Source organism: Dicentrarchus labrax, unplaced genomic scaffold (genome assembly GCF_905237075.1).
Source record: "Dicentrarchus labrax unplaced genomic scaffold, dlabrax2021, whole genome shotgun sequence".
NCBI classification, from domain to species: Eukaryota; Metazoa; Chordata; class Actinopteri; family Moronidae; genus Dicentrarchus; species Dicentrarchus labrax.
The window spans coordinates 9,802,350-9,874,438 of NW_026136719.1; the positions used below are offsets into that span (position 1 = coordinate 9,802,350).

The following is a 72,089-nucleotide window of genomic DNA, read 5'->3' on the forward strand; positions in this document are numbered from 1 at the left end:
GGCATTAAAGCGCTGAGAATAACTACCATAAAACTTCAACTAATAGCCCAGGCTTGTATTTGAGGCAGGCCTTTAATTCCCTTTGCTCAAAACTGTTGCTCAGCAAAAATGTAAAATACTATTGGATCGTTTATTTAAACTAGTATGAATATTACGTGTGTATATAACATATACACTATTGAATAACATCAATTACAAATCATTCGATACTTTTGTGCTCATTGTTTCTGTGAAATGAATCTAACCGATCTAACGATGTGTAGCATGTTCACATTGACTAAACATTTATATCTGTGTAGCCGATCTAAGCAACTTAGAACTCGCTCAAGGGCTTTTTCTATAAAGAATTTATATAAAACCAGACCAGGCATCTAACTGGGACCCTGACTTTAATTTAAAGTTTCACAATTTATAGAAATAGCCGATCTTCCTGCACATTTAAAAGGTCCAGTGTGTAACATTTAGGAGGATCTATAGGCAGAAATATAATATTCATAGGTGTTTTCATTCATGTAAACCAATCACCTGATTATAAGAAACATTGCATTTTTGTTACGTAAATAGGACCATTTTCACATTTCTCCCTCACGCTTGGAAGCAAGTGAGTTGCAATTACACAGTTAGATGCAACTAAATCCTTAAATATCCACTCAAAGAATACATACATGCTCCTTGGTGTACTAAATGGTAGCTTCAACCCTGATCTTACTATGGGCCCTATCTTGCCGATCTGAAGCGCAAGTATCAAACGCAAAACGCAAGTAGCTTTGTGGGCGGATCTCGGGCGCTGTTGCTATTATGCTGGCGGGATAAATTACTCTTGCGCCCAGCGCAAATCTAAAATGGGTTGGTCTGAAGTAGCTAAATTAGTCATAGGTGTGGTTTGGGTGTAACGTGCAATAAACCAATCAGAGCGTCATCTCACATTCCCTTTAAAAGCAGGCACGCTTGTTCCATGGCGTATTGCTATTATAACGGCGGATTGGCCAGGCACACGCCAGGAGCGGTTCACAGCCGAGGAGACCGACGTTCTCTTCAGGGCCGTAAAAGACCGAGAAGTGACATTATTGACATGAAATAAATGTATCACAGCCATACAATAAATCCAAACAATGTAACACAGCTTCGCAGGAAGAAGCCCCTGGCCTCGGGAGCAGTGCACACGGGCCGAGCAGTGCGCAAGGGCCAGCTGAGGAGGGAGCGGCGCAAACACCAAGGTGCAGAGGATCCAGACCCACTACACGCCGGAGGACCACCCGTTCCTGCAGCAAACCGGGTTTGACATGCTGGAGCGGGAGCTGTCCGGGATGCGGCAAAGTATTAATGCCCGTCTTGACCGGGTGGCAATGTTGCTGCTGCCTCTCAGGCGCATCTCCTCAAGTCTGCGCCCTTAAAATAGCATCTGAATAAGCGCCACTGACTTTAGACTAAGGTTTTTCCTGGTCTGTGGCGGAATTGTTTTCTGAAACAGCAAAATAGCACCAGGGAACGTTTGCGCCGGAACACGCCTCCTCTTTTCGCTGAACCGCCCCCCGGAGCTCCAAGTTCATTCCCTAATTTAGGGACGTGCGTCGGTGGAGGGAAAATTCCAATGTGCGTCGAGTGCAAAACAGGAATTATACAAGCGCCAGTGTACCAAGTCAATTGCGCTGAGTGCAAGATAGAGCCCTATAAGTCAAACATTGATGCTTCACACAACACACAGACCTTCAGAAACTGCTGAAGAACATCAGCAGAACTTGTAGGTCAAACCTGATGAAACGTTGTCAGTAGGTCAATCACAAGGAAATGGGCCATTCTACAAAAACTGTTTTATTGATTTATTAACAACTGTACATTTCTTTTCAGTGCTGACAGCATTTGCTACATACTTTGGTGTGATTCAGAGGGACCAGTGCCCCTTTAATTTTCTCGTGGGAAATGCTGACAGGATCAGGAGCACAGTATACAAACCAGAATTATTCACCGTAGTCTTAACGTCAACATGAGAGAGACTCGAGTTACTCCTTTATGTATTTCTGTTGCCTTCCTCGTGAGCATTTACAAGTCTCTCTGCTTCTCCCCATCACAGCCAACCAAACGTAGTCCAGGATTATTGATAAGATACAAAGGGCAGAAGGAATCCAACAACAGCGCTGATTGGACTGTTTGAATTTAGTCTGTAGCCAAGAAATCAATGGTGCAATTCAACATCCATATTACATCAAAAGTTAGCAAAAAAGCACATTGTCACTCAGTTTGTGCTTGCTGCAGTGCTTCTGCTGCCAACTGAGGTCCAAGGGTTAGGCTAAACATTAAACGTTTTCTGTCTCCTGTAATCTAACAAGGTAAAACAAACAGGGAGACAGATAGCACAGACAGATGTACACTTTAAAAAGGTCTTTTATATATATGAATTAAATTTACATCCATCTCTTTTCCTGAATCATAGCGTCCTGCTCGGTCCCAAAGTGGTCCAAACCAGCCGAGAGACTGCCTGAGTCAGTGGACTCCATGTTTTCATCGTCCGGTAAGAGCACTGTGACAAAAGGCCATTTTAAAATCTCCACAAAACGTCCTACTTACAAGTTTCATGCTCCTCTGTTTGATTTCTGAAAAGGGCAGCCTGGAGAATGTGCTTTAAGAAAATCAAAAGGTTAAAAAGTTCTAATCTAAGTTCTGCTCTCCCACTCAAATCATGGCATAAGACAAGAGTGGGCCGAAAAAAAAAAATCATCACAAGTACACCCAGGACATGAAAATATATATATTTTTATAATATATATAAAATGTCTTTTATTTAATCCGATATGTACACTTTTCACAAGACGTCTGGGGGAACAAGGTTCTCAGAAATGAAGCGCCGCTTCATCGGGTTACACCCAAGTATTCTCAAGAAAAAACGAAAGAAAAAAAACCTCAGAAGTCACAAAAACAATGTGTAACCCAAAAATAAACCTCCAAAACAAAAAGGGACAAAGAATGAACTTCTTTCCAGCACAAGCATCCTCAGGCTAACAGCTCCATCGAGTTTTCCAAATCTGTAGTTTGTCTCAGCCCGTTGTAGTCCACAGACGGATGGTCGGGGGAGGGGGGGAATAAAAGTCTTCTCGTGAAATGCCGAAGCAGAGCAGGACCCTCCTTTCTCTCTAGTAGATGACCTCATAGACGGTAGCCTTCTTGTCACCGGATCCTGTCACAATGTATTTGTCATCTGCCGAGATGTCACAGCTCAGGACAGAGGACGACTCCTTGGACTGCAGACGGAAGTAAAGAATAACAAAAGTCAACATTAAATCTTCCCTCCAATCTTCCAATATTTATCAAGTTCTTCTTATGAAATGTTAAAACTTAACCTCATATAAATAGAAACTGTCCTGTTTGCAGCTTTCTTTAATTGAGTACGATTACTGTTGAATTAGCTTAAATACTGTCGAATTACATCTTAGCACATGCAAGAACAAAGAGTTCAAGTTCCAAGAAAAACTTGTGCGTCAAAAATCTCAACCTCCACTGCTGGCTGAGGCTCTGATAGGTCAATTTCAGTTCATCATAAATATCCTGCACTTGTCTTGGTGGACATTGTTGCTTTCATTTATTTTATATTTGTGGAAAAAAAAAACCAACCTAAAGACAGTTTTCAGTCACACATAATTTTAACACTTTGTATTGGGGGTTAACTATTCTGTGAAATCACCTCCTCATCTTGATTTAAAGACCAAGAGACCACTGAGGTTATGAAACTGTAATGTTCCTTTATACCTTTTATTTTAAATGTGTGTTTGTGTGTAGTTACCTGGAATATGCTGGCACCGTAAGGAGTCCTCCATGCATTCAGCAGATTGTCCTTCCCTGTGCTCACAAACCATTTACCTGCAAACAGAACAGACGGGTGAGAATATAATCCGAAGACGCGCACACGCACATCTATCCTAGGCTGAGAATAGAGATTTAAAGTACAACTTCAACCACAACAACAGCATAGTATGTGACTGTGTAATAATGTTATCAATGGCCATAATAAACCATATTGAGGAAAATGCCATTACATTAACAATCATAAAATGCACATAATGAAGGAGACTCACACCATTTCCACTCTGATAATTATTTAAATTACCGTCTGATTAATTACCCAACTGACTAGTTGGCTAATGATTTAATTAGTGACAGCAAATGCTCTGAAGCAGTGAGCATCATTTGAATTAACCAGTTCTGTGGTGGCAGTGATATGAAACTGTGCTGTGGGGGGTCTTGTGAGGGGAAATGAATACTGACAGTTCTGGCAAAAAAAAAAAACAGCGAGGCAAAAGTAAAACCTCATTTATTTGAGCCTTAAACTTGAGACCAGCTGGTCTGCCCAACAGGCAGAATGATCTAGACTGAAAAAGCAATGACAAATTCCTCTAATGAGCCCATTTGTAAAATAAGAGCTTTCTTTTTAATACAGCTACAAGCCTTTGCTATGTACAATTAAAAACATTTCAACACAATTGAGTACTCAAATTCTCAATGAACAGCTCTCATTCAAGAGCAAAAATAAAAATCTACATAAACTGTAGATTAAACCTTATTGGTGCTGAGAAGTTGTCAATTTTAGGCAACGCAGCCCACCAGAAACCAACTGTAGTAGCTACATGTGAAGGATGTGGTTCCTAGCTGAGTGCCTGTCAAGACAATCTTGAAGTGATTTACTCTCGTCTTGCCAAGATCGTTTTTAGACAATGAACTGGAGAAATCCATGTTCACCACATTTAACAGCACAGCAGTAACTAAGATTTCATGCCTAAAATATTACAGACAACCAACTCCACATTGTATTTGTTTAATTAACTTTTCTCACGACATTGTGGTCTAAATGTTGTTTCAAAGCTTTCTCTACTCCACCAGGTTTGTAATTCTGGTGGCGAACGCTTAATCCCTTTTTATTTTTGTCCCATTTGAAGACATATAGTCTAAAAATATCAGAATTGGCCTTAAATAACCCCAAAATATACAGTATAATATGGGTGTAACTGTGAATGTAATGTCATTAAACACCATAAATTAAATTAACTTGACTTCACTTCACTTACATCCCCAGAAATATCTACCAGGGACGTCACCTCCCAAGGTAGCTACGGCTCACCACTCATCCAATAACCATCGAGTTTGGAAACAGTTCAAATTAATTTTGTTCTCCACGGAGATCTCATCTCACACTTATTTATCAACGTTGTCAAGTATTTTTCGGCCATGACCCTGTCCTCTAGCCAAAAAACCTAATTTTCACTAAAAATAAAAATTGGCCTGAAGATTCCCAATAGATCTGTTTGCGTGCACGCACGCACACACACACACACACACACACGAGCCTCTTTTCCTGTTACTTACCACAGTAGGCGAACTTGAGTGAGAGGACACAGCTTTCGTGCAGGTGCAGCTGGTACTTGTCAGGCTTGGTGTGGTGAAGTACCTCCACGTTGCTGCTCTCCATGCCCACAGCCAGCCATTCTCCAGTGGGACAGTAGCCCAGCGAGAAGATCTGCAACAAAGACAACAAACGTGTCAACAGTATCTCAACACTTAAAAATAAAGCCTGACTTACAACCAATGAAGACACTGGAGTAAATCTGAAATTCTTCTCTCTCTACCTGTGAGGTAAAGTCGTGTTGCTGGAGCTGTCGTCCCTCCCTCAAATCCCAGGAGCGGACGGTGTTGTCGAGCCCCCCGGTCCACAGTTTGGTTCCGTCGTGGGAGATGTCGATGCAGCTGGCTCCATCTGTGTGGCCCTGGAACTGCCTGCAACAACACAAGACACCAAAACATGAAGTCAGGAACAGAGGAGAAAGTTCCAACTTTAACAATCGCTATTTTATTCCTAAAACACAATGACTTGTTTATTAAAGAATGCCCTGAAGCTCACATACAAAGTGAGTGAAGTACTGACCTAACGAGGGTCTGGTTATGGAGGTCCCACACAGCGATGTTTCCATCTGAGCAGCAGGAGAAGCAGACCTTGGCATCGGGGCTTATGGCCAGTGCGTAGCAGGCTGGAGCAGAGGAAGTGAGCTCGGCCTTTATGCGGGGCGTCTGTGAGGCCAGGTCCCAGATGGTCAGCGTGCTGGCCTCGCCACCCACTATCAGGGTGCGGCCGTCAGGCAACAGCTTGCAGGAGCGGATATAATTGTCCCTGTTCTGGAATAGAAAACAAGTACTGTCACGATTTTGATGAGTGGATGTAACAGGACAATTTGAGGTTAAGAAGGAACTCAATTACAATTCTGCTGAGCAAAAAGAGATCAGCTGCATAAATCAGGGTATCAACGTCAAGACCATCTCTACTTAAACTCAAGAGGAGCTTTTTCTTTGACAAGTGAAGTTTTTAGAAGGCTGCCGACTCTGTTTCATGTTATAGTGAGGATGTGGATGTCAGCTTTAACAAGAGATGCAGGAAGAAGAGTGGGGCTGCAGCTGTTGGCCAGGCTCCAGGAGAGCAGGAAGACAGATCAATAGGACAGCGGAAGCTCTTGGACGAATTAAAACAGCACCCTGATGGCTTTATAAGACCCAATTGCACTCTGGACGCACCTTAAGGCCATATGAGTTGAACGGCATGAAGCTGCAGTATCAAAATGAGAAATGGGAGGCAGTTGGGAGGAAGTAATGAGCTGGGTAATGGCAGACAAGGTTGGCCAATCAGAACATCATTACTCAGCAGGCTTTTTTTTCCCCTCACCGAGGATTATTTCAGCACAGCAGTGAGACACTTTGCTGAATTATTCACATGTCTGTCTGTTGGGATCTGGGGGAAAGCTACGGTGGGATGTGGAGTCAGGCTACATTTGATGCTCAAGAAAATCTTAATGAAGGAGACCTCAACATGAACACATTATGTCTCTGTTCTGGTTGGATGCCTTGTTACCACTTTGAAACATCTACAGTAATAATAAGATCTGAAATTCTTCTGCCGTGACTTGTGCAAAAAAAACATAAAAACAGGAACCACTAGTTACCAGACAGTCGAGTTGGGACACTGGGCTCTTGCTGCCTGGTTGGCTGATGTCCCAGATCTTGACACAACCCTTGCCACCGGTGTAGACGTGACGTGTGGGGTTGCTGATGGTGACAGCGCACACCACTTCCCCGTGGCTCAGCGTGTTGATCTGGCGAGCGTGGCGTGGGATGCCCGGGCCTATCAGTGCATCTGGAGGGAAGGGCACGGGCTGCATCTGACCATCCGCACTAACGTGAAAAGAATAAGCTCTGCAGAGGACAGACGGAGGGAACGGTGGTCAGTTTGAGCAGAGATGTACATGATGTTAATAATAAATCTCTGAATCAAAAAACTCCAGATACTCACGGTTTTCCTCCAGAAATGGACGTGAGGTTGGGTGGCAGACCCGGAGCTCTCATGTGAGAATGCTCAAACGCCGCCTGTGTGAGCAGGAAGAGCAAAGAGTTAAAAAACCGCTGCAAAGATAAATTAGACTAAGCTAATATTCAAATTGAAAACTATGCTTCACTTTATCTGCTAACGCCCTGAGGAACTCTTGTACCATCGTTTCCAGGCAAATCCTTTGAAAGGCGCAGATTCAGCTTCATTGCATACAGAGAAGCTTTACACAAGGCTACAACACCCCACTTGCTAATGCTAATGAAAGCCTGGGAGATTTTCAAACACGGAGATGCATTTTGGGGGCAAGCCTTTTTTTTTTTAAAGCCTTTAGAATGCTAACTAACTAACATCAAAGTAAAGGAGCCAGCCCGTCTTTGTACTTTCTCATTATATACACACAACAAGCTGCAGCCAGCCAAGCAGAAATATTCACAATGAGTTATGGAAATACAGGATGAATGCTTAAGTTTCTCAAAGTCATTTTACTTGAAGACTTTACAACCTACAGCCGTGGAGGATAATTCATACAGACGCTGCTGAGGGCTTGTGTCAAACTGATGGAGGTGGAATATATGAATTAATGTTATATATATATATATATATATATATATATATATATATATATTAGTGAAGAAGAGGAGCTTCATTCGTTTGCATTCATAAATTCTATAAAGTTGGAATATTTACAATTGGTGAGCGTCCATAGGCGGCGGCAGCTGCAGCACTCATCTGTGGTGAGATGAGACCCGGATAGACGGCCGGGCTGGTCAGGGATCCGTTCATCTCATGATGACCCATCATAGCAAACGGGCTGGCATAGGAGCCCGCGATGGACAGAGGTGTACGGAGGGCAGGGGCAGCTAGAGGAGAGAGAGTATTTTAATTGATTTATAGAAACAATAAACTCTGGTTTAGTACAATGAGTGATGGGCTGCAATAAAAACTATTTTATTCAATTCCAGGACAACTTAATCTGCTGAGGAAGACCATGCGACATGATCAAAAGCTCCAGAACAGCTACTCATGGACCTTGTTTTGTCAACTATTGTGTCCAAGGAATTAACTCACAATCAAAATTATTTATTTTTATATATCAGTAAATCTACCACCCAAATTATTGTCATTAAATGGTTATTTTGTCCAGTACTCCAAAACCTAAGAGGTGCATGTTAGCTCCTCTGACAATTACAGTCACCAATAAAAGCTGCAGGTTTACAGATTGTTTATTTTTGTATAATAAATGAATAGATTAAGTCCTTAAAAGGAGTGTGACAGTGAGTGTTTACATACCTAATGCCTCCATGCCAGGTGGTTTGCCCATTGTAAGAGGCCGCAGTCCTGGAGTGGTGCTGGTTCCTGGTGTCGGGGCCTCGTTTCTCGGTGTAGGTGTGTTGGACTTTAGGCTCGGTGTGGACGACTTGTCATTCTAAAACAGAGATACTTTTTTTAACCTCCGGGTGCAACCTTATTTTGTATCCTCTTACAAGAAGTTGTAAGTTCACTTACTCTCAGACACACACACACACACGGAAATTAAACAGCATCCAGAGTAAAAAAATCCCCCAGTGAGTTGAAAATACCCCCACTGGCAGGGAAATCCAGAGTGACAATCTAAGTGGACGGCTCAAGGTAATCCAATCTAACACTGACACCTCATTACAGCCGTGTGTGTGTGTGTGTGTGTGTGTGTGTGTGTGTGTGTGTGTGTGTGTGTGTGTAAGGGGGGTAGAGGCATAAACCTTTTGCTTAGAAGTCAAGCTTGTTAAGACTGGCTAGACGAGCAAGACGGTGAACCAAACACTCTCATAATTAATCCATCTTTCTTCCTTTGCAGATCGAGTTAGAGCAGTAGGGGGTTTAGCCTGGTGACACACACTAATGAAGGACGGAGTGAAGCTGGGTGTCATGTGAGGTGGAGGCTAGTGATGTGGGCTATAAATCTATCCTAATCCATGTTCAATCCACTGGTTTATGTAAAACTGATGCATGACGATTGTTTTAGCCTGGTTAGTGAGAGCTTCAGTGTGGGAGGAATATGGGGGGGGGGAATAAGACGAGGCAAGGAAAAAAAAAGAGGGAGACAGCAGTTCCCTCGCTGCCGTGTCTCCGGGTTATTTACAGCCTCGGGCCTGAGGAATGGCCATTTATTGGGTAAGCTATAAAGGAGATTGAGAGGAGTGAGCCACAGGGTTTGATTTCCTGAGAGTGCATCCACCCTCTGCCCCTTCAAGCCCCTCGTAGCAGCCAACTGCTAAGCCTCCCGCGTATTAGTCCTTCACACAGACACCCACTTCACTTGACAAATGCCCTTTAGTCTGTCCGCTCACCCTTCACCCCCTTGTAACCTCCTTATTTCATCTTCCCTCTCTCTCTAGTCTTTTCGTGTGTCCCTCACACTCACATGGGCGTGGTCCTTTGCTTTGGAGGACGGCGTGCTGCCCGAGGAGGCGACAGAGGCGGGGCTGTTGGGGGCAGCATCCTTCTTCAGGACTCGTGATTTATCCAGGCCGTTTTCTGGAGGAGAGTGAGCCGGGCTGACTCGAGGGGTGGCTGGATCCTACATAGTTAAACGAGACAGACAGAGAGCGAGACTGAGCAAACAGACCGGAGGAAAGCCACTGGCATGTACATGTAGGTCAAACAAACTGGGGCCTCATGTGCAAACACAGATAAATACACTTGTGCGTGCTCGTACTCTCCCTCACTCACATACACACACTTTTCATTCACCTGTCACTCCCTTTTCTCTTTGTTTTCTTTGTCTTACTTTCTGCATGAATGGCAAAAGAAATACAGCAAGTAAGCTCACACTCACGGCACGCACACACACACAACCAATATTATGACAGACTGTTTGGCAACGCCGTGAAAGGTGTTGAGGCTTCGACAGACAAAAGAGAGCTGTGTTTAGTTTCTGTGCAGCGTTCGCTTTGTGGAATGTCGCCGAGCAGCTCAGTTCAAACGCAGTCTTACCTCATTGGAAACATCCACCACCAAGTCGTCACTTTTGTCTCCGTCACTGTCCTGAAAGGAAGGAGTGACAGGTTTAGCTTACTGGGAGGCGGAACAGTGGACAATATTTGACTACTAGATCAAAGACCACACCAGATTTATGGTCTGGATCAGTGGTCGTCAACCTGGCGGTCCAAAAGAGTGTCAAATTTCATTATTATTCATTATTCTATTATTTCATTAGCAATGGATGTATAAGAATGAATACAGTGTCCCCCGTTAATCTGCTGATCTACAGAATAGACGGTTATGGAATAGACTACATCTAATCAAATACTGGTCCGCAGCCTAGATCAAAATGAAAGACAACCAGATTTATGGTTTATTTAACCTTTATTTTTACATTAAATTTGACTCTGCCATATAATTTGATTATTATTTGCTTAAAATGTTGATTATTCATAGAAAATTAAACCTAATTTTACAATTTCTTGAAAGTTATGAGATAGTTATTTGAATCAGTTGTTGATATCCAGAAGAGTTTTAATAAAAGAACAAGTCCATTTGAACCCATATACATTATTATTATTATTATTATTATTATTATTATTATTATTATTATTATTGGGAATCTTCATATATGTTGAATTGTAGATGTTTGTATGTTCAGCTGACATGTTGTGCACCGACTAGAAGACAGTCCCATAAAGCCTTCCAGAAATTCCAGTATGGTAACCTTTTAAAAGAGTAGCCCAAAATAGTGCCTGTGATACCACAAGGACCCCACCAACAGCTGAAGAAGAAGAGCAACAAACTCATTGTGTAAAAACCAATAAAACACTCACATATCTGCTCATGCTGTCTTTGTCGTCCACTTTGCGTTTCTTGGAGTCGAGACCGTAATCTGAAGAGCTGCGGTGCTTCTCACTCGATGCCCGCAGGCTGTCTGATGGGGACACTGAGTTATTCTGCCAACGACAACAACAACACGCGGCCAGACCACATCAGTCACCAGTTCCCTCTGAATGTGCTATACACCTTTGACATCCTCAAAACACTGTCAACAACCACATCATATATAGTGATACGCTTCAACTCCTACGAACATTACTGTGCGTTTCATCTTGTAGAATAAAGTGAGGTCCACAATAAATAAATAAATAAACAAATAAAAATATATTTATGACATGACCTTCAGTCATGTGAATGATTTGGGGCTTAAAAGCAGCAAGTGACAAACCTGCAGCAACCAGAAAAGCCGTAAACAACCACAGGGTGCGTTTAAGTCCAGGCATGGCTCTGGAGCCTTTTCATTTGTCAGAGCAGTGACAATATTGACTGTAAAGCTAAACGCACAATGCTCCTGGAGTGATTTGGGACAGAAGGTGCAGAAGAGGATTCTGGGACAGCTTAACCCTGCTGCTGCTGCTGCCAAGGCAATGGAGCAAGGAAGAAACAGACAAGGCGGCTGAGCAAACCCACAAACACACAAAACGCCTCTGGAAGACAAAAGCATTAACTCGCAAGCTAGGTGATGTGCAAGGCAGATTGAGCAGAGGTGGAGAGAAAATGTGAGGTGGGAGCAGAGTGCAGCATGGGATGCTTGGTGTACATTATACACACACATACACACACAACCAGACATCTAATCCTCTTGTAGACCCTCACAGTGACCTGGTCAGAGACACGCTTGAACCAACATCAACAATGCAAGCCAAACACAGCTTGCATTCCTGACTGTACTTTTTCTCTGTGTGACATACAAATATAAAGAAAAGTGACCAGGATCTCTCACTGTGTAGCTATAAACTCATTTTAATTACTGGAGAGTGTGTGTGTGTGTGTGTGTGTGGTAGCAGGTCAGTGACAAAACAGCAGAAAATGACAGCAGAGTTCATGAAAATCAACCAAATAAAAAAAAGGAAGGAAAGAAAGAAGGAGGCCATTGAGGGAACCTGGACAAGAGTGCAATGTGAAGACACAAAGAGGGTGTTGCCAGCAGAGAAAAGAGCCATGAAAGAGGCAGAGTGAGAAAATGAGGGGAAAAAAAGAGGAAGAAAGACAAGAGAGCAAAACAGGAAAGGAACTTGGCAAGCATTGAGAGCGTAGCAGTGTGGCAATGAGTTCTCCCCACTAGTGGGAATGCCCGGACAGGCTGGCACTCTCTCAGAAGCTGCAAACGGGGTTTTTGTAGTCTGGGCACTGGTGTGGTGGGGTAGCACTGCCAAACAGGCCGACAGGCAAGGAGTGAGGGAGAGGGAGGAAGGGTGAGACGAGCACACCCTGAGGCCGGCCCACACTGTCAGGAAGCTCAACAAATCCCTGCCTTCATCAGAAACAGGAAGATATGGTGAAAGAGGGAGAGGGAAGATGTCTGACTTCTTGGCTGCAGATGACGGGAAGAGAAAGAAGAGCAGCAGAGGAAGGTGACATAAAAAAAAAAAAAAAAAAAAAAAAAAACACACACACACACACAGCGGTCGAGTTAATGGCGCACACACGCAGACACACACACACACATCACCTCAAGCCAACCCAGCAGCGTTCTGCCATTTCCACATCCCTCCTTCTCAGGTTAAAATACATGAATTTGTTCAGCTACTGTTGTGGAAAAGAAAACCACAAAGAATTTTCGTCTGGCTCGGTGTGAAGATGCTGCCTGACCGACAAAAATCTCCAACAGCAGCATTACAGCCTGTCTGTGTACCTGAGCCTGTGACCTTTAAAGGATTGCTTAGACTCAGTAACCCTGCACTTGCCTCCAACTCTGGTATCAGATGACCTGAGACAACAGGACAGGAAGACGCTACGTGTGTGTGGGTGTGCACATTGGAAGGAAGAGGGAGAGCAGGGCGGTGGGGAGATCAGGTAAGGTAGTACTGGCAGCCGCTCGTCACCATACGAGATGGGGGAAGAGTTTGGGTTCCCTTCAGACATGAGTGGGCTCATTCAAGATGGCCAGTCAATAGGAACTCAATCTGGCCGAGCAGATCCAACAGAGCGTTACGCTCCAGCTAACTGAGAGCTTTAAGCCAGTCCAATAAACAAGGACTTTAACATGAGAAGGAAGAGAGAGAGAAAGAGAGATAGAGACAGAGGGGGAGAGAAGAAGTGGTGGAAAGGAGTAAATGAGTAAGATAAGAAGAAAAGAGAGAAAATAAAAAGCCATACACAAATGAAAAGGGGAAAGGTAGATAAAAGGAGATGAAAAGGAGTCAGATATTGGACACATGCAACAGTGAATCCTTTAAAGTGGCGAGGGAAGAAGAGAAGGAGAGTCAAAGTCGCTTTTAATTGTGCTGAAATTAAAGGAGGTAGCCGACCTCTAATCCTCGCCCAGTGATTGGAGTCATTTTCCACCTGGATTAGATGGCACTGGCTTATTTGGCCAGACTTCATTATTTGATTTCAGTCACTCCCCAGAGTACAAAAATGTATGTGTTCTTACACAGAGAGCATGAATTTCTATTGAATAGTGGGCTTAAGTCTATGTAAAGTACACCTAATCACCAAACACAGTGAGCCAGAGACCGACAAAGTCAAGAGACACAGAGGAGATGGAGAGTCAACGTACCGTGCTCGACTCGCGTTCTTTCAGAGGAATGGCCAGAGGTGAGTGAAAAGATGAGGGTCCAGGAGAGACAAAAGCAAAACACAAATTAGTATGCGTGTCACCACGACTCCGAACGCCAATCAGATAACAGTAATGACATTATTATTCAGCTAAAAGATTGTGCTCATGTATGCAACTCTTCATTAATAAATTCTGGGACCACTTTCTAATGAGATGTCTTTTAAAGAGTTGTAACTAATAGCTTTATTAATGCTAAATTATTTACTGATGCTTTTGAAATCAGATATGAGTCATTATTGATGACAACTTAAGCAGGACACTTGCTTTGTCTTTTATCTTTAGTTCATCGGGTAGAAACTCCAATGGGCTGTTTTATTTATTATTTAACATTTATAAATGTATATATGGTGACCTGCTAGAAAAAGCCTTTATTAATGTCTTCACATCTATTATTACAGATGACTTATGAACTTCTCCTTTTGGATTATTAGAAAGCAAGAAACTTGTGATCCTTAATGACTTTATTCCTGTTATTTATTAATTATTAACATATATAACTGCTGACTTGATGGCATATTAGTGAGTAACTCAAACTTTTATTAATGACTTTTAACAGTCTGGGTTATTAGAAAGTGGTACCCTCATTTCTAATAACAAAAAGCTACAGAAGGTTGTACTTTATTTTATATTAGACCGACATTACCACCTGTATTTATGATAAATAACTCATTCTTTATCCTCTACACTAGCCATAGAGTTCAAATGTCTTTCTTGTTTCCTAATGGGAGTTTAACCTACATGTTTAATTCTGTACATAAACACTAAAACATACAGTGACACAGTTGTTTCTATGTTAAATATAAAACTAGTTAAGTACTAGAGCGCTGTGGGCAGTATGTGGCAGGCTGTGCTCCTCACCTCTGTGCTCCAGGTCGTGGTGGTTCTTCTCGTCCTTTACGGGCAGGTGGGCCTGGCTGCCAAGAGCGCCCAGAGCCAGCAGGCCGGAGCCAGCGCCCGTTACAGGGGGGATGCCGGGCGGCTGCAGGCCTGAAGGGTGTGGGGGCAGCTGGACTGGGGGGCCGTGGGCAGCGTGAGAGAGGTGTTGAGCCTGAAGCTGCTGCTGCTATAAACAAACGCAAAGAGACGGGAGACAAGAAAGAGGACAAGTGGGTCGGCTGGGAAGTGAATCCATGAATGAACGCACTCTACTCATGCATTAGAGCTGGCCCTGACAACATTTAGTTCAAGGCCAAACCGTTTATGCATAATAGCAGCCTGACAGTGGCTGCCAACATGCTGATCCAGCTCATTCACTGTCTGAGGGGGAAAAACTGATTGTGTTCATCGCTGTAGACGTACAGTGTGAATATCATCTGGTTGAAAGCGTTAAGACAGTAGAACACATTCATTTCTGTGTGTTATTACTTCATCTCAAGGTCTTTAGCATTGGCTGTTCATTATTATGCTAAAATAGACAAAATTTACCAACTTAAAACACGCTGATTTTCCCATTTATAACTCGCTAGTAAAATAATATATTTTGAGTGAGTGACTTATTTTCATCTGTCAAGTATTTTTTGATTAACTATATAAAATGTTTAGTTTAAAATGCTCAACATTAGAGAAAAATTACCATTAGTGCTCTCCAGAACTCAAACTGAGGCCTTGAATTGCTGGTTTTTGTTTGACCAACAGATTAAACTGTAAATATATTCGATTTACACTGATATAAAACAGCAAATCCCCACATTTGAAAAGCTGGAACCAGAGAATATTTGAAAATGATTTAAACAAATGAATCAAAATTGCTGTTGATTAATTTTCTGTTGACTGACTAATACAAAAGTTGACTGAATCAGCTCTGTGCAAAGGTTTGCACATGAATGAGCTGCAGTGTTTATACTACAGACCTGGTACTCTGTTCATATCATGCTCTTAGAAATTGCTTATTGTTTCTCAGACCTTTATGCAACACCTATGTTTCACTCCAACAACAAGTCTCCTCTGGTCGTCAGAAATGGAGCAGAGCGTTTATGCTCACACCAGAACCACTGTGCTTCAATCATAGCTGGGACAGTTAAAAATCAATAGGTCTGCACTTGAAAACCTCAAAACCTTTCAACACTCTGGAAACCCAAGCAAGCATGCCCACTCCTCTAGCAAAATGCTGTTAAGCACAGACACAGTGGAGAACACACACACCTCCCAAGAGGCCATGGACGTCTGTGCGAGAGAGGAGTGAGTAGATAGACAGGAGTTAAATAGCCACTCAGGCAAGAGGGATGCAAGTGCTTTAAAACAAGGTTAAATAACACTTAGCACGTCCATCAACTGCCTCTTCAAAAAAAAGAAAAAAGAAAAAACATGATTGCTATTCTGCTTGCTAGATAGAACTTCAATAACCTCATCCATACATTCATTACAGAACCAGAAGAGGCTATATCTAGTGGCTTACCACACTTAAAGGTTTATTTAGCCAGCTGGCCATTATTCAGTCAGCTCATTATGTTGAGCTGGACCCGAAATCGTACAATGAATATAAGCGACTGAGGGGCGGCATTGTTAATCGATATTGTACTGGTGTGCCGAGCAGCCTATTTGTTGTGAAGAAGGAAAAAGCGAGCAAAAAGAGAGAAGAAGGGGGCAGCCAGAACAAGAAAAGGAGGGAGAGGCAGAATCAGAAAATAACAAGAGAATGAAAGAGAGAGGGATTGAGGCAGGGACGTCCCTATTCAGTGTGCCTAATGAGGAAAAGCGTGCAGGGATCATTATCAAGAAGCCTCATTAACGAGCTATGGCTGAGGAGAGGAGCGGCGAGAGACGGGGGGGAGAGAGAGGGAGAGAGAAAGAGAGAGAGAAAGAGGGGAAAAATTCAGAAAATAAATTGCTTCCAATTCAATATTCATGGATAAAGAGCTGGCTTCCTTTCACACTTATCTTTTTTCATTATGTGTAAATGCCGCCGCAGCTCAAGCAACTTCCACAGGAAACAGGCAATTAAAGTTAACTAGGCGAAGCTGGCTCCCTGCAGAACAGTACTGTCAGGTGGAACAAGCATCAACAGCACCAGCACAAACCAGCTGGCAGACTGGCTTAATAAGTCTGGCAATGATCGCCACATTACCTACTTATCCTGTGCTTTACAACGGCTTCTGTGGCTCGTCATATTTCCTGTAGTTGTCGCGACAAAGATTAGACTACTACTAAAAACACAGCGGCAAAAATAGACCCGATTGATTTTTAGTATTGGAACAGGATTGAGACACGGGGGGAAACGGTTTTAAGGTTAGATATAAAGAGCTAAATACCATAAACACATCTGATTCATGCTTTGTCCCCCAAACGGCATCAAATCCCCCTCACAAAGACTTGCTAGCAATCAAAAAACAGACTGTTTCTCTATGTTTGGACTTCCTGAACACTGACCATAAAAGCAGGGTAGACACTATGAGGCGGCGGCTGCTGCTGTTGGGTCAAAAGAGGGGGGGAGAGGAGAGATTCAGCCAGAAATGATACAAGCAAGAACATGACAATGAAAACTAGGGATGCAACTAACAATTATTCACATTATTGGTATATCCCGCAGATTATAAAATTGTATAATTGGGATGCATTTTTCAGTTTTTATAGACCACAGTCTAAAGTGACGTCTTCAAGCTGCTTGTTTTGTCCCAAAACCCCAAAATATTTAGTTTGCAATCAAAGAAAAACATCAAATATTCACATTTAAGAGGCTGTAACCTGCACAGTTGAACTCTCTGCTGAACAACTATTGGATTAATCAACTAATCATTTCAACTCTAATGAAAATGAATTAACACTAACACTGAGCTTGATCTCTTAACTAGTGAATCTAATAATAAAGCTGTCTATAAACCATCCTCCTAAAACAAAGACAAAACCTGAGACTGCTTGTAGAAAATCTTACACACTCAAACTAGGGCTGCACAATATGGTAAAAAAACATCATATTGCAATTACTTTGACAGATATTGCGATATGATTCACGGTTAGTGTGGGAATTGTGAATTTTCACTTAAATAACTATTAAAATCACGATGAGGTGAACTTCTTTGGGTGGATTTGCATCATCATCAGAGAAATTCAATGTTTTTGTCACAAGTTCTGACCTTTTATACAATATTTGCTTATTGCACTTGGACATATTGTGATTAATTGTGCAGCCCTAACCAGGATAAAGTAGATATTCACATCCAAATAAAACAAATAAACATGCACTTTTCCCTCAAAGATCAGCATCAGCAGATGACAAAACTAGGCAGTGTTAAAAGTGTCCATGTTTGTTCCACAGACGATCATTTACATAAGGGTTGATGATAAGCAGCGCACCACCTGTAACTGACTCGTTAACCATTATCGGAGTACAATCTTGTCCTGTGTTGAAATCATGCAAACGACGGCAGCAGCATGGAAATGAGACAGCACCTCTGACACTTGTCAAATCAAACTCAATCATATGTCGCCTCTGGCCAAAACTTATGCAAAACATAATGTGAGACAGAGGAGACGAGTTTGCATCTTTGACTTCGCTTCCCACAGTTTGAGCCCACTGAAACATTACTCGTGTTTCAAGTTTAATATCGTGGAAACAATGTTGGGATTTAGAAAGCGCTGAATGAGTTTAACTCGTTTGTACAGGGTTTATCAACATGCTCTCCCCTCTGACCCTATTTACAGGTTTTCATTTGTCCTGGTGCCAGTTTCACTTTTTGTAACATCTTAGGGCTGCAAAAATGTTTTCTTTCCCCCATTTATTAGTTTTTAATTCATCAATTACTTTTTAAAATCATAAAGTCATGAAGAATGCCAAGCATAATTTCCAACAGTCCAATGTGACATGTTCATATTGTTTGATTTATTCAATAATCAGCTAAAAGATATTTAATTGACGATTATATTAAATAGAGAAAAGTAGCAAATTCTTCCCTTCTGATTCATTTTCTGAATATTATAACTATATTTGGTTTTAGAAGTCCACTATTTGTATATCCAGTGACCCCCCCCTACCCCTACCCCAATAAATCTGTTTCTTTTGCCTTAGTCGCCTCCAGGCTGGATAGGGTGAGGCAGTTGGGTGTTTGGGGGGACAGTAATATAATATATATGTATGTTGTACCACATACCAACACCCACTACCATGGTGTGTGTGTGTGTGTGTGTGTGTGTGTGTGTGTGTGTGTGTGTGTGTGTGTGTGTGTGTGTGTGTGTGTGTCTACACTCAAATCTATTTTCTGATCTAACTGCTGTAGGAAGCTGCCACAGCAGCACCGCCTCACTCACACTGTGGGGACATGGAGATTGATCACCTGCCATGTCTTCGCCCCAATAATTAAAGGCTGTTTTCCTCTGTGTGTGTGTGTGTGTGTGTGTGTGTGTGTGTGTGTGTGTGTGTGTGTGTGTGTGTGTGTGTGTGTGTGTGTGTGTGTGTGTGTGTGCCGGCCCTGCCCTCCCTTAATGAAGGCAGGGTCACTCCTGTTGTGGACAGTCTCACTGAACTGGTTGGGGGAAATAGGAAGTAATTACCTTGAAAACTGGGGGTTGTGCTCCTGGCTCATTTACCTTAATCGAATTTCGATATCTGCCTCTCATTAGACTTGACCCCCTACCACTGGGACTAGCTAACCGCTGACTAACCTCTGCTACAGAGGGCTAATCAAAAGGGTCAGCTATCCATCTGGGTCCAAGCTGGCTATTAAAAAAGCAGCTCGGCTTATAGTAGTTAAATAAAACCAGATGAAAGACCAAATCACTAAAAAGTATATTTGGCCAGAGTGGATTCTGTGTGTTTGGGGTTGTGGGTACAATTAAAAGGTCAATTACTGATATTTTTCCACTATTAAAGTTTAGATTGCTGCAGATGCTCTCAATTGTAGAATAGTTGAAGAAATCAGAGGTACTCAAGAGGGCAGTGATTTAAAGAGGGTAGTGATTTGCTTTTTAAACCACTGAGTGCTTCAGATTTATTCAACAGTTCTAAACTAGTAGCATTCACAAACTGAAGAGCACCAGAGGGACACCTTTAACACTGCAGCACTCCAAGCAGATCGTCTTGTGAATAATAATGGAGTATAATTAGGGTAAGAAAAAAACAACACCACAAAGTTGTCCTACACCCTGAATACCTGCCGAGTAATACTGGAGTAATGACTAAATGATTAATTGATTGACTGAGAAAATAACTGACAGTGGGGGAAAAAATCATTATTTGCAGCCCCAGCGACAACAAAAGTATCTAATTTATAGAGTGACTACAAGGCTAGCAGTGCTCCAGAATAAAAACAGTTTTTCCTGTCCTTTCTAGTCTGCCAACATTACTTGAATGCAGCCTGAATCTTTTATCCACTACATCTTACAAGTGTTTGGTACCTGCTACGTCTGTACTGCAGTAATCTCTGCTGCAATCACAAAGCTTGTCCCAACCTGACCGCTCTAATTCCTCCTGCTATTGGGTCAGAGGTAGAGGTAAGCCTGTTGGCTGGAACCTTTTATCTAATTAAAGTGCAGCCAAAGTGAAATCTGAGAAACCCCATGATCTGATCTCAGCCTGGACTCTGCTACTACATATCAGATGTTCCCTTAACTCTGCCTGAGAGGGAAAGAATCAGAGCAGAGCTGCTGTTAGGGACTGCACCCTTTGTGCTGACAGGTCATGGTTAACCAACAATCAGAGCAATTACTGCAGTGAACACCATATTGACAGCACATTGCAAACATTGCGAACTCAAATAAAAACATAATAAACCACTGGAGACAGGGGCAAGTCTGCACAAGTGAAGGAACGTGGCACTGGTGGTTTGTATTCAGTCTGAAACATTCAAATGCCACAGACAGGAGGAAAGAAAATGGTTGCAGATTAATACACTAAGCTACTTTTATTCCCTTTTCACCCCTATTTTCCTCCTGAATCTATTGCCCTTTCCCAAGTTGTGCTTGACACGCAACACTTGCTGAAGCGTATAAAGGTGAAATAAACCTGTAAGCGTAATGTAGCACGTTTAAATAGCGTATATGCCTGTATTGGCGTGCCGGTCCTCCTCTATGCGTGCAGTTTTGCCCCTGGCCTCAGGGCAAATGAAGGAAGAAAAAAGGGGGGTATACACACAGTCAGAGGCAGATTGGGAAGTCCACGTACCCCGATGATAGCATTCAGCTCAGTCATCGTCACCTGCTTGGCTCGCTCAACAGCCTGAGCCACCTGCTGTTGATGCTGCAGGACACAAACACAAAGATTAGATTCCTGATGGAAAAGAATTCATTACAAAAACACTGAAAACAGCACATATCCTGCCCTGTACCGATGGTTTACCAACACACGTCTACAAATAGGCACTTAAAATATGCTCCATAACGCACTAAAGTCATCTAATCCTACTCAAAGTCATTCCTATAAAAACTCTGCTTCTCAGCATAACTATGCATAATAAGGTACGTAAAATACCTACATGGCATTGCGAGTTTGTATTTAGTCTAAACTTTCAAACTACTTTTATTCCCCTTTCTCTCCTACACACCTTAGAACTAGGTATGTTAATCATTAACCAATGATCAATCAATTTCTGTCCTCCTAAGTGTCAATACAGTACAGTAAAGATAACCATGAGACAACTAAAATCTTGTGTCAGGACAGCAAGTGATTAAAATAACTCAAAATACATTAAATAGACATATTCAGTGGAGTTGTGTTGCTAAAACTGTCACTTTTTCATAATTCAGGTAATTACTTCAACTCTGTTTCCCTCTCATTCAGTGAATTAATGCCTGGTACTATAAAAAGCCGCTCTGACATTCCCATACATCCCATTAACTCTCTGCACAATCACAGTTTCCTGTACAGTTGTTGAACACTGTGATTGTAACTATACTTAAAGAGCTGCTAGCTCACCTCTTGTGACAAGAACGGCATGATCTGAGCCAGGATTGCATTGAGACGTTTGGCGATCTCAGTCTGTAGGAGAACAAGAGAAAATATTAGATTGAGTCATTCAGCATACTGTACGCCACAGGCAACACTATAATTAAGCAGTTAAACTACCTATAAAACAAAAGGGTATGCATTTGTGCACACATACAAATGTTTGCAGCGTCGAAATGGAACAGGCCCTCTATTTCTTAACTAAATTGGGACCGCCTTAGAACAAATTTACTTCCCCCTCTCTCCTGCCTCCATTAGACTCAGGCCTTATTTCATTAGGAGGCTGAAATATGCTAATACCATCTGGCTGGAGAGACCATAATGAGGTCCATACTTCATAATTACGGCCCATAGAGAGGGGGGTGGGGCACACTGAGGCAGACAGGTTAACTCTCTGGCCCTATCTATCAGAGGCATCTTTGGTATCGACCTCGCAATATTAGCTGGGACAGTAAGATGATACTGCGGGGCTCGACGAACATAGAGCACTTTACAGTTCTACATTTGGACAAATGGATATGCTGCAGTGCCCGCCTACCGCACTCGAATGTCCCAAGACATTTTGCCCAAACCCATTTCCTTTTTTTTTTTTTTTTTAAATCTGTACTTTAGAGAGGAGGAGGAGGAGGAAGAGAGGAACACAAAAGTAAAAAAGCAGAATAAAGAAGAAAGGGTGGGGTGGGGTGGGTGTGTAGGGGGGGTGATGAATGGTGGAGTGAATTGCTCTGATTTGACACTAAGGTAATGTAGTTTGACTGAACTGGGGGAGGTGAACTAATTGATTCTGAGAGATTAGGGGTGGAGGCCCAGCAGGTGTGTGTGGGGGGGGAGGTCCTTCCCGCCGTTTTATACGCTGCTGCATTCCACTCATTTTCTCCTTTAACCTTGTTGGACTGTGAATGGGGGGATGAGGAGAGGGCAAGTGGAAAGAGAGGGAAGAGAGGAGGGGGGGACAGGAGGTGCGAGTAGCCTTTTGCACAACCCTCTGTGTCAGTCTTTTCATTTCGGAGGAGGGGAGAAAGGAAAAAAGGAGGAAAGAAGAGGAGGGGGGCAGACCTTTGCTGGCCTGTCAGGAATTATCTCACAACCCCCCGTCTGACCTCAGACGCACTGAGCTCTCTCTCTCTCTCTCCTCTCTCTCTCTCTCTCTCTCCCTCCTCCTATTCCAAACGCTTCTTCACACCCCTCCCTGCTAATCTCCACTACTCTCCTCTATGCCCTCCCTCCTTCCTCCTCTTCCTCTCTCATATTCCCCCTCTTCTGTTGCTGGGGCAACGCTATCTGGCACGGCTGATCGTTATGTAAATTGGACTGGGGCCCTGACCAGAGCAGCCTGTAAAATCATATTAGGCGCAGCAAAGAGGCAGGTCATTAAATTGAATTTTCGGCCTGTCGATCTGATCGGCACGGGAAATTAATGAGGGATAACTGGGAGTGGGGAGGTGGGGAGGGGGCTGCACTGGGAGGGGGGGAGGGAGGGTGGTGGAGCTGACATAGAGAGGGAGAGAAAGAGAGAGAGGGAGGGAGCTCTATGGAGACTCATAAACCATCATCATTAGCGGGGGCTGGATACAATGACACACAGTAGGATTAGAGTGTTTCAGTATCACACCACTTCTCTGGAAATGGCTGCAAGGGGAGCAACATGGGGCTTGTAGGACACAGCGGTATGCTGATACACTCTGCTATTAGAGCAACAACATTACAAACCCTCACCACAAACCGATTCACAAAGAAAAGGCATCCATTTGTTCACAGCAAATCACCACTCCAGAACCACAATTTGAAGCCAAAAAACATTCATGGGATTCAGGTGCACTTCTGTGTTGAGTTGTTTAGTGCGCTGTGCTAAAAAACACACAGGTTTCTCTCAGCGGCTCATTTCTGAAAAGGCGAGCTGAAGCACCAGGTGCTTTGAGAGCTGAGATCATGCAGAGTTGCGTTCAGGGTTTTTTTAAGGTTAAATGTTCCCAAACCCTCGGCTTCCTCTGAAATTTACCCCCAGAGTTAAAATATTACTTTGGAGCCAGGAAATAAAACAATGGAACAGACTTCCTTTGCATCCATTTCTGTTTTTCTTTTGTGGACTTATTATTTGCGATGCCGTACATTTTGCCGCAATATTTCAGCTACAATTGAACAGCAACAAAACAAGGGCAAACATGACTCACACATCAGCCTGAGAAACATAATGTTAAACCCCTCAACTGAGCTACTGCCTTTATCGGCTACATCTTGGCCTTCTGTTTCAAATTTAGTCACCAGACTCTGTTCAGACATGAGTTCACACAGGTTATTGAGGGTAAATGGGCACACAGCTTATTTACACAACTTTTTCACTGCCATTTTGAAGGGGTGGGGAAAAAAATACTGATAACGCATCACATCCAATGACTCGCAGCACTCTTAAATGACTCCCACTTTACTTTGGAGGCACTATTTTCCACAGTGCTTTTAGTGGCAGAGACAGGCACTGGAAAGAGTTTATTGTCACTTAAAGCCACTGAAAACAGAAGCCTTTGAGCCGGCAGAAGCTTTTCACTGCAGCTCCACAATTACAGGTACTCAGGGTTGTCTAGTAGCACCAGAGCTTGGAGAGGCTCTCTCTCCATTGCATCCCTCTGTCAATGGTGCGTTGAAAGCCATTTGGCTGTTTGTCGCTCCAGGCATTAGCCCCCAAGTGGAGAGCAGAGTCTCTGACGAGGATTCAATTGGCGAGGAAAACAAGTGGCATATGATGGGGGGGGCAGGGAGAGATGGGAATTATCTTCTCAGCCAGAGCAGAGGAAGAAAGAGGCACTTAGAGGTATCTTGTTCATTACAAATGCATGAAGAATATTTTGCATGTGCATGTCATTCTATTTTGAGCCCATAAACACAAAACTTAAGTGACATCCTTTTTCTGCAGGGGAGCACGTGGAAACGGGCGGTTTTCCAACAGATTACATCTGATTCCGTTAGAGCTTCAAGATCATCGTGCAGATGAGAATATATATATATATTTATATATTGAATTATGCAGTTTATATGTACAGACATGCACGTACACACAAAGTATTTTCTTCCGTTTAACCACATCAACGCTGACATACAAAAACCACCATCAGCTGGTTGAGCACAAACACACACACACACACAAACACACCCACCCACCCAGACACTAATTGTGTAACACTGTTCTACCAGCCCTTCTAGCCTGGCTATCAAAATAAAGCATGTCTCACAGCCTCCAATAACCTCGGCAACCTCCCTCGAGAGGGAGTGTGTGTGTTCTCGTAGTCAGTTTGTTTTGGCTTAGAGACAGGTCGGCCATCATCACCTTGGCAAACAATTCCAGGAATCCTGTATAAATTATTCATTTGCACAAGCTCTCCTTCTCCCTCCCTCTGCTCTTCCTTTCACCCTCTTCCTCCATCCAGGAAACGGACATGAGTCTCCTTGATAAAGCACTTTCTCCGTTTCCCTCATTCACTCAACAAGTGAGGAAATGGATACCCAAAATGGCCACCTAAGCTGCAAACAAAAGCGAGCAGCCACATATAAATGGTATGGGATCCATTGATGGTTAATTCTTGGGACTCGCGTATGTTCCTTCTGCTTTCAATTTACAAAAGAGAGAACTGAAATCAAAACGTAGGCAAGCGTACAAGAGATAAACAGGCACCACAACAGAGAACAGAGGTAGTAAAAAAACAAAGCAACCCCCACCACACCCACACCACAAAGTCAGCAGGGCATGTTGCTGAGGCAGCCTAATGAGCTGCGCTAATTAAAATCACTTATTGACAGCAAGCGAGGGTGATTACCTCCACCCTGCACTCTTTGCCATCATAAGAGACACTGTCAAAACAAATTACCCCCCGGCAGCCGCACACATCCCTTCGCTAGCAACCGTTCAGCACAGCAGCAGCGCCGGGGAAGTTGGAAGTTGAATTACAGTGTGTTTGTGTGTGTTAGGAGACAACGGGTGTTACCATGTTAGGGATGGGTTTATTTATATGTGTGTGTGTGTGTGTGTGTGTGTGTGTGTGTGTGTTTGAGCCCATTTCCCCACTTTTCAATCCAGCTTTTGAGCGATAACAACACAAAGTGAGTTTATCATGTCTTTTTTCACACCGCAATAAATCTTCCACACAAGCCAAGTAATATGCCTGCATCCAATAATCCAGCCTCCCTCCCTCCCTCCTCCTCCTCCCTCGTCCCCCAATATCCCTTCCTCCCAATAACAGGGACAGCTAAGGGCTGTCTGTTTACCTCTCGCTGATGTCATCACAAACACTCGTTCACCAGGGATGGGAGAGAAAGGAGCGAGAGGAAGGGAGGTGGCAGGAATCATGCATTATTCAGAGTGCTCCGTCGACTCCACCGGGCTTATTGATAAACAAAGGAGAAGCACAGGAGAGGACCAGTCGATTAACCCATTTACCCTGAAGCCACGCAATCCTTTCCTGTCTCCACACCGCCCCCTCCCCCCCCTGTTTTGTCCACTGCCACCAAAATCCTCCCACAACACAACACAACACCCCCCCCCCGCACCCTCCATCGCTCCAATCTCCTTGTTGGTGATAAGTGCCTGACACAAGACGCTCAAGAATGAGAGGGGGGAGGGGCGGCTCCTTGATAAACAGAAAACACCTAGTTAGCACACACACACACACACACACACACATATATATATATACACACACACACACACACACACACACACACACACATATATATACACACACACCACGTGCCTACAAAAAAACGTCTGATGAATTGTGCTGTGTGCTGCTGTTCCAACTGGGCAACCCTCCCACTGATGCCATTAACCTTCTGGATCTGAGGGCCATGAAGCCTCCACCCCACCTCTCTCTGTCTCTCTCTGACAGACTCCCACTCTCATACATCATATCACACAGCTAATGACACAAGGGCCATCATTCACATCACATCGTTGGAGGGGGGGGCAGGGCACACAGAGGAGGGGGAAGCAATGAAAAGACATAAGGGCACGAGGAGGAGGTGGAAGAGGAGAACAGAGGAGGCAAAGGTGACTTGAGGGAAACAGAAGGCAGAAGACAGAATCAGAGAAAATGGAAATGTAAGTGTAGAAAGATAAAAGAGGGTCGTCTTGAGATCGCGCTAATCTTTTCTTTCCTCGTTTTAAGTGAACTGAATAAAAGATTATGCTGATGTCTGTTAATACAAAAGAAAATGTGGGCTTCACATGGCTGACTAAAAGGCCTCGGGTCAAATCTTTAACTAAACAGAGTGGGTGGGGGGTGGGGGGTGGGCGGGGTTTACAGGGTCCTACAGGGGTAATCTGACTTTTATTGAGGGGTTATGTCTTGCATTTAGGACTATGGTTGTCTACATTAGGCGTGGGAGATCAGCAGATGTTAAACCACACCAAAAGTTAACCAGCAACAACCACAGACAGCGTGCACACTCCTCATCCTGTGGACACACCTCAAACACTTATAAAGCTCGAACCAAACATATACATGGATATTCATGGCGTCATGCAATACAGTGTTTTTGATTAATTTTCTTTTTATTGATCTGCAAACATTGGATGGACTATGAACTATTTTCATTATCAGATTTACCTCTCTGATTGATAGTTTGCTTCATAAAATGATGCATTTGGCTTTTCCACTTTCTGAATTGACATCAGTTTGTACTAAACATTTCCAGGACAACAATATATTATTTCTTCAATTCAGATCAATTTCCAGGTGTTTCCATGACTAGAAAACTAGTTTCTAAATGTCCAGGTTTTGCAGGACCTTGTTAATTATTCACCAATCAACATTGCTCGATTAATTTTCCTACAACTAGATGTTTCAGTATTACAAAAAGCACGCAATGAATCCTAAAGGAACACTTATTTTCAACATAGATGCACCAAAAGAGAAAGAAAAGCCCTTATTTCCATCCAGAGGAATATCAGAGCACAGCTGACAGAAAAGCACAGCTGGAGCTCCTAAGCTTCTGGTGTCTTGCTCGGAGACCCTTCAGCAGGGTGCGTTCAGGCCTTTTAAGCCAGCTAAGTCTTTGGGTTGAGGAATGGCTTCCACAAACACTACAACAACAACCTGCCTTCAAAACTGTTGGACAACGACAGGGCAAAAGATCAACTGGAGGCAATCCAACAAAAGAAGCCTGACGTCAAACACGGCAACTATTTCTAAAGACAAAGATGATTTTAACACATCTGCCGCCCCTCCCTCTCCTTTCCCTTCATGCCTCCAGTCTACTGAATTGGCTCCTTGGGTGGTGTTAGAGTGAACTGCAGATATTCTTTCCCCTATTCATCTGTGGAAGTCTTTCCACTGCAGCATGATGCCCAGTGCTGGGTGGCAGCTGAACTAATGAGCTTTTAGCCCGGCTGGCACTGGGGAGGCAGACACAGAATAGCGCAGGCATATGTACACGCGCACACACACACTCAGAAGGACAAACCACACAAAAAAACACATCCTCTCAGAGACTGTCTGCCAAATACTTCACTTTAATCTTATCAAACCATCCCCATCAGGCAGCGTGCCCTTCGTGTTGTTTAGCCTGTCAGCATTTTCACTACAGGAAGCCGGTATGTGTTCGCCTGCTAAAGCCATTTAAGGATGAGGGTAGAAACTAAGGTCAGGTATGTGTGTGTGTGTGTGTGTGTGTGTGTGTGTGGGTAGGTGTGTTTATGCTCCTCAATCACTAGGGGGGAAAAAAACAAGTGTTTTGGCTGTACACAGATCATCCCTGATACGGCTACATACCTGTTTGTGCATCTCAATGTTGAGTCCATAGGACATCTCGTAGTACTGTAAAACAGAGGAGAAAACATCTTCATAAGTACATTGAATTAAATCAGTTGTTAGGGGCAAGATGTGATCCCAGATATATGCATCCTTCATGATTGTGTACAATAAAATAGGAATCACAAGTTACTTTTGCCTTTGTTCGACTGCTACGACATTTTCATCGGTCCCCTTAAAAGCACCCAAACAATAAAAAGAGACATGTTGAATTCTTGTTGCGAGCTGACATTACCCCGAAGAGTTTGACAACTTTATATTCTTTATGCAACCCGCAACCGTCAGACGATTGGCTACTGTTCTCATTTACTTCTACTGGGCACTGCCAGGATTTGAGCTATAAACACAGTCTACGGCTTCAAAAAAAAAACACCGGAGAAAAGCCAATACTATTATTGAAAACAAAATTATCTGCTGTCGATTGCCAAAAGTGTGCGAGCCCACCAACAGATACAAACTAAAGCCTAGTAGTTTTGTCTGTCTTGTTTATCAAACAAACAGAAAACAGCTTCCACTTATTATAGCTACTCCCACCACCTTCTGGTTCCTCACAGGGAAAATAATATTTAACAAAACGTCGCACTGCGTTTGGTTAAAGTCGTTCCTTTCATGTACACACTAGATAAGGCGCGCACATACGCCAACTAAGAGTGAGGTCTAAGTTACATCAGTCGTCAGATAAAGACTGTTTCTTTTTCCATGCACACAATGCAGCTTTTCCTGTATCAGAAGGGAGCTTTGTGTTAGGTCGTCTTTGCAGAGGCACAGATTTTCTTTGTCTCCGTTTGATCATCAGGGAGCTCTGAGCTGAATGTAACATGTTTTGATTGCACTATTTTAGCAGTTTTTACATGTCACCCCTTCGCAGATCTTTGATTAGCACCTGTCTCAACTCATGAGGAAGGTAAAAGTGCTCCACGCCTCGTTAGGGTTTAAATACGCAGTAGGGCTTCACACTGGTTTAATATTACTGGTTACAGACTTTGGGTTAGGCGCTGCACGATATGGTAAAATAATGATATCGCGATATGATTCACGATTAGTGTTAATGATACTTTCTGCATCACGATTTTCATTTTCAGTGAAAACAACGCTTTTAAAATTATGATGATGTGACTTTTGTTGGAGTCTGTACCAAACAAATGTGTTTTCTTACATCAGGAGAATCTCTGCAGCACTTCTCCATAATGCCTTTTCAGAAATATTTAGATTAATTGTGCAACTATTAACATTTTTAAATGTCTTGTTTCGTCTGACTAACAGTCCAAAACCTGAAGATATTCAGTTTATGGTCATAAAGGACAAGGAAAAGCTGCAAATTCACACATTTTTGAAGCTGGAACCAGTAAATATTTGGCATTTCTGATTTAAAAAAATATATAAATACCCAAAAAGACATAAAAGGTCTTAAAATAGTTGTTTTAACAAAAGGATATGAGATCACATCCTCCACATGTTTCAAAGCACGTTTGTGTGTTACACATGTAGTTCACTGCACTGAACATCAATTTGATTACTTAATGTGAGCGTTTCCATATATTTACTATATTATGATATCGATAGTGGAAACATATTCTCATTATATTGCACTATTGATTTCAACGACAACCCCCTGGCCCCAACAAGTCTATTATCTTTATGGTTGAAGAAACACACACACACACACACACACACACACACACACACACACACACACACACACACACACACACACACACCATCTGAATGTCTAAGAAACCCCTGGGTGTGTCAAAAAATGCTTGCATGACCCTGTGGTTCACATTGGGTGAGTTGAGGAGTAAAATAAAATACAGGAAACCCCCTGATTCATGCACAAAGCCAGCAGACTAGCCATTAACCCCCAGTGGGTCATGTTGGGTGTGTTAGGGAGGGGCAGTGGAGGGTCATAAAGAGGACCACAGAGCAATAGAGGGGAGTCGTCACACCCCACAATCAATAGCTGGACCTTTGACCCCTGCAAGAGTTTCAACGACGCTCCGCACTCCCCCCACCCTGCGCTCGTCTTATCCAATGAAAACACAGGTGTGAGTCAACAATACCAAGCAGGGGCAGACATGGGCTTTCACAAAAACACACCAGGGCTGCAACACCTGTGACTGTTCACCTGAGGCTAAAGAAAAGGGGGAGGATACAGGGGGGGGAGTAAATCAGATTCAAAGCTTTTTTTACGATGACAGCTCTTACCATGACATAGTGACGCTGCATCTCTGTCTTCTCATTGGCCAGTTTATCGTACTCCACTTTGAGACTTTAGAAGAAAGGGAAGAGAGAGAAATAAAATGAGGGTGAAAACATTCATAAAAGCGTGTATATTTATGTGTGTAACGTCGGGGTTAGACGTCGGTGCACAGAAAGCTACAAAAATGCAACAAAAAACAGAAGCCGCTTCCCCTTCCTTCCAGGAAGCCGACTCTGTGTAGTCATTACCTGTGGTACTGGGCCTGCAGGAACTGAAATTCGTCTTTGATCCTGTCGCAGGACTCCGCCACAGTGAACTTGAAACCAGGCTGCCCTGGTTGGTGAGGTGCCTGAGAAGTGCAAGATTGGAAGATACCACAGGTGTAAATAACGCCATCACAGTCCAGATAATAGTCTCACATCTCTCTCTCGCCTCCTCCTCCTCCTCTTTCTTGGTAAACTGTGTTTTCTCCCCCCTCTCTCTCCCTCTCTCTCTCCCTCTTTCTTGATGGTTTGTCCTCACATTTCCCCTGAGCCCTGACTGGCAGAGGAAAGAGCTGCTTTCACTCAACAACATGTGCAATGACAGAGGCGGGTCACTTCATCCATCCTCGAAGTAACGTTACATGGTAGACAGAGGAGGATGCGGGAGGGATATAAAAAAACAACACACACAAAGATGTGAGATATCCGAGTGCACAATTAACCTTTTAGCACAGTAAAAATGAAACTAGAACATTAAAGTCAGCTTGCAGAAGGAGGTGAAGATCTACTTTCCTTGAGTTCAACCAAAAAGCTCTGATCTTGTTGCCAATAAACACGGATCCCCCACCCCACCCCCCCACCCCCCAGCCCAGAGTGAAGCGCCTCAGCAGCACCGATGCAGACCATAAATAGTAAGGTGTGGATCAGCAGCTCCACTCTGACGAGCTAATTAGACTACTTTTTTGAAGGGCGGTGCAATTTACATCCATTTTTTTGTTGTACAAATAGTGACAAAACACAGCTACTTACCGGATGCCGGCCTTGTGGATACATGTCGCGTCCTTTTTTTTTTACACCAGGAGGGGTAATTCGGTGCGTTTTTTGCCTCTCTTTCGGTAATCTCCCGGTGAAGGTGCGGTAAATCACCGCCACCCCCTCCCCTGTACACGCAGGATGGCGGCGGACAAAGCCCCTGTTCCTCGGCACACTCAGACCCCTCCGACCACTGGATCTATCACCTCGTCGGCCCCCTTTTGTTTTTATTCCTTTGTACCTAAACACAACAGAAAAAACGGGGCACAGCTGAGGAGCTGGTTGTTGAATTGTTGTTGTTGCAGGAATTAAAGCTTTTATTAACTTAAACTGGACTTCTACTATCTGCACCACATCATAAAAACATAAATAAATCTGTATTATTTTTTAAATATTCCCCATTATTGTCTGCTTCGGGGTTATGCATGCACATGTTTGATCCTATTAACAAATAAATCCCCTTAAAGTTGATAGTTCACACACCCTCAACGACGTGATGGTTTTATTCTCATAAATATAACGAGTTGTCTCCCACAAAGGGAACACACACACACACACACACACACACACACACACACACACACACAGGGTTGTTTTGGTGGTCCGGGAAGATCAGAAAACAAGGAGCTGCTGCTTTCAAAGTCGGCTGCCATAAAGCCACCACCACCACCACCTCCTCCACCTCCTCCTCTTCCACCCGTCTTGTTAGCAGCTCTCTTCATGTCGCCCTTTTTTTTTTTTACCTTTCGTCTGGACTGATTCCTCCTCTCTGCACAGGTAAAAGAAAAATAGTATCCAAGACACACAAAAAAAAACAGCAAAAAAGCTTTAATATCCTTCACTTGTACGTCAACCGCAGAGTGATAAGGGCGGAAAATGTCCGTCGCCGTTTCTATTTCTCATACACTTCTTATTATTCTTGTTTTTTTGGGCCCCTTGAGAGTCCTTTAAAACAAAAACCCCGGAGAGCGTCTCTCCCTCCGTCCGGTCGGACGTTGGAAACCCTCTCGACTGAGCCCGAGTTGTTCGCCGCAGACAACTTCAAACCCCCAAAAAAAAAAAAAAAAAGCCTCCGTTAGATCCAGCAGTAGCGAACACGAATCCTCCGGTAAGTCCAAAGATTATTTATTTTTTTTTTTTACGGGTAGCAAACAACCCGGTTATTTCTTGTTTTGGGGGAAAAAAAAATGTCGGCCGTTGTGAAATTCACCACCCGCTCGCTGTTGGGTATACCCGGTTCCTCCGCCGCGCGCTTGTACCACACACAGACTGTGCACTGACACGAGGACCCGACTGCCGAGAGAGAGAGAGAGAGAGAGCGCGAGGGGCCGTGCACCAACCAATTGGGTTCTCAGAACGAGTTTAGCGGGCGGTGGCCAATCACAGCGCGGCATGCCCCACGTGGGGGTGTCCGGCGCACTCGCGTTCTGATTGGCGCCGCGCAGTGTGACGCGGCGGTGTTCGCCATTTTGGATCTGAAGTGACATTCGGTGCGTTCAACAGCTTGTTCAAAACAAAAGGCAATAATTTATATGTCCGCGCGTTTAAAGCCGGTTGTTCAGCGTTTTTATATTATGAGAATACACCTGCGAGTGTAATCGTTAAAAATATGTCTTTTCAAACACGATTAATACACAACAGCACTGAGTAGACACAAGTTATCCCTTTAATACAAGCGTCAGGATGCAAAACGGTGCTATGTGCTTAACACACAACCACACGGGCAAAACAGCGTGACCCTGAACAATAGCTTCAAGTTCTGAAAGCGGAAGATCACACTTTTTCTTGCTCTCGATTCAAAACGAGAGGGTCAGACGCCAAAAGAGAAAAAGAAACAAGTCCGGCCACAATGCCAAGAAAAATACGAGTTCATAGAAATTAATTCAAGGCCCGGAGTGCGCAGGAAATGTGAATACCGCTTAATCTACAGCAGAGTGTCCTTTGAGTGACTTGAATTCATCGACCTATTTCTAACGAGACCTCAAGCATCTACAAGCTTTCCTATCAGCAGCACTAGGTGGGCTACAACACGTCTGCAGCGGGAGGATATCAGCCTATCAAGTGCTGCTCACCATGCCCGGCCCCCACGTGGGGTCCTCTCCAACCACCACCCCCGCCTCCTTTTTTTTCTCTCGACCCCTTAGCCAATGGCGTCGCAGCTGTCTCCCTGCGCCGGCTTGTGATTGGCCGAGCCGCGGAGGAGCTGTCAGTCAGGAGCGGGAGTTGTCAATTAAACCCACGTTGGGTTACGGCGCTGACAAATGCCTGTGCTACTCTCCCTCCTGCCTGCGAGTAGTGCCTGGAATGGCTGCTTAATTAGCTTCGAATGGCTTTTCCTTTCAGCTCAAACAATCTGTCACTACCATGTGGTAAAAAGAGCCTTGCATAAAACAAAAGCAGGGAAAAAAAAAAAAAAAAAAAAAGCCAGTAGGGGCTAAATATCAGTTTGATTCCCCCCACTCCTCCTCCTCCTCCTCCTTCTCCTCCTTCTCCTCTTCCTCGCTCTTCAACCCCCTCCTCCATGAAAACATTTGCTGCAAAACAAAGCTTTTTTTTTACCTCCCTAAAACATTCACTCATCTGTTTCTGTCCTCGTTTTTCTTCTAAAATTGTATTTATTTGTTTCACATTAAATCTGAGGATGTGTATGTGTGGGGGTTTATTGTGTTCTTGATGCATTAAGGATGTTGTTAAATGTTGGGGAGAGTAACTTTAATTGTCTTAAAATAAAGAGACTAATGTGTTTTTTAAGTTTAAAATAAATGTATCCCGATCCTCAAGTAAAATGTATGACAGACGTCAACAGGGAAATAAAGAGGAAACTTCAAATGTAGAATAAATATTGACAGTAACAATATGTAGAGCAACTAAATCAGAGTATTAGAAAATGTAAATTATTTGTGAATATTACTTTGCCTAAACTAATAATAAAAAAAGCTTTCTTTCTTTCTTTATGTTTTTAACATGAGGCAGCAAAGTGTTCCTATAATAACAAATACACCTCAGACCTAAACTCTATGTTACATTATTTAAAGCATAACAAAGAGCCCAAAAGTCAAAAAGTACACCAAATTTTGAACATGACTGTAGCTAGCATGCTGCGAGCTTTAGCTGTTGCTAAGCAACAAATGTATCCCCTCCTGCAGATGCTCTGACATGAGTTTGGGATAATAACTCATGCATTGAGGGCATGTCAGTAAGCTACACACTCGCTGGGAGACTTTAAAGAAGGATTTTCACACAAAACTTCCCTTAATGATAAATTATCTTTGTAGTAAAAGTTATAATCACTGTAGTTTGAGTGGGAACAGACTGCGGACGGCAGGAGCAACAAACTTTTTTGTGCTTCTCATAATTCAAGGAACTTTTTTAGTTCTCTCAGCTGCTCTAACAAACCCTGATGTGCACTGCCCAGGAACGCCATGTTGTTGATATTCACTGTTAGAAATTCATTATTAAACCCATTTACAATTTACACTTCCTTTCATATTGTGGCATCAGTTGTAATTATGGTGTGAATTTGCAAAGGGAAAGATTTCATCATTGGTGAACCTATCATGACGTCACCCATTGGTGGATTTGCCTGGTCACACACAATCACATATTACAGATAAACAGTTCACTAAAATATGATTGTGAACCTACTTTAAGTGAGAAATAGGCAACGCAGTAACAGAATTTTGCTTCGTATTTGATCAGCTTTGCCTTGTTTGATCTGAGCTTCGTGCCCTGGACAGACTCACTGAGAGTAACCTGTCAATCATAAGGTAGATACGCAGCTTTATTCTCTATTTTACTCCATAATTCACTGAATGAAGATCATAATGTTTGGAAGAAGACTTGAAACTAGTGATTGAGAACATAAACTCGTTACTGAGCTCATAAATCAAGTGAGAAGTCGGCTCATTCTCTATTAAAGGGAACTGTATCATTTTTTTATTGCAGCCAGGGGAGCTCCCCCTGCTGGCCTTTGCAGCTGTCCGTTATATATACTGTCAATGGTTCAATGCTAACTTTCCCTCTTGAAAATGAAGTACTGTCAGATATCCAAGCCACCTTGAAAACTTGCAAACTGGCAACAAACATGTATAGGCATTTTGGGAGAATTCTTCCATCTCACCAGCAATGCACCTGCATATCTATGATGTTGTGGTTGTGATAATGTGTAAGCAGTATGCAGGTGCAGAATGGTACATAGAGACTTCATATATGAGGCTTTAGTAAGATGTAACCTTGCTCAAAAATGTAAAGGTTGCACATAAGTTAATGACATATGATAGGAGATATATTCCAATCTTTAATATGCTTTATATATTTTAATAAAAAATAATGAAACGTTCATTATTGAGTTATGGAAAAATGTGTTATCAACTGATCTTTTCTGTAGAGGGGAAAAAAAAAAGCCACTGAAATAATTTCCTCTGTCGCTCCGTTGTTTGACCTTTGACCTTGAATACGCATACTGAGAGTGTGTAAGGAAAACGGAGCAAGACACGAACAGATAGACGAATTCAGGTTACAGGAAAGAATCTAAGACACTCTTAAAAACAGTGGTTTGTTACACAGAACCAATCAGATCGATGAACCAGATAACGCAGTCTAAAACTGATGCTAGCAGCATGTATGCTAAAGTCTGCCTTAACTGCGAAATTATGGATGGATTTGTTTTTAACGGTCCTCAGGTGTTGGATAACGTCTTCAAATAACAACCAGAAGCTTTGTGCTGCTTTGAGTTGGCGAGTTTGAATATATTTGTAATAATCTGGTAGGTTTGGAGACTGACTCTGGTGTTTTGTGTGGCCTCGGCTGCGTTACCTTCTCTCTCTCTCTCTCTCTCTCTCTCTATTAAGTTGTATATTTGATCTGCTGCCGATGTGTTTTGACTCTTAAGCTGTTGTGGTCTGGGTAAACTAACGTGCTGTTTTAGGACAACTCAGTGAAAATGTGCAGTGTTATTTGGGTGGTCTGTGTGAAGTTTGCCTTGGCCCACCCTGGTTAATGGTCAGCGCCTACTGTATCACACACATATCGCACTTGGTGTACTGTCTGCTACATACTTCTTGTTGTGGTGGAAAAAGCTATAAATATTTTCTTTTTCAACCCGCTATGAATTATGTCTGTCTCCTGATGGAATATTTCAGGTTCTGTATATTATCTATTTATATAAAAGTGTGTTTGTCACATTCAGCGAGTCTAATACAGATATGGTGACAGAATGACAGAACAATAGAAGATGAGCTTATTTCTGAAATGTATAGGAACCATCACTGTCTTATTTTAGGTTGAATATGTACTGAAGCGTAACGTCTGCCTCGAGCAGCATTAACATCAAAGTTTACTTTCTTAAACCGACTTTCACCCAGTGACATAAATCATAAAGCGCAGGGAGCTGAAAGCTGTGCACTGTTGACTGCCATTACAAGTATAAAGCATTTCTTTGTGTCGTTTACAACACTCACACCCTGTGATGGATGTAGTTTTAATAAATAGCATGACTTATAGACAGCTACTGTAAATATGCAAAGTTACATCTAAGTGTTTTCAGCACCACAAACAGCCGACATCGAGAAGCTCTTAATGATGTGCGTGTGCATTCGCTCTTAAGTGCTGCTTTGGGAAGCGTGTGTGTAGAGATTTAAGAATGTTTGTAGAAAACACTCGTAGAAAACGCTCATATCTTCTGAGATAGATCGAGAAACAGGGCCCAGATTTTGTATCAGAGAGCAGCGGCACGGTGGATCAATGGTTCAGTTCACCTCACAGCCTGTGTGAAGTTTGGTTTGTGTGTATTTCCACTGCTTGCTCAAGTTTCCTTCCAGTTTCACAGACATGCCAACCAGGTGTATTAGAGAGTAATAGGTATGAACATTGAGGTGTCTCTATCTGAACATGGCGACCGGCTCTCTACACGCTGTATTTTGGTGAATAAACTACAGTTTTTTTGGACAGTTTTCCTGACTAAAGTGCCAAAGAAGAGTGTCAATGCTAAAAACTTCTTCCTGCGTCCCCCCTCCACCTCAAATATGGGATGTTGCCGGGTATAAAGAGGGAGCAATTGTAAGTATTTTATGATCACTTGTAAGCCACTTGCCAAGACAACCTACTCATTTTCATGCCACTATGTTTGCAAATGACATTGAGATAGTTTTTGGAAGTATGTTCATGTTTAGAAAGTTCAAGTTTCTCAAACTCACACCTTTTCATCTAGACTTTTCCCTCAAGCAAAATCAATAAAATTATACACATTTATCTTGTCGTTATAATGCAAAGGAGTAAAAAGCATATTAGGATATTCTCTGGTGTGATCAGGGCAACCACCTCTACTACCTACACTCTCCTCAGCCAAGTAAAGTTATTCAATCGTCCACACAATGCCTTCACAGTAGAGGTTTAAAATAAAAATAAAATAAAGACCAGATTTGAAAGGGACCCAAGAACAGTCAGACCTAGCCCGAACAGACCTGGGGATAATGACCGGAAATGGGCAACAATATGAAGCTTGCAATTAACAAGTAACCACGGTCCAAAACAGTAGCAGTCCATTTAATTTTTCTCTAAATTTCATCCCTTCATTTCATCACTTGCATCAAAAAGGAAATTTTTCTCCTGTGATGGTTATGAAAGACCACATGATCAGATAGTATAATGGTATTCCACATAAAGATGCAAATCACAGACCAATACATTTTGACTTTAGACCCTTCCTAGTTCAGGTCCTGGGTCAGTTCTCAGTGAGTATACTTTACACTGACAGACTGAGTTGTTAATCTGTACAACTATTAGTTTTCAGGCCATCCAAAAATCACCAGCTAGCATATCAACATCATCTATTCATCATCAATCTCACTACGGGCAGGTACTATTGATTTATGCAGAATTGTTGGTCAATTGTGCCGATATTTGCTCTGCGCTGAGGATCCTGGGATCGGTATGTGTAGGTCCAGTGTTAAGGATGTGGGTTATCTGGGAACTGGCAAACACAGCGGCGGTCTCCACAGGCCAGAGAGTCTGACTCAAGAACCACATACAAACAGACATTATCATACAGCTTCATCTCACACACTGAGGGCCGTGGATACGTCACACACACACACACACACACTCGCACACAATCACACACAGATCCACTTTTCATCCCACTCAATAGAGAGTGGCCTAGATTAGGCAGCAACAAAGGAGTGGGCTTCACCTCTGGGATAAGGGGGACCAGTCCACCCTTGTAGACCTCTGCACTGTTTATTTGCACTGGAAACCCAGACGCTGTGAAACTCCCACTCTGAGGCACTACACAAATATTGGGGCTATTTGCAGAGGTGGTTTTAATTCTTTACAGAGCAATGATTGGTTCTTTTCACTCCCATCGGAGCAAGAGCTTGGCCAATGGATTCCTTCAGCCTCCTTAGCCCCCCCCCACACCAACTCACACCACCCCCAAAGTAAATATAACTGATGTATATTTTCAATGGCTTTAGTGGCCACTGAAGACTCAAATCCCATTTATTCTGCTTATGGTATCACATTCTCTGCGCAAACAAATCCTCAGTACCAAAACCACAGCTTCTATAGCAGACCGGTGGTGGTTCCTGCTTCTGCTGTACACAAGGATCTTGATACTTCCTGAGAGGAGAAACCATGTTCTGTCGCCTTTTGGAGGCCTGCAGTGTGAAAACAAGGAGGGGCTGTGCAAAGCAATAAAGCTGTTCTTGAGATATTTGGCGTGGTATGTGAGGAGGTTATAAATGAAGAGGGATTGCATGCTGCTTCAAACACTGATTAGCGCTTTTCTTCTTGTGTAAGTAGTCTCACCTTTTGTGAAGTTGTTTGATTATCAGCATCCATCAGATTAATTACTTCATCCATTCAACTGTCCGCTCTTTCAGCCATCCCAGTCACTTTTCCTTGGAGGAGTGCAAAATGGGGCCTACTGGTCTGCTTGGTGGGATGGTCACAGCAGTATTGTGAAGCACCCACTGACTGGGGATTATTGACATGCTTTCACAGGCGAGTTCAGGCCATGAAAGGAGACATTCCTCGCCACAATGGACCCAGTGTGTGTCGTGGGGGCTGCAGATATGAATAGGGCCCCTAAGTGTATCACTGACTCGTCAGCCTGTAATCAATGCAAACAAGATGAAAGGGCCTTATCAAAAGAGACAAACACAGACATGAGCAGCATCTGAACAAAACCGGCGAAAGCCTTTTTTTGGCTTAAGTCCATGCATTTGTTTGTCCTAGTGGCTGGTGTATCTACTGTATGTGTGTGTGCATATGTAGAGCTACACACATGTGGTCTTTTCTCTGATGTTATCATGCGTTTCATCATGCCTACAGAGAGTTGAACTGTCAAAGCCAGCGCCTAACAGGGATTATATACCAGCACAAAACAGGGGTAAAAATATTCTCCAAATTGTATTTTATTCATTAACAGAGTTGGCTGAGTTGCTCTGAACTGAATTTCGAACACAGAGAGGATATTGAGGAATTTCTTTAAAATCCTATCTGATGATTTGCTGTAATCCCTCCTTGAAAGAGGGCCCCATCTTCTGCAAAGAAAACCTGTGACAAGTAAGCTCTTTAAAAACACAGCTGTCGATCGGGGAAGTTTGTTAAGGTACTGAAGGTAAACAAGAGCGAAGGAGTGAGAAAAGACAGGAGGCTCCTCAAAGTGCCTTGACAAATTTTCCTTTTGTTCCTGTCTTTTAAGGAGCTTGGAGATATTAACACTGAAAGACTGCCTTATCCCAGCGTGTACATTATGGGTAAAAGATGTTCAGATTTATTCTTAGACACATTTTAACACTTGAGAGGTACTGTTAAGACAAAGAGGATCATTCAATCAGTGACAGCAGTTTAAAAGTGGTTAAAATATGACAACAGCTTAAATAAATAGTTGTTAAAATAATCATATAATTTGAATTTGAGTCAGTTGTTTTATAGTTTAGTAAAACCAGCTTACTTGTAAATGCAGGTTAGTTGTAGTGTTGTTGTATTTTATGGACCTATTGCCCTGGAACGCAATATTAAGCGCTCATGGAATTTGAGTGTTTGTTGTACACGCGGTGTCAATTTGAAATGAGTTCAGACTGCTCTGCTGAGCATTAATGAATTCAGAATGGCTCTGCCTCTGGTGTTGTCTGTGATTAATAAGCTCATTTAGTCAGCACTCATTGTGACCAGGTCTACAGGCCAGCCCGGCATCAGGCTCTTTAGTGGGTTGGTGTTATTTTTTGTGATTACCGTCCAAGTGGCTGCTGTAAGCAGGAGGTCAACAAAATGACCTTATCCTGTCCTTCAGCTGGAGAGTGAAAGGGAACCTAGTGATGATGGTGAGGCCCACTTTGCCTTTACCAAGTGAACGATAACACACCCACGGAGGTGCCAAGTACCCCTTCTGCTACTGCTGCTGCCACTAACAAAGGTAGAGTGCCTGTTCCAGCCATCCTGTCTACTAGATATTATGTTTATATATTACTAAATAGTTTTTCCAATTATGTTGTGCTGACAAACACAATCGCTGTCTGGACTAACTTAACAGCCGATGTTTTTTAGAGGACGAATGAAGTGCCACATTATATACTGCACCGGAGCTGCTGGGAGGTGGTTGTACAAAGTGCAGGACTGTGAGTCGAGAGATTGGGGGTCACATCCAGAGTCCCGTCTGTGGTTGGGGTTTGGCAACAAAAGCACTTTGGTTAATGTTAGTGGAAAGATTGTGGTTTCAGTTAAATGTTATTAATCACATTGTGTCATTTTTGTGACATTTTCTGTATTAAACTAGACCACAACTTTTTCCTAGTTTACTTTTCCCATAGTTTAGTTTAATAATGAAGTACTCACTGTGAATGACTACATGAATATATTCAAAATCAACATTTTTGCAACTTGACAGATACATTGACAATATGTCCCTGTTATGTTGATAGAAAACATAAACAGAGTTTGGTCTAGATTATTATGTGATCTATTATGTTTTTCTGTATAAAAGTCTATCATATCTCTGTCTTTCTAGTATAACTTTCTAGTATAACCTCCAACTCATCTCTGTCTAGTAGTTCATGTGTTATATCCCTAAAAAGTGTCTATTTTGGTGGTGATGTTGCAACATTATTATTCTGTTATTCTCTGGTCCACATGGTAGTCGGGAAGCCTGACACCAGGACCACGTTTAGTCCCATCAACTGTAAGACTGACAATCATGAAACGGTTGCAGAAGCTGCGGCTCTGCAGGTCAACGGCGTGCCTTCTTGTTCCAATGTAAAATTTCTATTAGAAAGGAGGGAACAGGGATCTACAAGTATGTGAGAGCAGCCTGACATCTTGGTGACATTTCAAATGTCTTCTCCATGTAATGATCTTTTTTTCATCAGTCACTCGGCAGGCTACCAGGGAGCTGAGTTCATTATGGACCAGAGCAAAATATGGTTTCCAAGGGAACAAGCCCCGACACGCAGTGCCTCAGGACTAGGCAAGATGAGGATTTGCTCTCATGTATACTTCAGAGGGAATTGTGTAGCATTTATGCATGTTTATTGAGAATATGCAGTAGGGTACGTGGCCTTGTGTGCCATTTCTGTGCATGCGGACCCACTCAGCCTTGTGAGATAAATGGAATGAGGTAAATCACCTGGGAGATTGCAGCCAGGCCATCGATTTCATGGGTCATCAGATAATGCCGGGGCTTGCTGAGCACATGCCCTTCAGCACTAGTCGAAGGCTATCATTTAGCCAGATCAATAGCTCTAATTACCCTGCTCCACCCACTGCAATAAATTCAGAACCTATCATATTGTCTTCAAGGAACTGGAATGGGGAAGTACATCACTGATGAAATCACACCAATGTTACACTGTTGTCGGCTGAATCTTTAATGAAGTATAGATTCGTTTTAGGCTAAATGGCAATTCCTCCACCATTCAGACCAACATTACCTTCATGAAAGATGATATTTCTGCCTTAACCAACCACTAGTGACTGATCCACGCAGCCTGCTGTTCTGATTTCATCAACTAGCACAATATTAGCATAACGTAACATTTGTCTTAACCTAAACAGATTTGCAGAAAAGCTTAGCAAAGTCCCTCAACTGTAGTCTCGTGATACCAGATGATTGGACATTTTAGCACCAACGAATCGTCTCGGGATTTCTAAATGTAAAGTAGTTCCTTGAATGGCAGCGAGAACGTACCCTCCTTCCCTAATGACACACCTAAAACAGTTCTCTTCCCCCATTCTTCACCGTAGTGAAACACACTGGAGGTATAGTGAATCAACGGATAAAGCTTTTTAAAACATTAAAAATGGATGTGTTCACAAGCACATGACTTCAGCATGTCACCGCCACATCGCTGCCCTCAAGACTGGATTGGTTCTGCAATGCAGGTTTTTTCTTTTTAAACCCTCTAATTGTTTCCTCCCAGTTTTAGCAACGAAAGCTGGGAGACAGTCCTCAGTCTCTATTGAGCGAGGAGTTTAGAGACTGGCTTGTCAGTCTACCTCCACTGAGTCCACTGTCCTGGATCAGGCAGCCAACTTAATCCTTCTCACAAAGGCTCTGAAAGGCTCGGTTGCTTCTAACAGACATTTTCAGAGGAATGCCAGACCTTTGAATCACTCATGAAAACGTGCAATGTGTGAGGGGATTCAGAGGTCTGGCTTTTTGACACTGCCGTGTATGTTTATCATGAGAATGGGAGCTAGCAGCTAAACACACCCATTAAGGAAGCACCACAGGGTGTTTCTGAGGCCATAACAAGCAAAGCACAGTGCGGTTTTTAAGATGTTGCATTGGTGCTACAACGTCAAACAGAAAGGAACCGTGAGAGAAATACACCGCTCTTGAAAATGCGAACTGTCAGTTGCAAACGTGGTTTTGTGTTTTTCTGAGAGAGTTCACCGGATTTGAAACAAATAAGCTCACAAAGCGTAAAAGGAAGTATGGGACTCTGTGATAGAGTTTCACCTTCACTCACTGGTCTAGTTTGATTTCCTCTCAGCACCACTCCTGCTTGACATGTCATTAACTCACACACACCACACACAGCATCTTGTGTTAATATCTTCAAGCCGTCCACTTAAAAAGTAATGCTGTTGTCAGTGTTATGCCCTCCCTCCCTCTGTCCCTCACCTCTAACATGCTGAGTGCTGCCATCCTGCTATCAGGTTTCTCCACACTCATAGCTCCACTTATCACTGAGACTGGCTCGCTGCCCACTGCCCATCACTTTCTGTCTGTTAGTCTCTCTCTTACCTCTCAGACTGAGGAAACAGCCCTGTCGCTCATCTGGTGATAACTTTAATGTTGTGGGTAAAGTTCCTTCAAGCTTAAAATTCCCTAAAAGTAGATTCAGAAACTGAAAATACATACAGAAACTCTGTTTAAAGGACCAGTGTGTAGGATTTAGTGATATCTAGTGTTGAAGTTGCAGATTGCAACCAACTGAATACAGCTCAGCCTTCCAAGTGTGTACTAGAAACTACTGTTAGTCCCTATCTAGAGCCAGTGTTTAGTTTGTCCAGCTGCGAAATTAAGTTTATGATAATTTAAGTGGATTTTTGTGGCTGTGTAGATGCATACACTGGTTGCCTGGTAACCTCACCATGACAACAAGACAGAAAGTTACTGGGTCCAGCCCTGAAACAGCGGATAACACCACACCACAGACATTTTTACACTTAGTTTTTTGTTTGAATTAAACAAGATATAATGTGGTTAACTTTGGAGGTGCTGGTAGATAACAGAGCCTGCTGTAGAAACATGGCTGTTCAACATGGCAGCACAACAGTTCTTAGTTTCAGGTGATTATACATTAATGAAAACATTAATAATATATTTTATTTCTGACAATAGATCCTCCTAAATGTTACACACTGGACCTTAAATGTTTAAGGTGTCATCACTTATCATATCTTAAAAGCCAACTTTAAAATTAATACATTTTTAATTAATTCCAGGCTGTTTCTTGTTACAAAGAAGTGTGCATTTCTTTTTACCCAAAGCCATGTCTGTGTTTATGTCTGTGTGTGTGTGTGTGTGTGTGTGTGTGTGTGTGTGTGTGTGTGTGTGTTTATATATATATATATATGAGTGTGTCTGTTCATCAAAGGTCTATCAAACTGTGCTGCTCTCATGCTGGCAGGCCATTGCAATGCAGGCACATATCCAAACACATTCAAACATGCCCAGCAGCTGGCCTCAGGGCCAGTGTAGCTGTTTAGCCCATAATAGTGACTGATTAGAATACCAGTGGCGAGGACTGAACCCAAAGCAGTTGTTGACAAGGGATATTAAGTAAAGTGAGGAGTCCAGCCGTTGGGATTTGATGATGCCACCAGGGAAACTTGTGCTGGCCCACACAGCGGCTCTCTTTAACACCATAGCATGCAAACAGCTGATAACTCTATCCAAGAGAGTAAGAGGAGGGCTACGCTGCTTCACCCTACAGCCCTGCAAGAGGAAACTGAGAACCAAATTACATGACAGTACTGTAGAGAGCGGGTTTGTGTCACCACTCTTCCATGGTACAGGTTTTTTTTGGCTGGTTTTCACGTTTCCTCTGTTAATCCCACCACAACCACAGCGCTGTGAAGAGCTCTGGATATAAGTGCCAAACCAAAACTGCTTCTGTAACTGCTACTTAATTATACTTAATCATATCTTATCAATCAAGTTCCTCAGCGTTCAAGTGAGGAAACCCTTAAAACCACATTTATTAATTTGTTTTTATCTTCTCTGTCACTGCATGTCCACTCACTCTGTGAACTAACACACTCTCACTGACCTTACAAGAACTGACAGAAACCGAGATAATATCACTGTTCATAATAGAGCAGTTCAACTCTTTGGTAACCCACAGCAGATTCAGAGAGTACAGAGGAGAATAGCTGCGAAGCTTTGGTAAATATGCTTACTTGCTTTCTTGCTGAGAGTTAGCTGAGAAGGCCGATACCACCCCTAATGTATGTACGGGAAAAATACAAGGAGCTACCGCCAGCAGGCAGTTAGCTTACTTTGGCATAAAGAGTGAAAACAGGAGCAAGAAGAATAGAGACTCCCGGGGCTAAATGCATAAAACTCTATGTAGATACATGACTAAAACTCTGTACATAGACAGAAATATGCATACACACTCTTTTTTTGGCAGATTTAAAGCTGCATGTACACCTGGTTCTTGTAAATCTCAATCACTGTGGAACTGGGCTCATTTCCACTCCCAAAGTTCACCATAAATGGACGTAGAAACGCTCTTGAAGATCAGGTTGCATATCAATACTTGTGCCTGCACCACCACTCATTGGATCTGTCAGTGAGAAGAACAGCAAAGAGCAATTTCACAGACAGCGAGGTTCTTTGACAGAGCAGCTGTCATTACACACGAGTCACGATCATTACGCACGGCTCTGGCTATCTGTAGCAACCATACCAGTAATTCATCACGTGTACCACATGTAAACCATCGTCGCGATCAATCATCATTATTAAACATCAGGAGGATGATCAATGATTAATCTACGGAGCTCTTACGTACTATAACCACGATTTGTCTATAAAAGTGACTCAAAGTGTATTAGTAACCTAAACCTGACCACATGTTGGAATCAGGACATGAACCCCCTGATCTCCAGTGTAAAAGCCTTTGTAAGTATCAGAAATTACGTACGAGAACATGAACGAGAACAAAAAACAATTTAGTTAAATATAAAAGTACATTTAAGTAGACAAAGCCAGAAACACACACCCTCTGTTTCTTCTATGACTTCCTGTATTTTCCTAAAGTTTTCCTAACGTTGTGAAGTTCTGTATCTAACAGAGCAGAAACACCATAAAAAATAATCCTAAAAACGTGAAATGCACTAAAGTATTAATGAGGTTTTGGTCTTTGGGGAAATTTAATGTAATTCATTTTGTCATTGACAGAGAGCTATTAGCGCCTCCCTACACTCCCCCAGAGATCCATCCTCCATGTTTGATTGTGTTTCTGTGCTCTACAAAGTGTCACCTCAGTGTAATGAGTTGTTCATAATTTGTCACCACTCTGCCTCTTTCAACAAAATAACCTTTTGTTCTGCTTTGCTGTCCACCTCACTGCACTCTCCCAGGAAATGCTTTTAGGGACATCTACTTCAGAGCAGATGAGCTGCACGATGCGCGGAAAAGAAACGTGGAAGACGACATGTCTCTTACTTACATTATTCATGCAGGAAAATGCATTTAGCTCCAGTCTTTTCAAAGCTAATATTATGTTAATAATAAGAAGGAATCATGCGAGATATAGTGCACTTCATAAAAGGAAGAATATGCGCCCACAAACATTAAAGAGACTAATGTTAATGCACCTTGCTGCCTTTTCGTTCCTGTATGCATCGGTTTGATGGTAATGGTCCGTCTAGGTTAATCTGAAGTCAGGGCTGCTGCACAAAGGCACCCACACTATGCTCTTCTGAGCAACAATGGCGACGCTAATGCAGGAATAGGAACTTCACGCACAATAACTAGATTTCCCACAATAAAGACGTTAATGCAACAATACTGGAGCGACAATATAAAGTCATTTGTAGATATGTGATATGTTTCTTGTGTATTTGTAAAGATCCAACGGCTGCTCACTGTTAACGTCTTAAGGTAGCTTCGGATTTATGTGCTGATATTTTGAGTTATACACAATGAAAGTGAATTTGTTTGTGCTGCTTAAAACATTTAAAATTCTATTCAGGATAATTAATCCACTGACCTTATTATCATTTGTTATCATTGGAGCTACTTTCTACTAAAGGAATAGTCTGAGCTGCAGAGCACTGTGTGTCTACTGGGTGAAACACCACTAGAGCAACATAAATAACACAAAGTAGCTTCACAGATTGCTTACGTGCACATGCAATATGTGTATTAGATGAGGGTCAGAGTTCACTGCTTTCTGACTGAGGCATAAAAAATAAAACACTGCAGGTAGTCCCACAAAAAAGATTTAAGAAGATTATACCACTGAAGCCAATACTGAAGTATGTTCAGTTGACTAAGCTGTAGCTCTGTGAATTCCCTGTAGATTATATATATAGAATATATGACACACACACACACACACACACACACACACACACATAACACAAAGGAAATCAATCTATCAGATGGTTTGTAAATAATCTGCCCAAAATTCATCCAAATTGCTCGTTTTACACACCGCAGTTATTGCGTTCTCTATATGTACCGTTTATCAGTTGTTCTGTACAGTTAGTGTTATGCATTGAATATAATATTAAATATATAAAATATGTCATTTAGTCAGGGGTCCCTTCAGAAAACCGGTTGGGAACCACTGATCAACGCTAACCTGTTGATCTCGTCTGCCACTATGTAAAATAAGCTGCTCACACTCTGCACAGCAGCAGTGCATCTATCGATCTATCCAACGACAGTTTAATATCCAGGTGAACCACTAAATATTTTCACATTGCCACAAAGAATTACACAGAGACCTACTACAATCACTGATTTACGCGCTGATTCTCATCAGAGACACACTACATCCAGCTCACTCCCTGCTCAAACACAAAAACTGCACATACAATCTAAGGAGCGGACAGCATCATCACAAATAGAACATGCTTTTATAAGAGCTTCTTCCCTGCCACAGTGAGACTCTTGCCAAAACAAAATGAACAACTGTCTCCGGGGGCCTGTGCAATATACCTGTGCAATTTATTTATAATGCAACTTTACACTATAATATATCATATTATATTATATTATGTTGTCTCCGGGACCTGTGCGATATGCAATATGCAATATACATGTGCAATTCACAATGCAAATTTACACTTTTAACAGGTTTTGTGCAATTTATAATGTATATGTTTTATAGATAGATTTATGTATTCCTTGTGTGTCTTTTTAAACTTGAGTTCCTAAGTGTGCAAGCACAAATGGCAAATAAAGTTCTTGAATCTCTTGAATCTTGAATCCATGTATACATACTTAAACCCTCTTCACAGAGTAAGTATTATTAGTTGTTCAGAATGAAAAAGCCTTCTGCAACAAGGCTCCCTCCCTTAAGAACAACATCAGCAGTCTAAGAAGTATTTAAATCAACACTTCCTTTTGGTCAAGGCCACTAACAATGTTCACATCAGGAGTAATTTGGTGTTCAGTGTCTTGCTAAAGGACGTTTCCACATGTAGCCAGAAAGTGCATTATCCATATCTATCCATAGTGAGACTGTTTCTAATATACACATACTAATATACACATTTCTACTAGTTAATATATTATTTCAACTCAATGTTTTAACATGGCGGTATAATCCGCGATAGAGATGCACTGATCTGATACGCCAGTCGATACTGTGACCTTAGTAAGTAGCTCATGTATCGGTCAGCACATGACTTTATCACCAGTTTCTGTCAGTGTCAGTCAGTTTTTAGTTCCACAGCAATAATTGATCTCATGTTACTTTACATAAAAAGGATTTAAATCAGTTTCTACAGAGTTTTTACCAAAAAGAGCGCTGGTGTCAGTAACAGCAGATTATCTCAATAGAGATATTATAGAGAAACAATGTGATCGTTGTTCCCTAACTAAACAATCTCTAAGTCTTCTGTAGCTCTAAATATTTGCTTCACTTAAATAAATATATTTGTAAATATGTTTTGACTGGTTAAATTGTAATTGTCCATGTCATAATATAATATATAACTTTTAAGAGTTTTGAAATACTAGTTTAAAAGACTTATAATAAGAGAAAAGCAAATTGATACCAGTAGGCAAGGCTTCAGTAATTAAAAGCTCTCCTCCTCGCTCCTACATCGGGGGACAATTTCCATAAACATGGTAGACTTTTATGTGTTACTGCACCATTATTATCACGTTATCTGACAAATAAAAGACACGCACACTGGCTTGTTATTGGAATATAAATATTCAAGTAGGTTATAAAGATATATTCCTGAGGAGTAGTCAGATTTGACTAAAATGCAGCATGTCACATCATGAATATGCACATTCATACTAATTATCCAACATAGAAGCATGTGGAGAAGATACATAACGGCTCTTTATATGAATACACAACGGCGGAGCCTGCACACATCCTCTCAGTGGACATATGTTCCATCACTATACTGTATTCACTCGTAACTAAATGAATATGCAAAGGAGGGCTTTCAGTTCAATCAGGAGCACAGAGCTGTCAAGTAGAGAAGATTGTTGCCAGAGGGGCCTCGCCAAAATTACAATTAAGCTGTCACAGCCAGAGTCAAGAACACCCTCTTAAAGCCTTTCTCTCATTAATTGGGATTTGGGGAGTACCTGGGTCTCCTTGGTAGCGAGGTTCAAGTGGTTGTTAGTGAATGACAGAGCAACTCCTTGAGCCGTTCAATCTTCCAGGCCTGAGAAGATGAGATTGTTACGAAACGTGATCAACTGCCTCTCAGGGGTCACGATGTGGAGCTTCAGCAGCAAGAGGAGTATGTACTTTGGTTCATGCTCTTTGTAGCATCACTCACAAATATGTTTTAGACACTGACTGAAGTGCCACTAAAACAACAGACAGTTCTCTCGTTCAAAGAGCCACACACACACAGAACACCACCTCATCCAGGGTCAGGCTGTTTCTAAGTGGCTTTGGCAGCTGATGTCTTTATAATGGAGACAACAAGATATTCTAAGATGTACAGATGAGCACTGTAGAAGAATAAAGTGTCTTTATAAATACTGAATAATAAGACTGAGAGTCTATAAACAGCTAGTAGCTCTGTATTTAGGCACAGCTGCACTAAAGATTGGACACATGCTCACAACATGCTGATGTTTAGCAGGTGTAATGTTTACTGTGTTCACCATCTTAGCGTAGAGTGTTTAGTGTAACATGCTAACACATGTTAAGTAACACAACCTACATCTGAGGCTGAGAATGTCATTAGTTTTGCAGGTATTTTGGTCATAAACCAAAAGTATTGAACCCAATGATGGTGGTAGAGGAAAAGTTATTAAAATGTATTCCTTTTTTTATTTTATATTTTTTAAATGAGCTCAATGCGAGAGTCCAAAAAGTTGACACATCAGACAGACAGAGGTGTAACAAAATATACAGACAATAACACAAATCAGCCCTAACAAGCAGAGGTTATATTTTAAATATAGTACAGATTTTAGTTGTTTTTGTCAACTAACACTTTTTAAAATGGTGATTGAATCTCTGTACATCCAAAAGCTTTAACTAAAATCCAACAATGTCAACCTGCTCATGTCGCTAAAGGAAAAATTAGGCGATCTCCAAACTCACTAGGGCCCTTCCTCTGGGGACCGGGAGAACCAAACATTTCACGGCAATCCATTGAATAGTTATTGAGGTATTTCAATCTGGAACAAAGTGGTGGCCCAACAGACTAACAGCCAGAGATTGCCATCCCTACAGCCATACAACTACCGTTCTAAAAACGGCTCATAAAGATCCACATAAAAAAACACTTTTATATTATATATACATACCAAAGGTCACAGTTTAAGATTGAATAAAGAGGTAGCAGTTGGAGAGGGAAGAGTTGGCCTCGCTGCCAAGCTGTTTTAAGCAGTAAGATAGCACTTACAATAGCATAGGTCAGTGAGGTAACAACAATTAAATCTGCACTAAACCACATCATCTGGCTCAAAGTCATTTAGATGTGCTCCCAAAGATAGCAGTTAATGAGATTAAAGAACAGCGATCAAGCTGTGAGTAGCCAGCTGAAGTAGGCGGATGGAGCTGAAGACATGCTGTACTGGCTCAGACCGACAAGATAATCAGCTGTGTAGGGGGATGCTTTTATATCAGTGATCCCTCCAAATTTAAGTGCTCTATTATTGTCAAATGAGAAAATCAGGGTGAAAACGCAGATGTCACAATTAGTCATACAATATAATGAAAAATTTGTCAAGGGCATTTATTTGGGAGATCTATTATATAAGGTTATGTGTATAAATATGAAGAGGATTACAGTGTTTTTCTTTAAAATGGAATCCAGTGCGGTTTATATTTATATTTTTAAAAACCTGTTCATGGAAACATGGCTGCATTTAATGACATAGAAAACCCCATCAACCTATCAGGAAACCACTGGGCTGTTCACCGGGATGAGAGAAGGCATATGTTTACGTTCAAGTGACAAAGCTTTGGAGGACATTTACAAATTCTTTATTTTGTTGTCTTGTTGACAAAATCATTATAAAGAACACATTTCTGTCATTTAGTTTGACCACAGATGAATAAATTAGTTGACTCATTGATGGACAGGAAATATCGCTGCAACAAGTTTGGTAACCAATTAATGTGACTTACTTAATAACATACTTAATTTTTCAATTAAATTATGATGAAAAAATTAATTTCTTTGCTTTAAATAGTATTAAACTGAATATATTTAGGTTTTGGATGGTTGTTGAGACAAATAATCAATTCTCCTTGGCCTCTGGGAAATTGTGATGGGCTTTTTCTACTATTTTCTGAACATCAATTACTTACAACAAAGTATTTGGCAAATTAATTGGTAATAAAATTGTGGAAAATGGAGGTTGAATATTTCTCAAACATCCAAGTTGAAAATAACCAACACAAAACTGATGCAACAACAACAGAAGAACTAATATCGGCTGTTAAATCGATGCATGCCTACAAAATAAATAAATCAAACTGAACTATCTATAGATGTCCTTTGCTATATAACTGTCTCCTACAGTATGAACTCAGGCATGCTGCTGGCCAGATAAAACCATAAAAAGTTTAAGGAAACCTGGAGCTGGAGAGGAGAGCAGAAACATACCAGGGACCACACATATTATGCCAGAGCTGTTTTTGAGGTTATGTCAAGGGGACCGAAACTCCTACTGGCACGTCTGTGACTAAAGGTACAGCAGCAGCAGTATGCCTATGCTGATCCATCCCGCATCTGCCTATAGTGCAAAAAACAAAAGGCTATCTGTCTCTAGAGGCACTCCTGTGATACATTTCTAAGTGTCAGTTCCACAACCTTGCTGGGGAAAAAAAAAATCCTCCCCTTTTGGCTTCTCCACTGTTCCTCTACTTGTTTTTGTCACACAGAGATACAACCAAAAGCCCCTCCAGGCACAAGACTTCACCAAGCCCTTCAATTCTTGGCAACTGACACAGGGGGCCTAGTTAAAAATACCCCTGCTTCTTTACCAGCATATAGTGTAAGAACGGCGTCTCGCTCCGGCATTGACAAATATGAGTGGGAAGAGCAAATTTATGGAAGGAGAGTAAATACATTGAAGCTGCAGTAGGTTAAACCTGCACAAACCTATGCCTCTCCCTCATCCTCTCCCTCCTTGATGCCTTGTATCACTCTACTAAGTTCAAACACATCACTATGTCACCCATTGGTTTATGGAGTACCATCTGGAAGCCTTGACTTTGATTTTAGTTTTAGTAGCGAAACAGGCAACACAGTAACATAATCTTCATTCCTATTTGATCAGTACTGCCTAGTTTGACAGTTTGAGCTGAGTTTTAGAGGTAGCCCTGCCCTAAAGCGTACCTTGCTTTATTGTTTATTTTACTCTAAATGGAAACATAATTGACTAAATTAACATCATGCTATATGAAAGAAGACTTGAAACTAGCATTTGAGACTATAAACTCACTAGGAAATTGTTTACTGAGCTAATAAAACAAGTGAGAAGTATAGTTATTTCCCCATGAAGCTCAATACTATCTGACTTATTTTTGGCAGCCAATGGAGCTGCCCCCCTTGCTGGCCATTAAAAACAATAAAGGCATAACACACTTCCATGTTGGCTTCACTTCACAGACCCAGAAGCTCTGTCCACTAATTATATACTGTCAACTGAAGAACTACTGGAATTAAAAATATGCTGAAAGGTTATTAGAATTTAGAATTTGTTTTGCCTAATGACACCCAAAAAAACTGCCAAGCCCAGCTTTAAAAAACCAAAAATCAATACATGGAATCAACAGTAAAAGGGATTTTTTGTCAACCTGGTTAGGAAGAGGCCACTTTCTTTAAGTCTCACAGCCCCATAACCTAACAACAGTCAAAAGACATTAATGGTCAGTTGTGCATGGATCAATACACGATGCACACTCTAATTCCTGATTGATAAAATATGGACTGGTGTGCCTCCCTGTTTCCAATTTAGCCACAATACACATCCAACGCTGCAGTTTAATTATCTGACTTCAGTATTATAACGTTGCTGTAAACATCTTGATGTGATCTGGGCCTGACACACTCTGAGAGTGATTAAGCAAATCAACATAAATTAATGAAACTAATAAATCACTGCATGTGATGGCAATTTTCTCGCTTGTCTATGCTGATGAAGATCTCAAATACACTTTCCCTACAATGTTTTAATTACGTGCTTGTGCCATGAGATTTCTGTAAAACAACCCCACTTCGACGCCGCCACACACATTACAAACAAAAGCAATTATGATGAAAAGAAAGTGTGAAACAAAACTTAGATTTAGTCCAATGGCTAATGAGAGTAAATTACTGCATATGAAGATTCACTTGACAGACATCATGTTGTGTTCCCACACGTTTTCTTTCTATTCATCCAACTTCTTGCATTTCAATTAAACTTCTGGACCATCCTCAGCGTTAAAAAACTACAAGAACCTTTCAAACCTGGTTCACAGCCAACACTGACCATCTGTGCTCCACATTTTGAGCAAAGGTTGAAAAAGCCGAGAGTATCAAGGAGATTTTCCTTGTGCGCCTCAAGCAGCCAACACATAAAAGGATTGGATGAAGAAGTGCAGGCACAATCTGGATATTATTCAGAAGATAGTTCCATTAAAAGCAGCAGCTGACAAGGCGAACAAGCCAAGAGTCTCCTCACTGTCTCAGTTAACCGCAGTCCTGCTTTTCAAAACAGCATTGACAGGCTGGGTTTGAACATAATTGGACAAGCAACTGATTACATTTACAGCTGAGTGACAACGCACCAGGAGAGGAAATGAAGTCATGAAAGTTTACCCTGTGCAATTTTGTAAATCATTACTCTGAAACGGGACTAAGATCACATTCGCTGGCACGGTGCTGAGTGAGCCAGGCCAAACATCACATTTGGGAAATATAAACTTGAATCTACAATACAAGGAATTCATATTAGCAAGTGCGGCTGGATTTCGTCAAATGATTGTGCAGTTTATGGACAATTTATGAGACAGAAAGTCCAAAGCAATGACGAGAAAACAATCTCAGCATGGCAGAAATGCTTAAGCTTTAGGCTCCTGAGAGCTGAAGCAGTACAGGTTGCTAACGTCCCCTCAGATGTCCTCACCAATACTATAATTTGGTTTCCTTTGAGAGCTATAGTACTTAGCCCTGTTGCCAAGGCTGAGTGAGCAGCTTCCCCGCTGGACACCTTAATGAGATCTGCACAGGTGTCACCATAGTTTCACAGCTGTCTGGAGGCTCATACATAAAAAGACAATGCACAGAAGTGGAAAATAATATCAGCATAAAAAAAATTCACCAAACAATATAACGAATCCTGCTTAAATTCAATAAACAAGCACGACTCCACTTTGTACTTCTCTATAGAGAATATGTATCTCTAAGCATTAACACGACTGGAACTCTACAGCCATTCTCTGTAAAGCTGTATCAACGCACAGAGCTCAATGCTAATGTCAGCATGCTAACAGGCTGACGTTTAACAGGCATAATGCTACAGTTTTTTTATGTACTCAAGTGTTACATTATAATCATGAATAAACAAAAATTAAGTTTATATACCGAAGCAAAGAACCTGTATCACTATTGTTAATACTGGCTTCCATTGGTGTTTTTCAAGGGTTACAGACAGGCCAAAAAACATCTCTACTTTTCCTGGTTCCAGATGTTTTACATATAAAAAAAAAATATTATTAAGTGACTTCCAATATGGCTTCTAATCAAGATGTTTTGTACTAGAATACACTTAGTAACCAGAAAATGGGAAGTCTGCCTCTTGAAGAGAAGTGGGCCATCTCTTTTCATGTGTATCTTTTCACAACATAAGTGGGTGCGTACAATGAGACTCTACATTTGCTCTGTATGAACAGATAACTCAAAAATGGCCTTAAAGACCTTCCGACCTGTGGTGCTGCGTGTCATCTCCTCTCTCTCTCCTCTTTCCTGTCACTCTTCAGCTGCCACTGTTGTGTAAAAAAAGCCATAAAATCCCCCAAAATATATATCTATAAAGAAATAAAAGATGACAAGTTTAAGTAAGGCAGAGGCCATAGAGCATTAGAACCCATGGACTTAATCCATTAACGACTATATTTAGTATATTCATGCTGTAAATGCTTTACACTGTCGCATTCACCCATTCACACACATTCATACATTGATGGCAGAAGCTGCTACGCAAGGTGCCAACTGCTCCATCAGAAATGGAAATTCATTCCATTCACACACTGATGGCACGGCACCAGGAGCAATTTGGGGTTCGGTATCTTGTTCAAGGACACTTCGACATGCAGCGAGAGGAGCCGGGTATCGAACCGCTCTACCGCCTGAGCCACAGCCGCGACCGACTAGTATGTCAAAGTATTAATTCTCTGTTAAAGGTTGGAACACAAAGTCTGCTGTGGAAACTGTCACAAGATGTTTTATTCCACATATTTTTATTCCTTAAATGGTAGACAAAGTTGATTTTCTTTTTAAAACAGAAATAAGTTTAAGATTCTTTTGATGCATTTCATATCATATTAAATAATATTTACACTGGATACACTGGCTCATATTATTGAAATTCAAGTTGTTCTGAATCCCATAATACCAAGCACTTGATATAAGTCCTTGTAGTTTTTGAGATACAATTTCTGTAACATACAATATTTAGTCGTTAGGGGTTACTCATTCTGTCCCATAAGAATACATCATAACATTTTTCTTAGGTCTTAGGGAATACTGCACCAAGAAAAAGGAACCGATTATCAATTGTCTAAATAACAATATTGTAACAATCTAGAATATGTGTTTATTATGAAGTAAAGGTGTTTTCCTGGGGAAAAAAAGCAACACCTAGTGACTAACGACAAAAAAAAATAAAAATAAAAATGTATTTGTGCTTATTTCAGCCAGAACTTTAAGTATTGCAAAGGAAATCCCACTGTGGACATCAATGGTTTATTAATGACCTGGCTACAACACTGTTCTTCATGACTGCAACTGCATGTAGGTTTGTTAGAAAGTAATAGATAAATCCATATTTCAGTCTGTATGAATTATATCCCTGTAGCCTGAAGCTAACTCTGCAGTCAGCAGACTAACGGTAAAAATTACAACTGCAACATTGTTTTTTTAAAAGTATTTTTGGGGCTTTTTATTGCCTTTATGATAGAGACAGCTGAACACAGACAGGAAAAGAGGACAGAGAGAGGGGATGACACGCAGCAAAGGGCTGCAGGTCGGATTCGGACCCTCAGCTTCGGTACATGGGTCACCAGCTCTACCCACTGAGCTAACTGGGTGCCCCCAACCGCAATGTTGTTTAAACTGTTTCTCGCCGTATGACAAGTAACATAAAGGACCTATAACAGTTCATATGCTGTGTGCTTGTTGGAGGACATTAAGACTGCGGTCTCTAATACTCTGTTGCTGAAAAAAGGGAGGCTGTCCTCACATCCATTCGCAAGTTTATCTTGTGTCAGCATTGGAAAAGTGGAAAAAGAAGCTGCAAGCTGTTTACCTCAGAGGAAATCAAATCAGGGGAGACTTCCAATTAAGCCAATATCCATGGATCAGAGGGAAGTTGACTCGGTTTGTTTTGTTTTGCCTTGACTGGCACGCTCAGCCCTCCTCGCTCCGTGCAGAAGAGTGTGTGTCACAGCACTTTTTCGTGATGAGTCCAATGTGATCTGTCATTCACTCTCTCTCTCTCTCTGTTTCTCTCTCCCTCTGGACTCCTTCCATCACTCGTCCGAGTGAGAGAGTGGCGTGACAGTGATGTGATGGGGCTACACAGACTGTCAGGATGGATTGCTACCCTGGGAGATTTGCAAACACACACACACACACACACACACACACACACACACACACACTAACACAATGGATGTGTGGCACACAAACGTACAGACACAGTTACACATGCGTGCATTCACCCATATTAATACACACAATCGCACAAACGCATGACCATACAGTCACAGATTGTGCTACACACACACACACACACACACACACACACACACACACACACACACGGTCCAGTGAACTTCTGCGCCTGTCAGCCGAAGGTCGCTCAATCTGACAAAGTGTTCCACTTGGAAACAGGCCCAGGGAGGCATCATGGCTTCACTGCCTCCACTATATTATGAAACTCTCACACACACACACACACACACACACACCTGAAACAATTTTCTCTCTACCATTCAAACACACACACTCATTTTTCAGGTATTGGTCTCTATTTGTGCAATTGTCATCTGAAGTGCACTTGGTGTGATTTCACAATTAAAAATGAGCTCAAGCACATGTTAAATGCTTGTATGACCACTAATGTTTCTACAATGCGAACATACATCACCTCCAAACAGATGATATATGACACTCTCACACGTGAACCTATGATCTAGATATATTTATGGCAAGCCTGTATAAAACTGTCACACATCAGATTGCCTCCTTTCATACAAACACACCTCCATGCCCTTTAAACCACACACACATGCACACACACACACACACACACACACACACACACACACACACACACACACACATACACACCAGTCAAGGATGATCAGTGTGAATTTCTGCCAAACAGTGCTTCCTCTCCTCCCTGATGTAAACACGCAACCAAACACACACACACACACACACACACAGAGAAGCCTAACCCCACAGGACAGCATGTCAACCAAAGATCTGAGAACACATTTTCGACTTGGCTGAGCAATCGAGCGGCCCGGGGGTCCACTCGGGTGCTGGTCTCTGCCCACCCTCCGTCTGCCCCTCCTTCTGCATCGCCAGTTAACAACGAGTAGCCGATGAGGTCAGCCAGACAGAGATGAATCCGTATTCTGCCGGCACAAGCGCCTGTAAGACTTAATTCCTGTCTTTCATACTTCATCTGTGGACCAAACATTGTTGCATTGTACGACAATCTTATCCAAAGGTTGGGACTTTGGCAGCTGATGTTCACTTGATGGATACTTGAGAGATGATGTGGTGCTTTTTGAGGACACTGTTGTGTACAGCTGAAGCTCTGCCCACAGTGCAGTGAAGAGAAACCAAGCTGTAATACAAAGTAGTGATGAATGTGAAGCATTTAAAGGCACAGTCTGTGATCCAAATGTAAACAAACGTGTCACCTCACCACCAAACTTCTATCCACAAAAGTGTAACAAAGGTTTTTTAGTACAAAAAGACAAAGATACGCTGTAGCACGTCAGCCAGGGTTAAAGAGATACCAAATGAAGAATACGGTCAGCTCGGGCAGTTTTTATCGAACACACGTCTAGCAAAGTCACCTTCAATACAGACCGTCTGCTCACTACAATCACTGCTCACTATCACAGTGAATGGAAGACTGAACTGAAAACAGTAGCAAAATCTACAGCATAGGTATCTGTATCTTTACACCAGACCACCATTAAACCTAAAAGTTCTAAGTGTGAGATTTGAGTGAGCGAGTGGGAGGATTTTTGGATAGAGCACACAGCGGATTTTTAAAGAAAAAAGTTGGAACGGCACTTTATCTCCTGCTCGATCCAGCTCCAGCTTCGCTCTGTTAGGCGTATGTCTATTTGAAGTAAAGTTCAAAAGATGTTGGAGCCAGTGAATTAAGTGAAAATTTTCAGATCACTAAAAACAGACACTGACCATCCTTTGAAGTGGGTCATTGGTAAGCTGCAAAAGGTGAGGTTTTCATTCTGATAACAGCAAACAGTATACAGTGCATATAGTGCTGTGGCTTTTTTTTTCCTGTTATCAAGGTCACAAACAATACTATATAAGTGGGTCACTTATAATCAAGCTTGCTATAACCACAACAATACTAGTTCATCTTTAATACCACATTAATGAAGTGATGAACAGGAAGCACAATGCTGAATGTCAGATTGAAAACATGTCACACAAAGAAGAGAACAGATTCATTTACCAAAAACATAAACATCAAAGTTTTTTTTCAGCTTTTGTGAATGATTAGCACCACATTAGCTGAAGGGCTAATTAGGCCTCAAGAGTGAGGACCCTGTTATTAACACACACTTGTCACTGTAGCACCGAGGAGAGCACATTTCCGTCCTGCTGCTAGGAGCCAGGTGGCCTTTGTTTGTGAGCTGCAGACGTTCTCAACAGCAATCTTTCCTCTGAAGACCTGTCTGCTCCTCTGTGCTCCACTTAGACCTCGAGTCTGACAACCACAGGGGAGATGAAACACACACAGACACAGAGGAAGTGGTGGGGGAGGTCACTCTAGTATAGAGGCAGTTTATGGTACAACACAGACTGCGTCACAGACGAGATCATGTCAAAACACAGACTCGGAATACCTCAGCCACCACCAACGCTATGTTTGTGAAGTTGTGAGTGTGTGTGAGATTGTGTATGCAGATGTGTGCATTAGTACCGTGAGAGAAGGAGTCAGTAGCACACAGTTCCTTGTCGTTATTTTTAACCAGAACTGTGGTGGTTGAATGGGGAAGTGTGTCTGTCTGGTTTTGTGTCTTGCTTTAGGCGCACCAATCATCTCTTTCTGTCTCTTTCTCCATCTATCTCCGAGAGAGAGGAAATGAACTATATCTTAAAATAAAATGTGTACACAAAGCTAACCTGCTACTACCTTGATGTTCAGCTGAACACTACACTGTGTTTAGCAGTGTTTTGTATGAAGCCGAGTGTGTTTCTGTGCGAACGTGTCGAGCAGTAAGCGAAGGGAGAGGAAGAGAGAAAGTCTGCTAATGAGCAGTGTGTGTGAGCTCTGTGCTGACAGTAGCTAACCCCACCACTCCCAGACACACTCACACATGCACACACACACTAACATGCACACATGTCCTGGGAGACAAGTGTGGAGAAAGTAGTCCCAGCGTGAGAGTAGTAATTAGACTCCCATCCATTAACACAAGGGGCTGTGGAGGAGGACGAGCAGCAGGTGTGTGGGCGTATGGGTGTGTTTCTGCCAGTGTGTATTCGTGTATGTCTGTGTTTTTCCTTTGTGTACATGTACATAATAATCATGTGCGAACACATTGTTAATTGTGAGCGGTGTCTTTGTGTGTCTGTACAGTATGCCTGCGAATGTGTAGCTGTATGCTAACAACACTGTGCAGCAGTGTGCATGGTGACCCTTAAGTATGGATGCATCTGTTACAGGAACTCTGCAGCAGGTGTGACACACAGTACAGAGACAGAGAAAACACCTTCAAAGAGGAGTTTGTTTACACATTTAAAGTCAATGAGGCACAGAGGAGGAAAAGCTAAAACTGCAATGTTCCCTCAGTACATCCTGGCTTAGCTGTTTTCACTACATTCACAGAAATAAACCAGAATTATAAGCAAACAGTATGCATGTACTCTAAATCTGGTGTAGCACTGCTACCCGACGATGTAATTTTCTAGAAAAGTCAAATAAAATGTGTAAGGATACATACAGAACAATAAGCTTTAAGCCATCGCAACAATAAACATGTACCGTCACAACAACCTCCCTGAGCCCAACAGACCTCCATAAAATAAAGAGCAGGATCGATGCGGTTTGCAGTTTCAGATTTTTCGAATTTTTCAGCTTGAAGTCAATAAATGTTATTGTTGTGAGTTAACATTACTCACACTACAAAATGGCTACTGCCCAAAATCTGTTGATGACCGTACGCCCTGCCAAAGACAGTTTGTTAGAGAGAGAAATGCCACTCTGTATAGAGTTGATACCTAAAAAGATATTAGAGATTACATGTTTCTGATGTTAAACAAAACTGATGACAGTGGGTCTGATGAATGATTGAGCATGAGCCAACTGCGTACATCCCTTTTTAAGTGCTGTATGCTAACGATATTTTTATCAAATTAATCTATATTTCTGGAGGTCAGCAGTAGTTTGTCCTGTCAGTCTGTGAAATTATAATGTTAGCTCACATTACCAGCAGTTTGTCATGATTACCATAAGAGAGAAGCTGCATAAGTAACTACGTGTAAATAAATATTATTATTAAATAAATGTGAGCTACAGAAAGATTTCTAGATACAGATGAACTTTGGCCTCGGTGAAACACTCCTGAAAACAGGATTTTATTAATCAGGTCACACACAGCAGTAGATGAAGATGCAATGATCTCCTGCCATGTATGCTATCACAATAAGTATAATGTGCACATTGTCCACAATAAAAGGTGCAGCAGTCCGTAACCACTGGGTGCATCACTCTATTATTCACAATATGTGATCACACAGACCGTGTGGCATTATGACACAACTACTGTAACCCTACAATCAGCATCCATCCATCTTAATGTTCCAAACAGGGTGTCAGTCTAAGAGGAAATCTAGCTGAACTGAGCTCTGATTAGCCCCTTGGGCTGACTGGATGGGAATACAGAGTGATGCAACATGTAAATGTCACCTGATGTGACTGTTTTTATGCTCCGTATAATGAGATCCCATTAGCTTAGATTGTCCCATTGGATTTGGAACCAATACTTTTAAGAGATTATTGGTCTCATGATGAGGTCAGTAGATTTGTAGGTTGGAAGTCTTGCCAGAGGCGATGCTGATTGCTGGCCTTGCTTTGCAGACACCTGTGGGAAAGGGAAGGGCCCACCCAAATGACTCAACGTGTGTGTGTGTGTGTGTGTCTAACCTGAACACTTTTTGTCAAATACTCAGAAAGGAGTACAGAGTAGAGAGAGCCTGAGCATGTCTGAGAGAGAAAGAGTGAAAGGAAAAGCGAGTGAGTGTGTGACTATGCTGTATACAAACCACAGCTTTGCTCCATGCTGTAATTTACCCTGCCGCCAAAACCACCGCTGCTTCTGCTGTTGCTGCCTAGCGCTGCGGCAGAGTTCAGCTTCTCTGGCTGTCTCGCTGGCTGGGGCTGGCTAGCGCTTGTAGACGGGGGTTATGCTAACCCCATGACTGTTTGTTTATCTTGCAGCCAGAACCGACCATTAAAAGTGGGCCCTCAGTCAAAAGCACAAAAACAGACGCTTGTCATGTTCGAGGGCTGTAATTGTAGCTCTCGCGTGATGTTTTTATTTTCCCTCTGACCTCGCTGGATAAACTCAAGAAGCCACTTAACATCGGGCTTGGCTTGCCAGAGCCCAGAGAGAGAATTAAGCAACATGCAGTCAAAAGAGACACATTCTTGTCCCCTCCCTTTTTAATTCATAGCTGGGAGCACTTGCTGTTGCTTTTGACTGTACCCTCGTCTCCTGACCATACAAAAGACTGGGTACCTGTTGCTTGATTATAACATCTCCACGCACTCCCTTAAACTCTTACGCATTAACACTGGCACTGAGATCAACTACGCTGCAAACTTGTTGAATGCTACCACACAAGCAGTAAATGCTTTGTTTACTATGGGAAACAGGCGTCTTTAAATTAGTCTCCTGCAGATTGCTATGTGCATAAAACAGTCCTGCACCACCGCTGCAGGGATTTGGACAAAACACAGCTTATACTTGAACATCATCCCAATACAAGCGAGCCCATGCTGTCATACTTCCTTGAAATGTTGACAGGACAGAGCTCAGAGGTTCCAAACTTCACTTGTGGTTGTCATCAATTAAGCTGGAAACACAGGGTACTCTGGGGACATAATCTCCCCCCTTTCTCCAGCTCTCCCTCTTATCCCTCTCTCTTTATCTGTGTCTATGTCTGCTTAGTGTCATTATGAAATGTGCAATTATAGTCACAGGGCAGAGGAAAGACAAAGTGATTCAAGAGAAGAAAAGGGAGGGAGAGAGGAAATTGGCTTGGTTACCATTTTCCATGTGACAGGCATAATTGACAATTTTGAGCCAGGCCAGGGGAGTCTCATCTGGTGAGGCAGAGAAATTTAGTGAGATTAAAGGTTAAGAAAGACTAATTACTTCAATAAGACACCCAGACATGTTCAATGCTGTTTTTACATCAACCTACAATCTAGCAGTGGGGATGATGAATTTAAAACTGCAGTTCACAGACAAAACCAGGAAAAGAGAAGTCAATGTTTCTCAGACATAGATGTTATATATGTTTCCTTTTTAGGGGTTGCGCTTTTTATGGTACAACAACAAAAACACAAAAGATTAGATTTCTGTCATTGATTTATAGGTCCAGGGTTTAACGAAAGTTATGCATATTATTTTCAATTTCTGCCAATAGATCCAATCCATCTGATAGTCATTGAGATATTTTCACTAAAAAACAAAATGGAACCTCATGACGTTGCTAGGAATCACTAAAGTCTGTGAATCATGAATGTCTGTATGAATGTTCATGGCAATCTATCTGATAGCTGTTGAGAGGATTCAGTGCAGACTCAAGTGCTGGACTGCTGCTAATGTAGCTAATAAGTCCATTAATGTATTTATAATTAACTTAAATTGACCATTAAAGCCGTTTAAGTTTTTTTTTTTTGTGAAGAACATCTAGGACAGTGTTTCTCAAACCACCCCGGAAAATATTAGGCTCACTGAGTACCACCATCATTACCGAAGTTAAAATACATAGCGTAGGTCGACCCTTCTCAGCTACGAACAATTCACCAATAAGGCAGGTTTATTACTAATAACAAGATTATTTATTGTTGTTGAATCAACAGAACTGGTTCAAGAACCAGAGTTCATTCGCAATAGTTCATGTTTGCAGCCACGATTGCGATGTTTTTGAACCATTAATTTTACCTCTGCTTACTATCTTGCCATCTTATGTAGCTTGTAACTAACCACTGACATCATGACATAACCTTGTATGCATGCGCTATGTGTATAAACGTGACTATGTAGCAGGCTAATATTTAAACATTATATATTACAGGAATTTTAAATTACATTTCAGCGATCTCATAGTAGTATGATGATAGTATTATATACCATATACCATATGTACCAGTGGTACAAGAACCATAGGTTGAGACAAATTCATACAAAAAACCCCATTAAAATAAAAACCACTATGACCTCAAAACACCTTCGACTGTGATCCAGGATCATCGCTCAGTCACTTGTTTGCCATTATGTGACGGTGAGGACAGACAGATGGACAGACAGATGGACAGACAGACAGGGAGTGGTGCCCCTGCAACGCCACAGTGGCATAAACGATGAGTTGTCAAAGCCCAAGGGTAAATTGCTGTGGAGTAAATATATGCTCCAGCATGGTGTAGGCCTCGCCAGGTCATTGTGGTGGGTGTATTGTGTGTATGGAGGAAGCCACAGTGGTACAGTGAGTCTCTCTGTGTGTGTTTGTATATTTGTGAAGATGTGTGGCATGCCAGTGGAAAGTGAGAGGAATCCACATCTGTTAATAGTCTAAGCTCCACTTTGAAACATTCTCTGAGTGTTTGCTGTTCTGGAAGTGACGGGTAAACACAGGATTTGTAAAGTTTCCTTCACAGACTTTGGTTTTCACAGTGTCTTGTCTGTGGTGAGTGCCACTCATCAGCAAGCCGGAGGCCGGAGTGAAGAGGAGGAAAGGCCGCCTTTGCCCTTTTGTGGCACCAAATAAGTGACGGTCCTTCTTGGTGTCCCGCACTACCCACATCTAGAGGAGTCCTCCTCAAACCTCCACCCTCTGTTTTGCCGGATTAGATCTCCTGGCCATCCCACCCAGTGACTGAACACTGAGGCCTGGGTAGCTGGCAAAGGCGAGGTGGTTGTCTGAATGAGACCGCAGGCCGACTTGGCTGACTCCTCCAGCCTCCTTGGTAGACCTTCACTAAGGCTTCATTACAGACTTGGGAGCCAAGGGCTGGACCACACTGTGTGCATGTGAATGTGTGTGTTTGTGTGTGTGTGTATGTATATCCGTGGCCATCTTTTGCGTACATGTAACTGTTCGCTTACGTGTGTGTATGTGTTTACTGGTGTGTTGTCTTAATTTCTCTCTCTCATGCACATGCATCTGTGCCTTCACATTACGTGTTTAACGTGCGTGTCTCTGTACATGGTTTGTGCACTCTCCCCGCACTTAAAGGCAAATTAAGAAAAGGAAAAAAAGGCAGTCCCAAGATTGTTAAGTCCCCACAACTAAGAGACTTCACCCTTGTTCAGACAGACCCTAGGTTTCAAAAATAGAAGAATTATCTTTAAATAACCCCCAGCAGGAGATTGTCCTGTGTCTTTCATGGACCAGAAAAAGACTCAACTCTCTGCAGGCTTGAGTGAGTGGCAGTTTTGGGTTATGCTGTAGTTCAAGGAACGTTCATGATGCATCACCCGACTGCTTCCCTCTCTATTTAAAAACAAGAGCACAAACAGAAGATTTCTGAGCTCAACCAGCAGGCACCTTGGGCCAAACGTTGACTTAGATGACACCAAGTCAAGACCTGATGTAACTGACAGTGTCTGTATGAATATAACGATGAAATGTTATATTATTCACATGTAAAATACATACAAATACATGTGCATACATACATGTAAAATACATGCAAATAGCGAGTAACTTGTCAAGAATGACCTCCAAATGTGGGGTGAGTACCCCAAGTACCCTGGATGTCACAGAGTGCTGTCACTCAGTGTAAATGAGTTCGCTGAGGGACTCTGGTGGGTCAGGGAAGTCACATAAACCTGTCCAAGCCTCCACACACACACACACACACACACACACACACACACACACACACACACACACACACACACACACACACACACACACACACACACACACACACACAAGTATCTGTTTCTCTTTCTATGTCTTCCCTCCCTCCAGGAATGAACTATGTACATTTACTCAAGTACTGTACTTAAGTACAATTCAAAGGCACTTTAGTATTAAAATCTTACATTACTTTATACTTTTTCTATGTTTTAGAGGGAATTATTGTACTTTTTACTGCAATACATTTGTTTGACATTTATAGTTAGTAGTTACATTGCAGATTAATACTTTACAAAGCTATAATGACCACATAAAAACATTAAAATGTTGCTTACATATTAATGCCTTAATGATAACAATCCAGTAGTTTAAAAAACAGTGTAATATATATATATAATGTACCACTGACAGGAAAAAATGGGACTTTTTAATAAATATTATATTGTAATATTATCATAACATCATCATAATGATAATCTGTTTATACATGAAGTATATTTTCTTCAGTTTTTGTTGATCTACATAAGGAACATAAGTAACAAGGTTAATGGACAGGAATTATTAACTTGTTATTAAGTATTTATATACATATTGCTATTTTTACTTTAGTAAAGGATCTGAGTACTTCTTCCATCACTGGCTCCCTCCATCTTTTTACTCATGCTCTGCAACTATACTCCATTTCCATGAGTTTTTTATTCCCTCTTCACCTTAATATCTCCCTCTCTGTGGTAGTCATTTTTCTCCTCTTTTCCTTCTTTATCAATTTTTCCTCTTGCCTTTCTCTTTGCTTTCCTTGCCCATTTCCCACACCCCGTCTCTGCACTGAGCTCTCTCCATCACTTTCATCCTCAGACCTGAATCACTTTATCTTTTATTTCTCTCATCTCTCTGCCTCCCCTTGCTGTGTCTCTCTTTCTCTCCCGGAGGAGTAGTAATGGGATGATGGGTGGGTGGGCGGTCAATAGGAGTTTTGCCATGCAGCAGAGTCCTATCTCACCTCCCACCACCTCCTGCAGCCATCCATCTCCATAAGCACAGACTGACTGGGAAGCCTCAGCGTTTCAGACCTACATGCACACGCTTACACTGAATGCAGAGAGTGCACACCTAACACAATCAAAGCAGAAAGTGGTGAGAAAGAAAGCACACGGTGAGGAGAAAGACTTGAAAAATGTACTTTAACACAAATAGATTCAAATGAACACAACGCTAGAAACACATTGACCTTGTATGAGCACAGTCATAAAACATGCTTTTATAACTTTACCTACTTCACCTAACCAGACACCCACAATTGTACTAGGATGATCTCCTTTTCCTCTTTCTTGATATCACTTGCTCTATCTCCTTCAATCTCTCTCCTTAGACAAACCCAGAAGCAATTTGTCCCTGCAAAGCTCACCTAATAGCAGCCTGAAATCGATGTCTTTCAGGCAAAGGCCTCTTGCCTCAGAAAGCCTGCAGCCCAGCTCTTCCACCAAGGCTTTAAATCACTAGATTATTGGTTTTATGAGTGTGACCCATGTGGAAATAATTGCTAATGTTCCAAGAGTAACCAGTGGAAAGGTGGGTAATGGGGCAATTTATAAATTCTGATTGTAATACATGGAAAGCATCCAGACCATCTCCTCACTGTTATTTTATGGCTGCTCATAAAAGCAGGCCAAGCAGCACAACAGTTGCGGACGACCACAGCTTTTAAAATCAATACTGCTGTCGCAAAGGCTGTTGTAGCTGCTCATTTGTTGTTTAAAGAGAGGGAAGCCTTTAGGACAAAGAGCAGCAAATCAAATTGTGACAAATATGTTATCTGTTGTACACTGAGAGAATAAAAGCTGGTTATGAATAATGTATATGTGGAATCATTTCAGAAGTTATTAAATAATAAAAATGCATTTTTCTACAGAGAAGCCCATATGGCTTGGCAAGTGTTCAAGTTAGAGACCCACTTGCATCTGAGACTCTACTGGCAGACCTAAATCCAGTCCAAATTATATTTAGATTAATCTGGATGGGCAGAATCCTCATGGGTCTAAAGGGCTGTCCCCACCAAGAACAATACCTATAAATATATCTTTTGGGATCACTTTCAGAGTGATTTGATGAACGATATTGTGGTATACAACTTACAAACGCTTATATAATGTAACTTTAGGCTGCAATATACAAGGAATTTGCTTTGGTACATGAGTGCATAACAGTGCAGAGAGACAATGTATACAAATATAAAAAGAGACAATATGTACAGGACCGTTATTTAAATAAATGAATGAAGAGCTGTACAGTTTGTGCAGGAATGTGCAAGTTCGCAGTATAGCACATAAAGGATATTTGCAATGTGTAAAATATATTCTGAGACATATATACTGTGATGATCATCACAGTACAAAAATATGTATTTTGAGGCGAGTTTCTACAGCTGTGATTTATGCTTCTGGCTGGCATCTTCGCCATAGCAGAGGTTAGGTTGCTGCGGCTCATGGGTACTGTAGTATTTAGAGCCATCAACGTATATCAGCCTGACAGAAAATAACTTCTCAGAAACAAAGTTTAACTGAAATTAAATTGCTGGGTGTTTTTTGTCTGGTACAGCATACATATTCTCCTTTTAAACGTATAAACCATAAGGGAGAAATTTACATATAATAAAGCAGTAACGTCACTATCTCCTCCCGCACCTTAGCTTGTTGAACGAGCGACCAAATAAACATTGACCAAGGAAAAGTGCACTGTTAACATCAGTTTGTAAGCTCGATAGCTAATTAGCTGGTCAGCTGCAGCTGCATAAACCTACCGGCAAAAGTCACTGTGGTCAGTTTAGATGCTGTGTGGTCTTTACTCTTAAACACCACTACAAACAAAACACTGCCCATCACTTGTAAGCTACAGTGCAAGCCTGTTTAAGTTTGTCTATATTCCCCTGCTGGAGCTCAGCCAGCCGGCAGATGTCAATCAAACACGGACAGCGACGCCCCTCTTCAGCCAGCAAGGATGAAAAGGAAGATGTTTTTTATAATAAAAAAACGTATTATAGGTTTTACCTGTTTAAAGTTTGACTCTGACTTGAGTTGGACATAACACAAGCCTTTAATATCATTAACTATCATTCCCATCCCCAATCCAGGGGACTCCCATGGTGCTATGCAGTGGTGTGGCGTGACCTTTCTACTAGGTGCATTATTTACTCATTTAACATTTAATTGAAATTACTTTGTTAATGAGAGCTCAGGGTTATCTAATATCCAGACAATGAATAGGCCGGTATGAATTATTTTACCACTTTGGATAAAATTAATCTCCTAATGCAGTGAACTGTCACACTTAAGTCGTTTTTTATTTTATTTATATTAGCCATCAATGTTGCTGCTTGCCGGTCTGACCAGCTAGAAGCCAGCGGGAGCGCCTCTATGGTCAAGTACGGTAAGTGAGTCTTCTAGCTACTTGAGCAGTGTTGTCAGGTTTGTTCAATAACATCATTAGAACATGAGTATAGAAAATATGAAAATGAAAAGAAATATCCACACTTTGACAAACCAGGCCAATATTTTGTCAATCAACTGTCTGTTTTTTACACAGTAACTGGGCGGAAAATCGCAAAATCTGGCAACACTTCTTCGCCGTAATGTTTTCCGTCCCAGATCCAGTTATTTTTCGGCATGTGGTGTCAACCAATCAGGGCCCAACACGAAAAGCCGAACATATTACACACATACAGTCAATGGGCAGTGAAAAGTACGGTCTTCAGCACACAGAGACTGCAGGCAGCGCTTTTTCATTATTCATCACACATTTTTTAAACACAAATTTCGGAACTTGCGACTCCTTGCCCCCTCACTTAACAGTACTCTTTTTTTTTTTTACCACTTATGCCTTTCACCTCTGTGCTCTGAGGTGAAAAGCAGCTCCTGAGTTGAGTGTGTGTCCTGCACAGATACCACCTGCTGTGTGGCTTTACAGCAGACCAGAGAGAGACAGAACAGAGAGTAAATGGAGGTCTCTGGCCTTAAGCCTAATGACACCCCACTCCTTTCCTCTTTCAAGCCTCACCACAGCTTTGGTCTGCTCTCCTTTGGTCCAGTCAGCAGGACACCGCAAATAGCCCATTCCCTCTCTCCATGGCTCCCATAACCATACAGGCGTGCATGGGAGCCTGGTAATTTTCCACTACAGCTAGAAAGTGTGTTTGTGTGGGATGTGTATTTGTGTGTGTGTGTGTGTGTGTTTGTATGGTCTTGCTTATGAGAGCACATACCCATGAGTATATATTTATCTTATTAATATTTGTCCAAATGTATTGTGCATGTTTGTAAATAAACATTTGTACAGCACGTAATCACATGCAAATGAAAAAAAAAAAAAAGTAAAGTCGAAATGAACAAGTGTGTGTGTGTGTGTGTGTGTGTGGGCAGTCCAGATGGGCTCCAGCTGCTCTACCTTTGTCTTAGCTGTGTGTGCCTGAGTGTGTGAGGATGCACAGATAGCTTCCCTCCCTCCCCGTCAAACACACGTGCACACACACTTTGGTAATAGTAAATTGTGTGAATGCAGAACTGTCTCCGTGTGGTAATACTGTGTGTGTCACACAACTCCACCCTAAACAGACAAAAATGTGAACCTCATGACTCACATACACACTCAGACTTGTACCCTCGTTGCATCTAAATGCACACAATGTGCTGTTCACCCTCCATTTTAAGACATTTTAAAGAAGTTTGCACACAGAACTTCCTTAATATTGAAAACACACCCTTGATAGAGTCAAAAGGAGAAGTCAAAACAGGCCACAGATGCATTTGGTTCTAGTGTGGTTAATAAAAGCTCTGGGGTAACGGTTTGAGGCAGCATCTAATTCAGTACACATTCAGTTAGAGGGAAGCCACAATGCTTGTGGGTGGTCCAGGGCCTGTCAGCACTGCCATTTTGTCTTCTGATGTCACATGTTTAGATTTAAGGCTCAATTTGCTCTCCTTTCCCCATGCTGCAGCAACTAAATGTGCTCAGAAGTAAAGGATAAGTGAAAGGAATCCACAGGCAGAGAGGGGAAGTCCAAATGTAAAGATTCTTCTTCAGGAATATAAAACAGATGAGCAGATTGGCTTTTGGGATGTTTGTGCTTTAGGCCCCCTGTATAGATATAAATGTTGCCTAAAAGCTGTGAGAATGCTATTCTGGTTTTACAAGACAAATAACACAAACAGAGAAATGAGAAAGCAAGAGCCTGTAGCTTTTTCAGTGCATTGACAAAAAAAAAAGTAATTTGATCCACCCCTGAGAAATTCAATAAGGCACGGAGATCTAAATCTAAAATCTCTCAGCTTCACTATTCCATCAAATGCATCGACGTGATTTCATATCTCCAAAACCTCTGCGAGCTCCTGATGAAGAGTAATCCATCTTCATCAGAAAACAATATGATGAACAATCCCTCTAATGTATTGATGTTGACAACTTAGCCATGAGATTGTCATTGCGGGTTTGTGGGCGAGCAGCGCA

General features: G+C 41.9%; 1 protein-coding gene across 12 annotated transcripts; it reads right to left on the minus strand.

Moving 5' to 3' along the window:
* Window positions 1-1,794: 1,794 nt before the first annotated feature.
* LOC127351751 (transducin-like enhancer protein 3-B) lies at window positions 1,795-33,124 on the minus strand. Of its 12 annotated transcripts, none has more exons than XM_051379631.1 (22): window positions 32,573-33,124; window positions 31,827-32,070; window positions 31,062-31,162; window positions 30,819-30,882; window positions 28,575-28,619; window positions 21,787-21,849; window positions 21,037-21,111; window positions 17,310-17,348; window positions 14,801-15,003; window positions 13,884-13,941; window positions 11,155-11,277; window positions 10,331-10,381; window positions 9,759-9,914; window positions 8,648-8,783; window positions 8,045-8,217; window positions 7,322-7,395; window positions 6,975-7,224; window positions 5,909-6,156; window positions 5,613-5,760; window positions 5,353-5,503; window positions 3,776-3,852; window positions 1,795-3,236 (listed from the first exon to the last, which is right to left on the minus strand). In XM_051379631.1, exons 2-22 carry the CDS (start codon window positions 31,848-31,850, stop codon window positions 3,129-3,131), a joined length of 2,367 nt encoding a protein of 788 aa, XP_051235591.1. In that variant the 5' UTR covers window positions 31,851-32,070; window positions 32,573-33,124; the 3' UTR covers window positions 1,795-3,128. The 12 variants fall into 12 exon arrangements, with proteins under 12 accessions (XP_051235591.1, XP_051235590.1, XP_051235589.1 ...); XM_051379630.1 differs by having other exon boundaries at window positions 14,801-15,006; XM_051379629.1 differs by having other exon boundaries at window positions 21,007-21,111.
* Between the last annotated feature and the right edge of the window lie 38,965 nt (window positions 33,125-72,089).

What these genes read in the sequence shown, in the direction of transcription:
- LOC127351751 (XM_051379628.1), bottom strand. Translation starts at nt 31,850, where the DNA reads ATGTATCCACAAGGCCGGCATCCG. An exon ending in ACATTGAGATGCACAAACAG is followed by an intron (nt 21,850 to 28,574) that starts GTATGTAGCCGT and finishes GTTCTCCTACAG; the next exon opens with ACTGAGATCGCCAAACGTCT. An exon ending in ACTCAAGTTCGCCTACTGTG is followed by an intron (nt 3,853 to 5,352) that starts GTAAGTAACAGG and finishes TTCTGTTTGCAG; the next exon opens with GTAAATGGTTTGTGAGCACA.